The sequence below is a fragment of the Mercenaria mercenaria genome, chromosome 18 (assembly GCF_021730395.1).
Source record: "Mercenaria mercenaria strain notata chromosome 18, MADL_Memer_1, whole genome shotgun sequence".
Classification (NCBI taxonomy): Eukaryota; Metazoa; Mollusca; class Bivalvia; order Venerida; family Veneridae; genus Mercenaria; species Mercenaria mercenaria.
The window spans coordinates 48,149,299-48,210,303 of NC_069378.1; the positions used below are offsets into that span (position 1 = coordinate 48,149,299).

A 61,005-nucleotide genomic window follows, 5' to 3' on the forward strand; every position below is an offset into this window, starting at 1 on the left:
TTATAATAAAATACTCAACTAGCGAATTATAAACAAAAACTGATATCTTAAAGATTTAAAAGCTTAGAAAATTCAGCACTAGTCAACTTATCAATGAATCTGATCCAATTTCTATTGCTACCTGTGTGCACGTTTTTTGGTTATTTGCTGAAAGCAAAGACCGTCCTTTCGTTATTTTCTTCTTGTGTAATAATTTAATGCCGATATGACAGCTTACCTGATTTGACATTCTTAAAATTTGCACACAGTTTGAATGTCATAGAGTGAACGTTTGCAAAAATTGAATACATGCACATACACATTTTTATTTTTTTTTCAGGTATAAAACACCGCAGAGTTTCACAGGTAAGGATCACAAGATGCGGTATCAACTCATTCCGTTCCTGTGCTGCCAAGCTCTGGCACTCATTTCCAGCATTTAAGAGATGAGTCGAAGATGCTAGATAAACACTTGGAACGGACAAAGTTGGCACTGTGTTTTGTTGCGTAAACAATTCTTAACTATATCTTTTATGTATCTGATCTGTATATAAGATGTTGTACATGTATTAGATCGATGGTTCAACGCAATAAGGGCGTATCTACATATAATAATCATATTAGATACACCCTTATTGCGCTGAACTCTCGAGATGTTTCTTGTTGTTGTTTCTTTTGTTTAGCGTCAGTACGCTCTTTTGCCAATGGATATTTCTGAGTATGTCATGGTAGAGGCCTATTATTTGTACTCCGCAAATAACTAATTCATTTGCAATTGCACAGACTGCATGTTCGTGCTTATTATAGTATTACATTAAGTATGCATTTTATAGAAATTCTGTTATTATAGATGAGAAATGGCCATTTATTAGGTCTTTTTGAATCTGATCCAATGTGATATATAATTTTGAAGAATTCTTTATCTGCTGCACTTCTGTGTTTATATTTACTTTTGGAACTTTGCTAAATATATCTGAATATAACATTTTAGACTTTTGTCAAGATTAGTTTCGTCCTCTCACTCTGTTTGTTCCTTTTTTATTCTTAAGTCTTGTAAATTCTTATGTATAAAGTGATTTGTTTGCTTGATAACATATATGCTTAGGAGTATGTAAGGTACATTAAACAAGGTACATTAAACAAATTTAAATATGTAAGGTGAGTGAAACAGACACGAGTATAAAGTGTACATTAAACAGATACGAGTACGTAAGGTTGATTAAACGGTATTTTTTGGGGGAATCCGAGGTAGGTTATTAGATGAAAGAAACTATGTCAATATTTACTTGTCACGAACATTCACTATACACTGTCAAATTAGGTTCACATTATTTAATAATAAATTTAACGTGATTCTTCCATTTCAAATTTTGGTGAAGGGAGTAGCCGCGTTTGTTTCCCTTCATTATACAGTGCCCGCAATACAGTATGAAAGCGCGATACCCGCAAAAAGTAGTAACCTTGACCCTTGTTAATGTGTAAAAGGGGCGACAGAAATAGGTCGAGTATACATTGAGATATTTACATTTTATATTAGTATTGACATGTAAATGTTTGCATGGGCCAAGTTTCATTATTGATAAGGGCTTTAGTTAAAGTGGGCCTGTCGCAAAATAAGAAGATATGTTTAGAAGATTACCAAATTGATATGATAAGACTTTTTTTCTTTCTTAAATGGGTATCCGGCGGGTTTCGAACTGCAAACAAAATATATAACAGCTGACATAGAAAGATGAAATATGAAGGAAACGACCCTAGTAACTGTATTTAAACCACTACAGTGATTTTTTTTTAAATAGATTACATTAAGCAATGCTGTTAGAGGCGTACATTAGAGAGGGGCGAACTTTTTCCCAATAACAGACTTTATTCAAACTTTGGATATTGAAGGACAATCATCTTAGGAACAAAGATATGCAATAAAAGTCATAGGCCACAAGTATTGAAAAAAGAGTTATCTGCCTTAAAAGTGGGGAAAGGGCCGTTTTCAATGGCAGATATCTTTTTGACCTATACCTTTTAATGCATAGCTTTGTTTCTCAGATGATTGTCCTTCAATGTCCAAAGTTTGAAGAAATTATGATTTTCTCATGGACTCCCATTATGAAACTTGTCTGGGTTTCAAATTATTGAAATCAGTCAATCTCAAAGTCAATCACACGACCCTATCATTTTTATCTGTTTTTTTTTAAGTATAAGTTTTGAAAAACTAGGGTTTAATCAAATTCTACACTGAAGAAAATATTTCATTTTGAATGTGCAGTACTAACTTGAATATTAGAAAATACAACTGGTGTTATACGTTATTGTATTGAACTCAGATGGCGGTAATAGAATTTGCTTTAAGTTTTCAGAATATCTTCATTTGTTTCGCGTTTATAGTCAAAATGTTTTATAATTAATATGAATATTAAAAGTAATAATAATTATATTAGAATATTTTATTCTTTTCGCAATTAAACACATATTAAAACAAGTGTTTACATAAATCAACGTTTTCTCTAAAAATAGACTTAATTCATAGCCTACTGTACTCAATATGTTGTAGGAAATGGCGGCAGAAGTAAAACCGCAAGAAATATATATGGAGAATGTTAAACTGAAGGAGGATAATGAAAGACTAAAACGCTTTAAGGAAAAAGTTGAACGACAGTTTGGTATCGCTATCGCCAATGATGATCCAGATGCCGAGGAGAAGGACAATTTTCTACCGTCTTTCTTATCCGATAAAGACACCAGAGGTGTTGTAGATAGAGGTTCTACGTGCAATAAAGTATGCACAACATTTGTGAGTATGCTTTGGATTCTAATAGCAGTCTTTCAGGGCCCAGTTGTTCGAAACTTCAACAGACCATTAAACTAATCGTCTGTTAAATTTTGATTCAAAATACTAGTCTTGGTGGAAAACACTAGAATGATGTTTTAATTTTACTGTAAAGATTTTTCAGTGTTCAGAATCCTTAAGCCATACATTTGATTTTCCCTGTTTTCTAAAGTGTCGAAATATTACTCTAAAAGTTAATCGACTATTAGCTTAATCAACTGTTAAAGTTTCGAACAACTGGCTCCAGATAAACAAGTTTAGCAATCAAGGGGATATTTAAGAATTTGAAATTTGGAATTGGTGCCTTGAATGCGACAGGTAAGAGAGAAGGACACCCGAATGTCCAATTTCCTCTTGTGTATTTCCCCTTAAACTACTTAAAATTGTGAAAATTCAATGTAACCACTAAATAAATGTTAACCAAACTTAGTCAGAGGTAGAAAACCTGCCGAATAGCCTCTGTCGCTATGGACTTATGATTCTTGAATTTGTCGAAATTGAGAAAATGACAACTGATCTGCTCAATAACTATTGTATTACAAAAGAAGGATGTTTAGGCTGATCTTGGTCTGCACTGGACGGGAAGGCAGTCATGATCACTTGCTGCCAGCAGGCTAAACGTGAACGAATTATCAGTAGTTCCATGGGACCGTCATAGTAAAATATATATTTATTTTAGGTTAGGAAGACTCTGTTAAAACTGCTGGTGATAGTCATGATTGCTGGATTCTTTGTAACTGCGTATGTGTTCACCGAAAGAAGACGTGAAAGGTTGTAATAGCGATATTATTTCTTTGTATATTCTTAAATTGTAAACTGATCTCTACAGATAGACTTTAATGGAAAATAGTCATTGTCATATACTTTTAATATTTGCATGTCAAGCTATGAATACATGATCGTTATTGATGGACAGGAAGTCTCGCCTGAAAAATTAGCTATAGATGTTGTCATATCAACGTGTATTTACGTTTAGATAATGAAATACGGAAGGACATGAACTTGCAGCTGTTTATAGTATGCAATTGAATGAAATAACATTTTATTTCTTGTATATTTGTGAGCGTGTATCCGAATTTACGAGTTATACTTTTGACAGGTATCGAGCACTTATGAAATTATTTATTTCATTAATATTTGCCTCATTTAAAGAAAGTGTCCGACTTGGGATCCATTGATCATGACAACACATGCGTGTCAAATATTCATATATATTCTGAGTTTGTCTGCATATATTGATGAGTCTCTGTGAACTTCTCATTTATCATTTGGATAGTTTCGAAAGAATGCAGCAGTCTTGAGTTTTTACCGATATTTTTCACTAGTTCAAAATAATATTTTCAGTACACTGCAGTCTTTGGTTTCCGTCGTAAAATCTGAGAAAGAATCATCTGTAGTGTCCGGAGGTTTTGCCCCGTTCGTAGCTAAGAACATTGGAAACACAGTTAAAGACTCCCTACAAAAGTATTACTTAAACATAGGTAAGTCTATTGTAATCAAATCATTACTAGCATATACTTGCATCGTGTGTATCACAATAACAACAGCTTGTTTTATGTGTGAAAGTATTACGTCCTAAATTTCTATGTTTTCTAATGTTCATTTTTTTGAAACAAAAAATGGCAGAAGCTGGTCGACTTGGTCATTTCATTTTTTTTTTTGCATTTTGCAAACAATGTATGATTTCGCAATTTTATTTTTTTGAAGAATCTATAAGAACAACTTTGTCTGCTTCGTGATCCTTGTTTTGAAAAGCAGCAATTAATATAACCATTATGCCACCGTGCATTTCCTTTTTATACTATATTTGCTATATGTGCATTTGCAGAAAGATCCAGCTTCGTAACTTCATCGTTCATGAACAACATTATCATCTGTTTCAGGTATGCGTCAAGACTATCAGCTTCAAGAATGTCAAGGGTCAGAATTAAAACTGTCTTTTCCCGACGTAGACTATTCTCTACTAGGTTATAACGTTTTAAAAGGCTTCCCGCTCGCCACCGGTCACGATCCTGGCTTCACATATCCGATATTTCGGCATGATTACTCTTCTGGTGGCATGACCGCCGACTGCCGGTATAGTGTACCACGTGGTCTTGTAATTATCCCGGATGTGTCATGTGTAACTTCGTTTTCATCAACAACAATACAAACAAAATACGAGTTTTCAAAGGCATTGTCAGTCTCCGCTAGTGTAAGTGGAGGCGGGTGGGGAGTGAGTTTTTCTGCAAGTGCAGGGTACAAGCAATCTTCGTCAGAAATGTCCACTGGAGAATCAGTCTATATTATATCATCTGCTCAATGTAACTACTACTTTAGTAAACTGATAACAGAAGATGCCCCACAGTTTGACGATACCTTTGCCAAATGGATTCACAAACTGAATGAAACGGATTGGGATCCTGAACTGTACTTCGAGTTCTTCGAGACATACGGAACACACTTTCCAACGGAAGTAACTTTTGGAGCAAGATTTATCTACGAGCATAAAATGTCTTCATCTAAGTATGAAAGTGAAAAGAAAAAAAGGTGTCAATGTCGCTGTTCAAGCCAGCTACTCAGGATTGTTTAGTGTAGGCGGTGGTTTCAACTTAGATTCCGAGCAAAGACAATCAGCGTCCAGTTTTTCAAAATCAGTTGAAACCAAGACAATCACTGTTGGCGCACCACCACCTGCAAACGGCGATGCTATGACATGGGCGTCAGAGGTAAAAACCAGCCCAGTACCGACAGCCTATAAATTAGCATCAATTGAGCGTTTGTTTACTGAAAGATACATGGGGAAAATGAATGTGGACTACGAACGTATTCGTAATAATATAAACACTAGGAAGCATGAGTATTGCTTATACCTACGGAAAGAAGGGAAAGTTGAATCGTGTGAGAGTTTGGTTGCAGGAGTTGAGCTAAAAAACACCAGATTATACGATCATTATAAAGAAACACAGGTTGCACTGAGTTCGGAATGTATCGAGAAATGTTTGGAAGAAGTAGAGTGTGTTGCAGTGACACTTTGCATCACTTGCAAGAGTTCCAGTTATGCGTATAATACATGCTATATGTTCACAGAAAGAGGATACTCGACTACCGCAGACAAAACAGAAACGGGTAGCGTTTTATGGCGAAGCAATATATTTCCAGAGAAAATGAAGTCTCAGATTGAATTTGGCAACACAGTAATTACCGGCGTCCCGCGGGGATTTGAAAATGATGAAGACAAAAATGCAAGCCTGGCAAAATGCCACGAGCTTTGCATCAAGGACGCCCACTGCGTCGCATACACCCACTGCGAGTGTTTGGAAAAAATAGTGAAATGCAATATGTATAGCAAGGAGAGAATATCGGGCTTGGAAAAAGAACCTGGCACGACAGCATTCTTTATTTCCAGTCGTCAGCATGTCGTGACAACTACACGAGCATCAACAACGGTTGAAAGAACAACCAAAAATGCAAAGCAGGACAGCAACAAATGAATCTTTTATCTCTTTCACATATATGAATAATTGATTATCATTGAACAATAATTAGTTTAGTCCATTTTATGATACCACGGTGAATTAATCACAGATTTACTGATCCATGTCTTGTCTAACACAGATTGGTCTTTGGCAATATCTCATAAACAAAAATAAACAATATTCAGTTCCTTTTCAGCAATTGCTTTATATTAATTTTAATTGCCGATAAGGTTGTTGGTACTTTGATCGGCAAATAACTAAATGCAATGCCATGGTAATCTTAAAATTTCTGATTATTGATTTATTTAACAGGAATGAGTGAATGAGTTGGGCTTTACGGCGAATCGGCACAAAATGGTCATATATCGCCGAGTAAAAAGGAATGGCAACTTAATTCCATCATATGCTGATAAAGGGTTGATATTTAAACGGACAATGCGTCAGTCCAGTACCATGTCTATAAATGATTATCATATTTAAAAGCAATACTATGTCCACAATTGCTGACATTTATTGTGAAATAACTGATTTTTAAGCATATCTATGAATAATCGTTTATGGAAAATTCATTAATTACATGCCGTGTCCACGGATCATTTATCTTTAACGGCCATAAATCACACAGGTTCCATGTTATGTTCATGTATTGTCTGGAATTGTATAACCATATTTTAAAATTCTAATTGTGGCACCGCATGTTTAAATGTTTACATGGACTTCACTGTTGTCTCCCTCTGTTAACAGTGGCAACCACAAGATGTTCCACGCGTTTGCTCATTGGTAAGGTACATTTAAATAAATCAATGCCGTTTCTATGAATGATTTATCTTAAACGGGAAATAATATAATGTAAGTCCATGTAATGCCCATGATAAATTGATTTTTAAACGGACAGTTAGTCTCTCCCACGCAATGTCCAATGTTCAATTACCTATCGAGTTATTGATCTTTAACGGACCATAAATGAGTTCCACGCAGTGTTAATTAATGTATGATACTTGACTGCATGCCTAAGGGGAACCAACACACTCGTTTTGTGATGAAATGTATATCCGACTTTGTTTTTAAAATATTATACAGTATCATTGTAGTTTTTTTACCCAAGCCCTATATAGATCACTGATTTCAGCACCTGAACTGAGCAAACGCTTTACCGTTACTCTTTGTTTTTAATAGACTTTAATTTTGGAATAATTTGCATCACAATGGCTGATCTTTGAGATACAAATATTTGTGCATTGTTAAAGCCGGATGTGTTTCAAGATATGAAAGTGGTAGTTTGAACAAGCAGCCTGAAATTGAATTTTGGTATGTTAGAAACAGAACTGGCTATTGAGTCAAGTATCGGTAATAACTGTTATTCTTTTGTTTTTCTTATTTCAATGTAAAGGGAGTTAATTTATCGATTTCTTTGAAAATACACTAAGATATTATGTGTCAGGCAAGGGGGCGGGACGGGATGAATATTTCACGAAGTAAATAAATGAGTACTATGTCATAGAACATTGTATATTTACCTGGAAAGCGACCACAGACTTCGAGAATGATAGATTTCTAACGGTTTCTCCCATAGGTCGAGGTTCGTCCGAGAAACTTCGGTTGCATGTTACAGAAAAACATTATTCAGAAAGTGGTCAGATTTGGGTACAATTTGAAAGTGTGAAAGAAAAGTATCTTTGCAAAGCTTGAATTCTTCGACTCAATTATTCCTAAAGAAATTTAGAAGATTTTCTAGTTTTATGGTTGAGTTTAGTGTGATATATCAAAAAGTAAGAAATCTGAGAGGTAAGGATCTTCACCTTTCCTCTGTATTCACACATTATATCACACATTATACAAGGTTTTTTTCATAGAATGTGGTATGATTAAATGTAAAGTCAATATATGTAGAATCGACACGTCTAAACTATTTTCTAATGTATCGGGAGCCATTAAAGACGGAATCTGTCCTCCATCCATCTAGATAAAGCTTAAATCAGCAATAAAACATAACGGTTAAAGTATACTTTTCTCGAAGTATCAGACTGTCAAATCATGCATACGTTATAAGCTAGTTACTTGATGACGAGAAAGTTGGTTACTTATTCCTTATTTCTTTTTCGAATAAGGAATAAGTAACTAGGTACTTTTTGTTACTTATTCCTTATTCAAATGCGAATAAGGTAACAGACACATTAACACCAGATAAAGTCTAATCTCCTACAAAAACGTGTTCTGAACACATCTCATATCTATTTCGCCAAGCAATGATAAAAGTCGAATAAGGAATAAGTAACTGGATTCATTTTGTTACTTATTCCTTATTCAAACGCGAATAAGTAACAGACAAATTTACGACAAAATAAAGTGTCATCGCTTTCACTATTTCCCTAGCATGATTTAATTCTTCACTTTAAGACCTACTAAACGTGTTCGGAACTCATGTCATATTGTTTTCTCCGAGAAATGAAAAAACTCGAATAAGGAATAAGTAACTGGCGTTATTTTGTTACTTATTCCTTATTCAAATGCGAATAAGTAACAGGCAAATTAATACCATATAAAGTCTCACCTCGTTCACCATTTCTTCAATATGATTTAATTACTCACTATTAGTCCTACAAAACGTGTTGTGAACACATGTCATATTGTTTTCGCCGAGAAATGATAAAACTCGAATAAGGAATAAGTAACTAGATTCATTTTTTTACTTAGTCCTTATTCAAACGCGAATAAGTAACAGACAAATTAACAACAAAAAAAGTCTCATCGCGTTCACTATTTTTTCAACATGACTTAATTACTCACTATAAGACCTACAAAATGTGTTCTGAACACATGCCATGTCTTTTTTCGCCCAGAAATATTAAGTCGAATAAGGAATAAGTAGCAAGTACATATCTCTGTAACTACTAAAGATACTTTCAGTACCGCAATATTTACATACTGATGAGAGTATGTGCCAATATCCACCAGTTTTATGACATAAATATTATTTAATGCAGCTTTCAAAGAAAATTCTGGAAAAGCAATTATAGTATTATATCGAAGATTTTAACTTCCTGTCCAATCAAATTATATTGCTATTAAACGCATGCAAGAACTTATGGTCTAATGCTGTAATTTGTCTATAAATGTTTCTTCTCCACTTCCTTACAACATGCTTTTTGGTTGATCACTACTACAAAATAATAGGGAACCGATCCTACCGATCCTACCAATCCTTCTACAGTAGCATGCGATGTACAGAGTGAGATATAGTATCGAATTAGAAAATGTGTACTTCCGTAACGCGCACAGAGAGTCTGATTTTGGATTTTTTTGGAAGTATACGTTTTTTTTCATGTGCCTAATAAGTATCCACATTACTTGTCTGAACCGCAACGTATTGCATATTAGTACAAATATTGGCAGTGTTGTTTTTATTCGAAAAAATCTACCTTTAAGTTGACAAGGAACCAATCCTGGGTGAAACGGTGAAAATCAGGATTGATCTCTCTACGGTAACATGCAATATACCGAATGAGATATTTACTATTGACTTGAAAAATGTGTCCTACGGTCCTTGCCATCATTAGACAGTTCTTTTCAAATGGTATCGGATGAGTTGAAGTCGGATCGATTCCCGATTTAGGCAGTGCTCTTTTTCATATTATCTTAACATGATTGTTTTCTTTTTTAAAGGTCCAGTAACACTTAGAATGAACTTACAGAACATTATTTGTTGTTAATAGTTTAAAGATAAAACTATGTTTTATTTTACTCTGAAACATGTTACCATATTTTTTGTGGCATTTTACTTGTTTCTACATTGAAAACGGAAGACATTTCACTATTCTTTTTTTTTGTAATATCATTGAAAAGATACTGTCCTATATTTCTGTTGTATAATTTCAACTTAAAAAGTAACACTGTGATTATTTTCTGAGGAGACTTGTTAATTTTTTTGTTACTTATTCGCTTTTGAATAAGGAATAAGTAACAAAATGAAACCAGTTACTTATTCCTTATTCGAGTTTTTTCATTTCTCGGAGAAAACAATATGACATGAGTGCAGAACACGTTCAGTAGGTCTCAAACTGGATAATTAAATCATGCTGAAGAAATAGTGAAAGCGATGACACTTTATTTTGCTGTAAATTTGTCTGTTACTTATTCGCGTTTGAATAAGGAATAAGTAACAAAATGAATCCAGTTACTTATTCCTTATTCGAAGTATATCAGCTCTCGGCGAAAACGATATGACATGTATTCAGAACACGTTTTGTAGGTGTTATAGGGAGTAATAAAATCAAGTTGAAGAAAAGATGAACGAGATGAGGTGTTATCTTAAGTTCATTCATCTTTTACTTTTTCCAGTTCTAATTATTCGACTTCTGCAATTTTCTGATGAAAGAAAAATGTCATGTGTTCGGAACACGTTTTGTAGGTTGAAAAGTGTGTTACTAAATCATATTGAAAAAAATGGTGAACGTGATGAGACTTAATCTGGTGTTATTTCTCTGTTACTTATTCGCGTTTGAATAAGGAATAAGGAATAAGTAACAAAATGAAACTAGTTACTTTTTCCTTATTCTACTTATAATATTTCTAGGCGGAAAAAGACATGGCATGTGTTCAGAACACGTTTTGTAGGTCTTATAGTGAGTAATTAAATGATGTTGAAGAAATAGTGAACGCGATGACTTTTTTTGTTGTTAATTTGTCTGTTACTTATAAGCGTTTGAATAAGGAATAAGTAACAAAATGAATCCAGTTACTTATTCCTTATTCGACGTATATCAGTTCTCGGCGAAAACGATATGACATGTGTTCAGAACACGTTTCGTAGGTGTTATAGTGAGTAATAAAATCAAGTTGAAGAAATGATGAACGAGATGAGGTGTTATCTTAAGTTCATTCATCTTTTACTTTTTCCAGTTCTAATTATTCGACTTCTGCAATTTTCTGATGAAAGAAAAATGTAATGTGTTCGGAACACGTTTTGTAGGTTGAAAAGTGTGTTACTAAATCATAATTAAAAAATGGTGAACATGATATGACTTAATCTGGTTTTTATTTCTCTGTTACTTATTCGCGTTTGAATAAGGAATAAGGAATAAGTAACATGATGAGACTTTTTTTGCTGTTAATTTGTCTGTTACTTATTCGCGTTTGAATAAGGAATAAGTAACAAAATGAATCCAGTTACTTATTCCTTATTCGACGTATATCAGTTCTCGGCGAAAACGATATGACATGTGTTCAGAACACGTTTTGTAGGTCTTATAGTGAATAATTAAATCAAGTTGAAGAAATGATGAACGGGATGAGTGTTATCTTAAGTTCATTCATCTTTTACTTTTTCCAGTTCTAATTATTCGAATACTGCAATTTTCGGATGAAAGAAAAATGTCATGTGTTCGGAACACATTTTCGTAGGTTTAAAAGTGTGTTACTAAATCATACTGAAAAGAAAATGGTGAACGTGATGAGACTTAATCTGGTGTTTATTTCTCTGTTACTTATTCGCGTTTGAATAAGGAATAAGGAATAAGTAACAAAATGAAACCAGTTACTTATTCCTTATTCGACTTGTAATATTTCTAGGCGAGAAAAGACATGGCATGTGTTCAGAACACGTTTTGTAGGTCTTATAGTGAGTAATAAAATAATGTTGAAGAAATAGTGAACGCGATGAGACTTTTTTTGCTGTTAATTTGTCTGTTACTTATTCGCGTTTGAATAAGGAATAAGTAACAAAATGAATCCAGTTACTTATTCCTTATTCGACGTATATCAGTTCTCGGCGGAAACGATATGACATGTGTTCAGAACACGTTTTGTAGGTGTTATAGTGAGTAATAAAATCAAGTTGAAGAAATGATGAACGAGATGAGTGTTATCTAAAGTTCATTCATCTTTTACTTTTTCCAGTTCTAATTATTCGAATTCTGCAATTTTCTGATGAAAGAAAAATGTCATGTGTTCGGAACACGTTTTGTAGGTTGAAAAGTGTGTTACTAAATCATAATTAAAAAATGGTGAACGTGATATGACTTAATCTGGTGTTTATTTCTCTGTTACTTATTCGCGTTTGAATAAGGAATAAGGAATAAGGAATAAGTAACAAAATGAAACTAGTTACTTATTCCTTATTCAACTTATAATATTTCTAGGCGAAAAAAGACATGGCATGTGTTCAGAACACATTTTGTAGGTCTTATAGTGAGTAATTAAGTCACGTTGAAAAAATACTGAACGCGATGAGACTTTTTTTGGTTGTTAATTTGTCTGTTACTTATTCGCGTTCGAATAAGGAATAAGTAACAAAATGAATCCAGTTACTTATTCCTTATTCGAGTTTTATCATTTCTCGGCGAAAACAATATGACATGTGTTCACAACACGTTTTGTAGGTCTAATAGTGAGTAATTAAATCATGTTGAAGAAATGGTGAACGAGGTGAGACTTTATATGGTATTCATTTGCTTGTTACTTATTCGCCTTTGAATAAGGAATAAGTAACAAAATAACGCCAGTTACTTATTCCTTATTCGAGTTTTTTTCATTTCTCGGAGAAAACAATATGACATGTATTCAGAACACGTTTAGTAGGTCTTAAAGTGAAAAATTAAATCATGCTGAAGAAAACGTTAACGCGATGACACTTTATTTTGTTGTAAATTTGTGTGTTACTTATTCGCGTTTGAATAAGTAATAAGTAACAAAATGAATCCAGTTACTTATTCCTTATTCGACTTTTATCATTGCTTGGCGAAATAGGTATGAGATGTGTTCAGAACACGTTTTTGTAGGAGGTGAGACTTTATCTGGTGTTAATGTGTCTGTTACTTATTCGCATTTGAATAAGGAAAAAGGAACAAAAAGTACCTAGTTACTTATTTCTTATTCGAAAAAGGAATAAGGAATAAGGAATAAGTAACCAACTTTCTCGTCATAGTTATTTGCACGTATACTGAGACAGGTCTTATAAGTTACGAAATAGGACCAGTTTCGCATTAAAGTGGCGGCATTTGCATCTTATTGTATAAAGTGTGTTTTAGCGCATGTTTTATAAAATGAATTTTCGGTTGCTTTGCATTTAAATGTGTTAGATTAACGATGATGCTGTATTTGAATATGATGCTTAAGAAATAAAACCGGATTAATAAAATGATAATTCTTTACTCCAATCTTCTAGGCAGTGATCTCCCTTTACTATAGGTGGAGATTTCTGAAGCTGAAGGGAAGCAACTCCTGTGTTCAGTTTGACTTTTCTTAAAATTTCTTCCCAAGTTAAAATAAGAAAAGTCATATTGACATTATTTCGTACTGGTAACAGGACGAGTGTGAAATATTAGGGTAAAAGCTATAATTTCCTCTACCCTTATCACACACACACATCTATTTTAGCTGGATTTTTACTTGAAAAGTGCACATAATTCCACTTTAAAATTGAATATCCTGAAACAGATATTTTACTCGTCTTTTAGTGTACAATGTACAAAAAAGGAAAGTAAGGAAATGAAAAAAAAAAAAAAAAAAAGAAATGCAAGAAAGAAAAGAAAATGAACAAAAAAAAAAAAAAAACCAACAACAATTTAAATACCATACTATGAAGTGCTAGGTATATGTTATTGCCTATTTTCCAAACCGTTTTATTTCATGATTTTCTCACAATGGTATCAAAGCATTTTAGGGGACTTTTCACATTTACCACGCCGTTCCCCCCATAACTTTCAATCTTCAATTTCCTACATGTTTCATAAACGTTGTCTCCTCCTTACATTCTAACATTCTGGCCTGTCTGTAGCCGATCTCTATGATTAGCTCTTTATGCCTCCCCCTTTGAAGAAGGAGGTGTATATTGTTTTACAGATATCGGTCGGTAGGTCTGTCGTTCTGTCAATTGGTCGGTTGGTCCATAGCCGGTTGGTTTCCGGATCATAACACAAGAAAGCTTAGGCCTAGGATCATGCAAGTTGATAGGGACGTTGGTCATGACTAGCAGATGATTCTTGTTAAATTTTAGGTCATAAGATCAAAGGTCAAGGGCACAGTGACCTGGAACAGTTAAACGATTTCCAGATGATAACCAAGAACACTTCGGCCGAGGATCATGAACGTTGATAGGGAGGTTGGTCATGACCAGCAGATGATTCCTTTTGATTTTGGAGTCAGTAGATCAAAGGCCAAGATCACATTGACCCTGAACAGTTAAACTGTTTCTTGTAGATAACTTGAAAACGCCTGTGCTTAGATCGCGAAACTCAATAGGAGGTCGATCATGATCAGTAGATGACCCTATTTATTTGGAGGTCAGTAGGTCAAAGGTCAAGTCTGCTTCTTGTGCAGTAACTGAATGCATCAAGGGGGGTATTTCGTGTTCTACGACGAGCTCTTGTTTTAATTTGTTTTCAATAAGTCGAAATTCCATCAAGTACAAGAAATTTACAGTCATAATTGCGAGAGCTTACTTATAAGGCTGTCCTTGGCTTTTCTTTCTGCTTAGTGCAAAATCAAAGGCATCCACGTCTAGCAGATTCTATGCGCTTTCCATCGACAACTATTTCAGTCGCTAGTATATTTTATTGGCATTTATATTCAACTAGCAATTCAGTATGTATATAGAATTAGGGGTTTCGAAGACTGAGTAATTATTGTGTAAAACGTATGAATGTTTAATCCATTTCCCTAGCTGCCTAGAGTCGAACATTTTTCCTGATGTATCAGGACCAAGTCAAGACGAACTCGGCCCTCACTCCACATAGATAAGTTCAAAATTGCGGGACATCGTACTTAATGGTTGCATGATATTTTTTCTGAAAACTATAACGTCGCATTCTGAGACTCTCAATCTAGGCATACGTAAATGGTTAGTCCCCTGCACTTAATACGAGACAGGTCTTGCAAGGCGTGCACTCTGAGCCACTTTCGCTTTAAAATGTAGTGACCTGAACCCGATACTTTACTCGTCTCGTACCGTAAAATCTACTGAATATGCCATGCCTTTAAGTGCTAAATGTGTTATTAGTTTCCAATTTTCCGGATTGTTTAATTTTATGACTTTATCCTTTTCTTAAGTAGAATGGAATCTATTAAATGTTATTTCAATTCTGATATGAGCCGTGCCATGAGAAAACCAACATAGTGGGTTTGCGACCAGCATGGATCCAGACCAGCCTGCGCATCCGCGCAGTCTGGTCAGGATCCATGCTGTTCGCTAACAGTTTTTCCAATTCCAATAGGCTTTAAAAGCGAACAGTATGGATCCTGACCAGACTGCGCGGATGCGCAGGCTGGTCTGGATCCATGCTGGTCGCAAAACCACTACGTTGGTTTTCTCCTGGCGCGGCTTATATGTCTTTATGTAACCAAGTAAATGATATTGGCACTAGGCAATATTTCATTGCGCATGTATCGCGCCAAATATAGTAGGTCAACGTAACGTCAACGCGTAACTTAGTTTTAACAATGTAAAAATATGAAAAGTAACACGACCCGCAATGTAACTAAGGAGTGCATAGACGTCTAATAATTTAGTTTTTGCGCCCTATATGCTAACCACCACTACATCCAGCTGTTCTTTATTTCATATAAAATCCACTTACTTCATAACAGGTTTTCCACATGTTCTAGCATATCAGATTATCAGAGACTTATATTCCCATAAAGAACTAGATCGCTACTTTACAAAAACAAAAAGAAAACGGGGTGTTAACTTTTATATAAAAAAACTACAGTTCGGTAAATACAACCCGCTGAATTTGCTACTTTTCGCTTCTATCAATTTCTCTTTTCGAGACATTAAATTCTTACGCCGCCATTTTTACCCAGCATGCGATAGGAACATGCCGAATTCAACAGAATGCAAAGTGATACATACTGAAACGTGGTAGAGTAAAAGTAAGCACGTTGCTGTCGAGAAAATGCACTGGGAAACGAAAAAAGATTAGTACTATTTATATTTGGACTACTTGTGATAGACCTGCGGAGGCTTACATTCTATTTGGTAGTGATCAGCCTATACAGTGTGTGTGAATTAAGTGTAACAGCTTACCGATATACTATTTTAATTCCGAAATGTCTTTTATAGAAAAAATAGCGTCAAATGATGCGTCAACGAGACGTCAGATTTTCGTTTTTCTTTTCCATGTTTAAACGGAAGTGTGAAGGGATTTTTATATAAGATTCGAACAAAATTGAAAAAAGTATGTTGTACATGTACTGCTCGGAAAAGTCAACGTTTTCTGATGACGTTGACGTATTTTCCTTTCAAGCATTTTTTACGAATTTATTCATTCAAGGGACCTCTAGTATTTGTGTCAGCCTTTCTAACCACGCTAGTTGATGAAGCTTGGGAAATAATATTAAAAAATTTAAAAAATGGTAGAATGTAGATACATGTCATCATGACATAGGAAGTATAAAATATGAATGTTTTGTGCACCCGGAAGTATGTTATTGAAATTACTCGTTGACATCGTTTGCAAATATTTTCAGGCAAATTAAGGACTAGTCTAGACAACTAAACACTAGACAAGTGTATGAACATTGAACGTATAATTAAAGTAACTGGCAATGAAGCAAAATAAATACTATCTAAAACATGAATATGATTCGAAAAATGATTTAGGAATAAAAGCTATATCGATAAAATTACACCACCATGAATTGAAAATGTATTAATCCAGTTCGAACCCATGGTAACGTTCCTGCAGGTGGAAGGGCATACCACTACGCCATCCACAATTGATGAACTATTAAAGCTATTTAAGTTAGAAGTCGATGGTATCAGGATAAAGATAAAGCGTACAATTACGAAAAAGTCCGAGAATATTGTATTGTCACATCTTAAGTAATCTTGTAACTAATTCTTGTTATTTAAAAAAGTAAAGGCAACAGAAAAACAAACCAGCAACTATTAACGATAACAAAGTTTATTTTGAAAAGTAAAAATTAAAATATATTGAAAATGTTAAATAGCCATAAAGTTCAATTTTAATATGCAAGAACGGTTCATTTCCTGTCCAGGTCATATTTATGTTAAGTCTCGATGAATTCAAATTTCACGCATAATCCAAACTGAATTTGGAATATCCAAAGAATTTGAAGTCTCTTCTCAAAGACATATTTTTAAAGCCACAGATTTAATGTTAATCAACCAAATAAAAATGTCATAGCTGGTAAAACATAAATATTTTGTTATTAAGAAATATGGGAAGGCTTTCAAAAGATCTTGCTTAGGTTCCATTTCGTCCTCAAATGGCTTCAGGATCATAAAAGATTACGGCCCTTTCATGTATCAACAAGAATACAAAAGAAGATTCTGGAAAACCCTGAAAACCCCACACTTAAAAATAACGATAACACCCTATTTATCAGCATTTATGATGATACTTCCTGGAAAACCATATTGGCATACGTGATGTCTCAAAACTAGAACAGGTAATAAAGTGAACAATGAGTCATCAATATTAAGAATACTAAAGTAAATCATATTGGGATAACAATATGTGGTGCTAGCTCATTTATGATAGTGTAGACATTTTGAATATACTCTCGAGTATATTCTAACACTCATGGTCTGTGTTTTTGGCTCTTTTTTATTTGACAAATTTAAGACTTCGTAAAATACAATCCACACTCGAATTGGTGGACTTGAAATCAATATTTTCTTTTGTTTCTACAAGTATTTTACGCGGATTTTAATTTACATAAAAATGACTTCAGTTTTACTGTCAATTGATACCAGCTATATTTAATACCTAGATTTTTAAAAGCTTTTTTTGCAGTGTCCTACTGAATTACAGGATGTTATTATTACGATTTATTACACATGTAAGACCTTGAAACATTATTTAAGGACACGTCATGGCTGAAATATTATAGCGTTATTGTAATACACAGTTGGCATTAAAATTTTGTGTCCTAGATAGATCCTTTATACCCATGTGAAAAATAAACGAATGTGTTTTGTCTAATTACAACCTTGTAAATGACCCTAGTTAGTGACAAATGATTGAAACAATAGAAATTCTTATGTGATTGGGATAGACGAAACGACAGTTAGTTAACAGAATATTCTTTTGTTGTTTTAATATGAGTTGTTTGCTACAGTAAAGAAAAACTGTAGGGAGAAATAAGTACAAGCTTTTAATTAGGCCATGAGCGATCATACACCTTTTTCATACACAAATTTTGTCATTAGTTTTCACGATCTGTCAAAAGTATTTTATACCTCAATTCGGCAGATGAATTGTTTTAGTAAGTATTTTGATAGGAGATTGTAGTGTGTAACTTACTACACATTCCACATCAATATTTGTGCCTGAAATTGTTTTGTTGAGCTCACTTAAGTCACATAAGAATTTCTATTGTTTTTATTCATTGTTAGTAATAAGGGTACTTAAACTCGATCTTGAGATATGAAAATTGTTCCTTTCTAATAGATAAAGAAAAACATTAGATTGCATTATAACGTAATGATATTTACGAGGGGAAGTAAAAAAAGTTCGTAGAACTCGGGGTTTATAATAGAGGTAGGCTGATGGATTCAATATTATTTTTCAATATAATCCCCCTTTTCTTCAACCCACTTGCCCCACTTTTCTTTTAAGCAGTCTATGCCTTTAAAATAAGTCTTCTGTTTGGTCCTCAAACCAAGCGTCTGTGGCAGCCTTGAGTTCACTATTATCTTGAAATCTCGTTCCACGCAAGTGCGATTTTAAATTTCGAAACAGATAATAATCACTTGGGGCTAGGTCTGGACTGTAAGGAGGGTGATTCAATTATTCGAACTTGTTCTCACGAACAACCGCTTGTGCAAGTCTTGACTTGTGCACAGGGGCATTGTCATGCAGAAGCAGTACACCACCGGCTAGCTTCCCCCATCTTTTATCTTTAATAGCAGCCCTTAACTGTTTGATAAGATCTGCATAGCAGACCCCAGTGATTGCACTACCAGCAGGTTTATAATCTTTTAATATCACCCCTTTTGAGTCCCAAAATACAATGGCCATTACTTTGTCGGCTGATGGTTGAGTACGAAATTTCTTAGGAGGGGTTGAACAAAGGCGCTTCCATTGCATTGATTCTTTTTCAGTGTCTAGATCCCAATGGTGAATCCATGTTCATATCCTGTTACGAGACGAGTGTGAAAGTCTTCTGGATTGGCATTGTAAATTTCCAGAAGCTCTCAACTTGATTCCAGCATTTGCTGACGATCTTGCATGTTCAGGCTTCGGGGGACCCATCTTGCAGAAATCGTTGACATCCCCAGATGTTCATGAATTATAGTGCAAACATTGCCATGGGAAATGCCACACTATCTAGCAAGTTCATCAACTTTGATTCGACGATCATTCATCACAAGATCCTCAACACGATCAACCATCTCCTTACTGATGGCAACAGCAGGCCGACCTGACCGTGGGTCATCCTCCAAAGAGCTTCGTCCACATTTAAATTCTGCTGAACACTTTGCCACTGTGGAATACTGCGGGCTACTATCACCATACACATCAGCCATGCGGCGATAGATTTCTCTGGTATTTGATCCCTCTTCAGTGAGGAACTTAATTACAGCTCTAAACTCCAAATTCTGCTTTTCCATTTTTGCCTATGCAGTGTGCTGAATCACGTGATCGCGCTACGTCATTTTGTTCGCGCTATAAGCTCGAAAGTGAGAGTGGAAAGGTAAACAAAAATATAAATCATGGCGTAAGTATTTTATTTAATATATTGTGTAAATATCATGCACATGATTCGAAAACTATTTGAAAGAGCTACCGCCTGTAATACGATTTCCCCATCAAAACCTTCTCGTTTAACGCTATTCCTGTTCAACCACTTTCGACATGTGCACAGACATATTAAACCTTATTTCTCATGAGAAGGGATATTCGGGTACATTACTTCTGTCTGTTGTGACCATCAGTGCAGGTTGCTTGAGGGTCATAGGTTTGAAATTTTATTACATGTTGGCACTATGCCTACATAGTAATTAATGAAACTCTTTTATGATGAATTATTTTAAAAAGTTATACATGTACGTCGGATGCATGTACGTGCTTAATGGCTATTGGCTAGTCCCAATCCGTGACTCTAATTACCCCCCCCCCCCTGATGGTCCGTCCACAGACTGAAATGAATTGAAAGTGATAATATTTCGTCACTAGTTGGACTAAGTATGGGTTTTCCTTAATAACTGGGTGCATTGTGTTCAATTGTGCATCGATTTCTATAGACCTTCTATTGCTGTTACATTTTTTTTTTGTACTACTAATTGTTAATTCATTGGTAAAACTCACACAACATGAGTTACACGCCCTTGGACAATACATTTTGCACACTCCTCGTAATATTTAATCTATTAAAAGATGGACAAACGGTTTTTGATACTTAGGCTAATTAAAATCAATTTATCAATTTTATTTTTGTTTAAATATTAATAGATTGAATAAAATCATGTAAACTCGTGAAAAAAAATGTTAAAAGTTTTACATATATGCTTATTGAACATGAATTTCAATATCTATAGCAGATGATTTTCATTTGTAATCTAAGTGAAGGCAGTATGGTGCGGCGAAGACATACACATGAGCAGAAAGCGGAAAAGCTTTCGCCACGTCAACAGAGAGGAAACAACATCAACAATAGCTCGTCATCACTCTATAGAGTCTTACCGCTACAATTTTGCTTCAATTTTCCCCAAACTTCATCTAGATGATATCTTTTTCAAGTTGGAATATCGGTCATGTGGGCTTAACAACTGGATCACGAGGTGAAAAAATATATTGAAAAATACTTAGTCATCAGCTTAGATTTTTGTTTAAATTTTCCTTTAAATTAACCTGAAGCTACGTCCAGATGATATCTGAGTGCAGTGAAAAAATTGGCCATGGACGGTCAAAAAGTAGGTCACAGTCAAATATTAAATTAACATTACTTGTCGGTCAAATATTTGCTTCGATCTTTACCAAGCTAGTCAGAACTCGCATCACGATGATATCTAGGTCATCATATTTAGTCAAACTAAATTAATATATTACGAAATGCCTTGTGATTAGTCTGGAGGCAACATTTTCTGCTTCAATTATCACCAAACTTGATCTGATGTTGCATGTTATCCTCATAAGCATTTACATCACGATCAAGCTAAAAATTAGGTCATGTCAGGTCAAAAATAGCTCACAGGGTCAAGTCTCATTAAATAGCGTACTTTCTCAGGTGAGCGATCCGGGATCATCTGCGATGATCAACTGTTTATTTGTATTACACATGTGACTCATGTTTTATTTGAAAATAAAACTTGTAAGAAAGAAATGATATACTTCATGCTTCTACACTAAATCAAGATTTCACACAAGAAGTAATATACATCTAGATAAGCATATCCTCGTTCACTTTAGTATCATTGTATATGTCAAGACCAATCTTCAAAGTAGGTAGAATCTTTGATTCTTTTCTGCGTGCACTAACGTCATATCTAACTCCCATGGCATCCTTCTTAAATGACTTTCGTTCACGTTTCATTGAGGTCACTTTCATCTTCTGAGTCCTGCGTGCCCTCTCTGCAAGATCGAATTACTTATGATACCTGTATTACATAAATATACAAATGATTAAGCAAATAGAAAAAAAATAACTAGAAAAAATAAATGGCATACACATCCATTCTTTTATATATATAATTTGTATTCTGATATATTAAGTTCTTATATTTAACATAGATTGCATATTATTAAAAAAACACACACCCTTTAAGCTACATTAATCTACATTCTTTAAGACCTATATAACACCAAAATAAAAAGCCCTGCAAATTATAGAAGTCGAAAAGACTTTTTGAGGTCACATCATATTTGTTTTACAGATTTTATCCATGTACCTGCATTGTAGTACAAACTTGCTTTCCGTGAGAACATTGTCTGCGATGAACTCGTTGTGAGAACATTCCATAAAATGGCATTTTCTGTCCAATATGCGACTACGAGTAAACATCCGAGTTAACAATTGTCTTAAAGTAATCAATGGTTTATAGTGAATACCTATGCTATGAATTTTATACACAAGACAGTGCCTTTTTGCTAATTTTCGCAAATGACTTGCAGTGAGAACACCTCAGAGTGCACAAGTCGAAAGTGGTTGAACAGGAATAGCGTCAAAACGAGAAGGTTTTGATGAGGAAATCGTTTTACCGGGGGTAGCTCTTTCATTCTGTTCGAATCATGTGCATGATATTTACACAATATATTGAATAAAAAACTTCCGTCCTGATTTATATTTTCTGTTTAGTTTTCCACTTTCACTTTCGAGCTTGTAGCGGTAACAAAATGACGTAGCGCGATCACGTGATTGGGCACAATGCTATGGGACAGGATATTCAACTGCCAAGCGAGAGTGAAAATTGTCGGTGTTGACTGAAAGATTGTTATCACTCAAATAACAATTGTGTATACTGCGCTAAGATGAAAAAAAAAAAAAAGAATTTTGATTTGTATCAATATATACTTAGTTCTACGAACTTATTGACCTTCCTTCGAAGAAAGCTCTTCAAATATTCATTGATTTTTTGTTATTTAATTGAAATTCAAAACGTGATACCACAGTAAAACTGCACGAAGTTGAATAAAATCTGTTCGAAAGCATAGCATACAACCAACAAAAATAATAGCTCGGCCTGACCTTTTCTGTTCTTGAGAAAAAATGTAACGTGCAACATCTCGCTCACCCATTTACATACAACAGCTCAAGCTTAATACTAATACACTTATGATATACTAAATGAGCTCCATAGAGTTCACTAATGACTAAGGTATAGCAAGAATAAATCAAAATATAGGAAGACATTTACATCCCCAAAAAGGCATTCAAATACTGTTGTTGTGATAGTTTATAAAGTCTGTAAGAAGATTCTTTGGAAGCATAGAACCAAGTTTAAACTATAGTGTTTCTCTTTGGCACATTATGCATCCCCCCACCCACCATCGCTAAAAATAAATAAAATGAAGTCATTCAAAAATAGAACTTTAAAACTTTAGAAAAGTGGGAAATTGCCGTTTTCAGTTTTACAATTGGAAGATTCTGACCGCGACATTTTTCTGTCCGCCATCTTGTTTCTGTGAGGATGCATAACAAACGCAGAAAATGTACTTGTGCACAGGCCTACTAGGAATTATGAAAAACCAGTAAAATTACATTTTACATTAGAAATATGAATTACAAGTGTCAAATGTCCAAATTGAATAGATTAACCACGCATCCTTTCAAATCGGCTGTTTTCCCTTTGAATTAGACACTATGCAGCGGATTTTATAACATCTTCAAGGTGTAGTTTTGAAGTCATATCGGTCATGATTTATTCAGCTTTGAACAAAGGATTTATAATTATTTAGAACAAGGTGAGTTAATTTCCTCTAATATTTTAGAGTAGAACAACTTCGTGAATGGGTATACATGTTTGATTTTAAAATGTACGCCAGATATGAGCAGCAATGCTTGGAAGCAGACAGCAAAGCTGCGAGTGTCGGGTTGGTGAGAGAGGGGATTTCCATCTCCAACTGTCGGATTACTGGGCATCCCATTGAAAACTAAGTCGACAAGAGATGCGTTCTCTTGCTATATTTCAGCGTTAATGTTGTGTGTATGTAAGCTTATAAATAGTAGACAAATTGGTGCCTTCTCCAAAGGCAAATGGCTGTTATTAACTTCAAGTGGGACTTTAATGCAAGATACAGGTACCTCTCAAATCGCAGAAGTTTCCCTGGTTCTTAAGCGTTTCTTGTGTATAAAGCATCCATACACTGGACACTGTTGATAATTTCAGTTTGGAGGAGCATGGGCTTGAATTCGCGACTTCTTGTTTCATAACTAGACAGTGATACCACTGGAGTACTTTGATCTCTCTGCAAGCGTTTATATGTTTGGATATTTTTATAGTACATGTTACAAAATTATCCATTTAAGAATGTTGCTTAAAATACCGTTAATGATTACCCAAAAAATCATGAAAGAAAAAGAAAAGGAAAAAAAGTTGGTCAAACAAAGGTCAACACCAATAACTCGAGATTCAGCTAGAGCTATCACTTACGGTGGTGACTGACACAGTGCATTGCAATTTGACGCATACAAGATTGCATAATTATGTGGAATGTATATATAGTATTGTAAATAAAATACATCCAAATAGAAAATATTTAATATATGAGCCGTGCCATGAGAAAACCAACATAGTGGCTTTGCGACCAGCATGGATCCAGACCAGCCTGCGCATCCGCGCAGTCTGATCAGGTTCCATGCTGTTCGCTAACAGTTTCTCTAATTCCAATAGGCTTTGAAAGCGAACAGCATGGATCCTGACCAGACTGCGCGGATGCGCAGGCTGGTCTGGATCCATGCTGGTCGCAAAGAGACTATGTTGGTTTTCCCATGGCGCGGCTCAATTATCATGTCCCTTTGATGTTTCTGCTCTGCATGTTCAAGAAGAGTTACATTTCCTTGATCAAAAACTTTTCTTTTATATGAAAATATTAAATGTTAAACTATTGCCAATATATCTATTTTTGAGAAATATATGGACAATTGCCTTCATGCAAAGCTTTTTAACTTCATACCTATGATTTGAAACAAATACGACTGTTACTATCTCTATAAAAAGATATAATTATTAGAAACATTATAAGCTGAGTGTGATTTTGCTAAGAGTTTAAATGTTATACTAATTGGTGACTCTTATCCATAGCCACAATGCACTTTTCTCTTCTAAAAAGTACATGTACTATTTTTGTAGACTCCTTAAAATGATTTGAATATTTTAAAGTGTTTTCCCAAACACTTATTAACATCAGAAGTTGTCACTTTTCACATTTAAATGTAAATGACCTCATTCCATTATAAATGATATGACGGTTTTTTTTTTTTTAGAAAATACACGATTTTCCGATACACTTGTCAAAGTTACAACTCTAGCCATATTAAGACAGATTCGTATGGTAACATAGTGTTCCGATAATTCATTTATTACATAATTACAACAATATGTTTTCTCACTTATCGGACAGAAAAATCTCTATTTTTAGAAGTGCTGGAAAATCTTTTATTTTATGCTTATTGGTGAAATACTGGAAAATAGCAGTGAGATATAAATCGATATCACTTACAGTGCCGAACTTCTTTTTTTTCCAGATAAATTATCTCCCTTGAAATATATTCTTTAATTACCTCCCTTTGCTGCCTTTAAAATTACTGGATTATACTAATACTCAAGCCATACACGAGTCATGAACTGCTAGACAATCCTGTATAGAACAGGCTAGCTATATAATTAAATTGTTACCTTTCTCAGCTTGGTTGCTAGGCCTTGTCATGTAGCTACAGATATGTGTGTTTCCTCTACTTTTTTCCATTGGTTCACTATCGTGTGGTAGATTTTACTGGCGACAGCACATTTAGTTGGTTGTTGTCTTAGTTAATTATCACAAGACATCAACTCAACCTTACGTAATATGCCAGCATTTTCGTCGAAGTACTTTCCCACTTCAACTCCAAGCCCAGCCAGTTGTGTTCCAACTTCCATCCATTTTGTTATGCTATGCAGCTCCTAGATCAATATTTCCTAGCTATTTCTATTGAATCCATGATGATATTTAATTCTGCAGCTTGATTTTCCAAGGACTTACGCATATTCCACAGTTTTTTAGATTTTAAGTGTTGTTTTTTAAATCTGACCTTCAGCGTGTTTGGTAAACAAAGCAAGCTTCCGGTTATTCAACGAAGTGACGGATTAACCCGAAAAGTTTTAAATATGTTTCTACTTAACTACCGGTATTTGTCAATGTCTCTGTTAGCCGCGGACTGTGTATTTTTTACACAAAATATTTAAATGCATTTAAAAAAAAAAAAAAAAAAAAAAAAAAATGGCGTCGTGTTGATTTAATGAACCTAATCACCAATATTCGATATTAATGTGCCTAAGTGTCCATGGTAATTTAGCGGATGTATCATATGTAACACGCTAGCTTAAATAAATCCGAATTTCGTCATGAAATATTGGATTTATATGAACATTTATGCACGTAATAAACAGAAAATTCGTTGTTCTTCATAAACTAGCATAAAATAAAAAGAAAATTTGTTTGTTTGCAGTGAGATATCGAAATATATCATCACCGATAAGGGAGACAATTCTGATATTTTCACTCAGGCTCCGCCTTCGTGAAAATATTTAATTGTCTCCCTTATCGGTGATGATATATTTCGATATCTCACTGCAAACAAACAAATATCCTCTATATCTCACATGGGTTATCCCACACTCCTGTGACGGACTCCTTCATGCGCTGAATATACATAGTATTTATGTAAAATAATTAAAAATCAGGTACCTTTATCTTTTCTCTCCGTTCCTTATAGTGTATTTCTCGATTCAAAATTCATTACTTTATGATAAGAACGTACCGTTACGTTACAAACGATAAAACTAAAGCGGAACTTTGTTATTGTGCGTCACTGAAATATCACGACGTCACTTCTGCTTACGGACGCCATTTTCCCGTGTTTTAAGTAGTTTCATATTTTTATGCTTGTTTTTATTGTTTCTGTTGTGGTACGTGAGAAATAGAATCCATCATTGGTGTTCGGTGAAGATCGGAAATCCCAACCCTCGGGCGCACCGCTCAAGTCTTAAACTCGGGTCAGCCTCGTTTAAGACTTGAGCGGTGCGCCCTCGGGTTGGGATTTTCTGATCTTAACCGAAGACCAATGATGGATTCTCTATCTCTTACATAATATAGTTTTACAAGTACATGTACAACCTATAAACAAATATGTTTTAAAAATTATTCAAGGTCGAATTAACGTTACCATAGCTAAACTGCACTATTTTCTTTATTTTTTGTCTATTTTCTTGAAAGTGTCTGACTATATAAAGTGTCTGTTAGATATAAATTTGTATTTTCACCAAAAAAAGACCCCCGCTCCCACTCCGCCCTCTCCCCCCAAAAAAGTATATCATCATGCATAAAATAAACATTATCATTTTATAACATAACTTTACCATGAGAACTTAGTAGTTTCCAGATATGCCTGCCTGCATTACAGCTCTGCCATTTTAAGGCAACTTGTGTGATAACATAATGATTTGTTGATGGAATTACATATAAAATATATTAACTTACACAGTATGGTTTGACTAAGCAGAATATTTATACAAAGTATATGCTGTCTACATAGGCAAACAGATTTAAAGTAAAATTTATGCTACCATGACAACACACAATATTTGTAAAACATAGTTGTTAGTTTTGCTAAGTTCATGTAAAAGAAAAGAAATATTTTTACCACTATAAACATGAATTTACACAATTAATTCTTTAAATAAAATAAATACCATTTAGGAGTATATAAATATTTTCTGTAATGTTGGAAGTTTTCTGTCATGATCATTTCTGGAAAACTCCTGCCTACATTTGCAAAGCAGTTTTTGATTGTAAAAATGAGCCGTGCCATGAGAAAACCAACATAGTGGCTTTGCGACCAGCATGGATCCAGACCAGCCTGCGCATCCGCGCAGTCTGGTCAGGATCCATGCTGTTCGCCTTCAAAGTCTATAGCAATTATAGAAACTGTTAGCGAACAGCATGGATCCTGACCAGACTGCGCGGATGCGCAGGCTGGTCTGGATCCATGCTGGTCGCAAAGCCACTATGTTTGTTTTCTCATGGCACGGCTCAAATACTGAAACATTATTGCAATTCATGTATCTGTCTGCTCACCTCTAAATATACTTAACATATTTGTTGAATGAGTGTGTATTTCATGCTTTCTTTGAAAATGGTAGAGCTATATATAGGTCAGTTACGTGTATGTAATTTTAAGATGTATTTAACTGATTTGTATTTATTTTAAGATGTATTCATTTTTTTATTTATCTTAATATGTATTTAACTTTCTTATAATGGCAAAATTGATTGTTAAAATGAAAATTACAAACCAAAAAACTCTTCCACATCGTGCTATATAGAAACCATTGTTTAAGATTTAAAAAAAAAGTAACATATTTTGTCAATTTTCTTGTCATTTTCTGATTAATCCAAGTACCTGTTAGATATAAATTTGTATTTTCACCAACAAAACGTCTGTCATCGTGCATAAAATAAACAAATATCATTTCATGTAATATAGTTTGACATTGCGAACTTGGCAGTTACCTGATATGCCTGCCTGCGTCAGCTCTTTCATTTTAAGCACTTTGTGCGGTAACATAATGTTTTGTTGATGCGATGATAACAAATAAGTTATATTTACTTGCACAGTAAAGTTTGACTAAACAGAATATCTTAACAAAGAACATGCTGTCTACCTAAGCAATCAAATTCAAAATAAAATTTATGTTACAATTGCAACATACAATATCTTTAACAAATAGTTGTTATTTTTGCTATGCATTTATTTTTTATTTATATAATAATGCATTTATCTTTCTTATATTACCAAAATTGTAAAAATGAAAAAAATTAAAAACTCAAAAGCTCATCCAGCTTGTGGTATGTAGGTATGCCTGTAGAATTCCTTTGCTGCTAAAGGTCATTGCAACATGCCAGAAGTTCCTCAGTAGTGTATCTGTAAAATAAAATATACTTTCGAGAAAAAAAAGAGCTGAAGTGTAAGATAAAGATGGCGTAACTAGTTAGTTTAGAACATAGAACACAAATATTTCTATCTATGTTTGAATAAAAGGCAAGACTTTCTAAGCAAAATGTCTTTAAAGATTGAAGTAGCTTCATTTCATGTGTGGAAGTTGTCAGTAACTTGCAAAGAACAGTAAGTTATGCTGAGGAATCCAACATTCATGGTCAAGTGAACTGAATGCAAATTTTACATGAAAAACTATTGAGAATTGGTTTCATACAAAGTAAAAACAAACATCAATATGCTTCTTACTTTATAATGTTGGTTTGATTAATATGAAATAAGTGATTTAAGATGACAACAGAGTATAATGTAATACAACTGTCAGTCACTATATAAATATCGCCAAGATTTTAAATGAATTGACTAAACACTGTGACTTACTGTATTTGTCTAGCACCAGAGTTACAAAGTCTTCTTGCATACTGGTTTTCGTACTGAATATAACTACCAATAAGAGTCAAAACTGTTGTTGAAATAAGTGAACGCTTTCCTACATATATCAAAACTATATGACAAACAATAACGTCAGCTATCAAAAACATTTAAAAATACTTCTTAACTTCTTTCCGAAACCTAGTGTGATTACCTATGGACTGAATTGACTCAGGCAGTGAATTCGTGCGTTAAAATGTTATTATAGCAAAAGGTCGAGACCACTACAGTTTCAACCGAAGGAACCCCGCCCCCCCCAACCCCACCAAAAAAAAAATGAACTTTTGTTCCATTGTACAGTAATTGTGGACATCTGCATTTCTGACAAAGTTATCTTTCATGTATGATGGACATGTGTCATGATAAAGCTAACGAACATGATTGAGACTCAACTGTTTATCTAAATCCTCAATTTTTATCAATCAAAGTTCATGAAAAGCTGAACAAGTATGAGATGTCGGTAATTGTTCAATAAACTTCTAGCTGGTTAGATAGTAAAACAGGTAGATTCCTTAAAGTCCAATTTCTAAGGATACAATTAGAATAAATCTGATGAACACTGTTGCGATTATACTGCTTAACCTTATCCTCAAATTTTAACAACCCAAGTTTGTGAAAATCTTAACAAGTAAGAGATGTCCGTATTTGTGTAATAAACTTCTAGCTGATCAGATAGTACAACATTAAACAACAATAAATTCCTTAAAATGCAATATCTGTGGTAAATTTTATGCGCATGCGATAGTCGTAAAAAGCAGTTAGATAATATTACTTTTCAAGGTAGCTCTGCACGTTTCATAAACCGGAAGTGATGGCGTATCGTCATTTATTCGTAAAATGTAGAATAAAGTCTGGATTCGGCGTACGGAAATGAAAATCATTTTATGAATTTATTGCAACTGTTAGGATACGAGTTATATGACCCAGGGAAGTGCCTATGCCTTTAGTATCTTGAAAAATGAAATTGGTCCAATCGCTAAGATGACTATGTCTTAACCTGAACCTCGTATATAAGCTGTAACTCTCCTAATGTCTCAGTAGTTTCTGCCTCAGCTTTCCGATGCTCAGCCTATATTTGCTGTCGTTTAAAACATTCAACTACCGTTAAGGTAAAACTCCTATGTGTTGGCCTTATTGCTCGAAACCTTGTTGAAATTCTGCAACTCTTCTTTAGTCTATGAACTTCCAACGTCTTCTTTTTAATAATGTATCCACCCTGATAGTGTAGTTTCAATAACTTCCTCCTCAAGGTTCTGGGATAAATTATTAGTTGAATCTTCTGGAATTGCTGGTTACAGAATGAATTCTCTATCATCCATATACCTATTTATACCTTAGCAGAAGGGAGCTTCAACTGTCTCAAAAGTTAGCACAAATCTATTTTACCATATTATAGGCCATATGTTTATCTACGAATGTGAGAAGTTTCATTAAAGTATACATTGTAGGAAAAATTCTACTTGTGAAAATGCAATGAAAGTTGTGATTTTTCCATTATGAAAAACAAAATGCGTGAGGTCCAAATTTTTCAAACAAGTCTAGTAAAAATCAAGCTCATGACCCTATCTCTTTATTTGCTAAGTGTCCAAGTATATTCGGAAGTTTTGAAAAATCAGTGTTTAATCAAATTCTACATTGTAGAAAAACTTTCGATACGAACGTGCAGAACTACCTACAGGTAATCATTTATCTGACACCTTGACGACTTGGTATCATGTTAATATGCCTTCTTATTTTACAGGCCAGACATACTTCAGAGATCTCAAAGAATAAGCCGTGTTTACGAGAAATACGATGATATTACTGCGAATTAAATTCGTGAAGAAATTAACGTACGTTTCACTAGTGGTGTGTTTATCGTTAATCGTCTCTTTCATGTGGTTTAAAAAATCATCTGAAAATGTATCCTATGATGGACCAATTAAGTTCATAGAAAAAAATATAAATTTTCAAAGATATCAACCAGAATACTACATGACAGATCGTCAGCAGAATCCTGTATTGGGAACTTTTAACTGTGGTAAACTCTTTGATGGAGATAACTCAGAACTTAACCGTGTCAATGAATATCTTAGGAATGTTCACTCTTTTCGATATTTTAAACACCGTGATTATGATAGCTTTAGGATGTTAGCGTTAAACTGTGATAAGTATAAAAGATCCCGTGGATATTTTGCTGCCCCTTCTTCTAAACTTGAAAACGAATTCCCAATAGCATTTAATATTATTTTCCATAAAAATATTGAACAGTTTGAACGGCTGTTACGTGCAATATATAGACCTCAAAACCAGTATTGTATTCATGTGGACAAGAAAACACCAAAAGATGTTTTAGAAACGATGGAACGTTTGACTGGTTGTTTTGAAAATGTGTTCATTGCATCTAAACTTGAATATATCATATACGCAAGTTATTCCAGATTGAAAGCCGACATCAACTGTATGAAGGATCACATTAATAGACAGTTTGAATGGAAATACTTATTAAACATGGCAGCCAGTGAATTTCCGATTAAAAGTAACTTAGAGATTACTCAAATTTTGAAAGAATTTAATGGCTCTAACGATATACACGAAGTGTTCATTACCATAGACAGTCGAAGGTTTAAACAAAAACATTTTATATACATCGACAGTAAAACCAATAATTCAGGCTTTATCATTCGCATGAAGAAAACTAAGTAAGATCCACCGCACAACTTGACAATCACAAAGGGCAATGCCTACAATCTTTACAGCCGAGCATTTGTTGAGTTTGTGCTCGAGGACAATATTGCACGTGCTTTGTTAGCATGGTCAGCTGATACGCACTCTCCTGATGAGCATTACTGGGCCACGCTAAACAACTTGTTCAGCAATCCCTTTTTGAACACGCCCGGTGGATTTAAAGGTAAGAAATATTAATTTAACTCGCTTCTTTCATGAAAACCTTCTAACCCCGAAGCGAGCCACATATCAACCACTTTGTAATTTAGTTGGTAAGTCAATCTGTCCGTCGAAACTACTTCATGCCTAAGCAGTTCGTTGGACCCAATGAAACTTCATAAACATTTTAAGCATGTGTGAAAATGTCTCGTGATAGCGACAGGTCCATACGTCTAGAGCAATGGTCACGGGAAGGTACTCCTGGGTTATAGTTAGTATTAAAAGCCATATAACATTACCTGCAATACAGAAGCCATTCTCTAAAACGGACAAGACTCTACTGGTCCGAGAGCTCACTGACTTTTATTGCAACATTTGAGACCAAAAGAAGTTTATATATTTTTGGAAACAATTTTTCATACCATCCATGAAAACCTATTTCTTAAGTGTCAAGGCCGTGCCTATATTTATTTTGTTCACTTATGTTTGTAATAGGAGAGGTTAAACTCACTTGTAAAAGTGTTTGGAGGTGGGGTAAAGTTTACGATTTCCATTTTTTCACTTTTCAATAACAGTAACTATCTGATTGTCAGTATATATTTCAAACAATGTCAGCAATAAGAAATTCATCGGAAGGAATGAAGAGCAAACAAGATATTCAAGGTCAAATGTCAAATTTATGTGAAAATCACAAAAAAATGGCATATTTTAAATTTAGCTTTAAAATTATTCTTTAAGATTAGTTTGTTATCATAAGTCACTCAGCTTTAATATGTGTCTTCACATTATAAGTCACTGTCACAGTAGTTTATTCGTTTTAATGTTTTTATGTCAGGCAAGGTCAGCAGTGCAGACGTACACCAAGACTGCCAAGGTAAAGGCTTATATCAAAGGTCAAAGGTCAAAACTGTGTGAAAAATTGCATGAATAGCTTCCTTTTTGAAATGTAACAGATATTTAGAATCATTATTAGTAATGCTCGTGATTTATTTTAATGTGTATATGTCCGACAATGTCAGTAATAATTAAAAGATATCGTCTGTAAACAGACAAGCTAAAATGTAATATTAAGGGTCAAAAGTCATTTTCAAATTAAAAAATGAAAAATAGCTCTTTAACTTTCCTTTCGTTAATATTATCTTGTCGATATGAGTCAATGATATCAGTTCATTTTAATGTATAAATGTAAGGCAATGTCTGATATGCACATATAATTTCAAAACATTCAAGGCCAACCATAATATCAAAGGTCAAAGGTAAAAAATGTAAGTAAAATATTGCAATAATATCACCTATTTGTAATGAGTTATTTTGTTTAACAGTATTTGTTTTGTAATTTTAGTAAATGATCGTTGTTTATTTTATTGTAATATGTATAAATGTCAGACGATGTCAAGGAAGGGAAAAAAAGTCAAGGTCAGATTTGGTATTAAAGGTCAGAGGTCATTTTTATGTAAAAGATCAAAAGTTAGCATACTTGCTCATTACTTTGTTCAAAAATAGTTTGTTGTTTTAATTCACTGTTAGCAATTTATTTTAATGTATACATGTCAAGCAAGGCCAGCAAATTGAATGTTTTCCCAATAAGTCAAAGCCAAGTCTATTATCAAAGGTCAAGGGTCAAATTTATGTGTAAATTCGCAAAAAATGCATTTTTGTAATGATTTTTCTTTATTGTTTTAGGGTATTTTTGTCAAAACTAGTAACTGATCATTAGATTAAAGGTCAAAGGAGAGGGTCTTCAAGAAACTCGCCATTATGAAAAAACTGGCTGGAACAAGTTGGGGAGCAAATGCAAAGATCCTACAGCAGGTCTACACAGGCACCGTACGGCCCATAGCAGAGTTCGCATCCACCTCATGGGTAACTAATTCCAAACCAAGTAAAGATAAACTGGACAAGGTTAAAAATTCAAGCCTGAGAATAATTCTCGTAGCAATGAAAACAACTCCAATAAAAGAAATGTAAAAGACAGCCAACCTTGAGCCATTGGAGATAAGAGGGGAGTACAAATCCCTTGTGCAGACAGAGAAGGCAAAGAAAATACCATCACACCCACTCTACTCACAACTTGAGAGCAGAAGCAAGAGCAGTCTGAAACGACAGAGTCTCAATAACTTCGTCAAAGAACTGCAGAAAGGGAAAGCAGCAGCAACACTGGACACAGAGGCAGAGCCGCTTGTGCCCGATGAATGTGTTCCTAGACAATGTGCTAAAGATCAGATTGAAGGTGCCAGGAGTAGAAGAAAAGGGAAAACAAGCGTTCTCTTATGCTAGAAAAGATCAATATCCGCTATCCATCACACTCTTGGATCCAAGGATACAAAGATGGATCCGTTGAAAAGACAGTTCAGAATGCTGGGACTGGTGCCTACATCAAATTTCCAGACAGCTCGACTTTCAGTTTATTCCTACACATGTGGGCATAGCTGGAAATAAAGCTGCGGACAATCATGTAAAGGAAGAAACCAAGCCCTAACCTCCATCTGGATACAGAGAAGCTCAGACTCTGTGGAAGAACAGCTTTGCGTCAAACTGTAAGAAGACAATCATGACAGTCTACACAGGACAAAAAGGCACAGCCAAACAACTATCTTCCGTCTGCGCAATGGAAACTGTGGCCTGAGAAGACATATGAAGAAGCCGGGTGTTGCAGAGACAGCTAATTGTCAGTGCGGATCAGAGAAACCAAACACCGTTCCACATCCTGCAGAGCTGTTCCTATCTATGGTGTAGGCACCAGTCCCAGCATTCTGAACTGTCTTTTCAACGGATCCATCTTTGTATCCTTGGATCCAGGTGTCAATTATGTAGAGTTTACTCAAGCCTCAGAAGACGAAGTGAAATCAATTATCAAAAAGTCAGCGAACAAATCATGCGAACTAGATCCTATCCCAACATGGTTATTAAAAGAATGTCTTGACGAACTAACACCAGTGATAACAACAATTATGAATGCATCTCTAGATGCTGCGTATGTGCCCAAAGCGTTCAAACATTCACGAATAAGACCTCTTCTAAAAAAGCCAAGCCTAGATTCTAATGTCCTAAAAAACTATAGACCTGTGTCAAACTTGCCGTTTCTGTCTAAAATCTTAGAAAAAGTGGTAGATGTTCGAATTGAAAATCATCTGAGGAACAACGAACTTCATGAAGTTAATCAATCTGCTTATAAAAAATTCCACTCAACCGAAACCGCCCTATTAAAAGTTCAAAATGACATTCTTCAATCGTTGGATAAGAACAATGTGACTATTCTTGTGTTGCTTGATCTCTCTGCAGCATTTGACACTATTGACCACGGACGTTGATTCATCGCCTTGAACGTCACTTTGGTGTTACAGGCAAGCCACTCGCATGGATGATGTCATACCTTAGTGACCGCTACCAGACCGTATGCATAGATGGCGAGCTATCACAACCAGTGCTAATGAAGTACAGTGTACCCCAAGGGTCTGTCCTGGGGCCAAAGAACTACACAATGTACACAAAACCAGTCGGAGCTATCTGCAGAAAGCACGGACTGAACAATCATTTCTATGCGGACGATTCGCAGTTATATCAATCCTTCAAACCAATAAATAAAATGTCTATTGAAGAGACCATTCATCGCGTTGAAAGTTGTTTAAAGGATATAGTAAGTTGGATGAATACTAACATGTTGAAACTCAATGCTGAAAAAACAGAATTAATCATATTTTCATCTGAACACAAGACACAATCTGTTTCAAACATATCTGTGAAAGTGGACGGCTCTGAAATCAAACAATCAGGCAGTGTCAGGAACCTCGGTGTTTTCCTGGATTCGAACATGAGGATGGAGCAACATGTGAATAGTGTGTGTAGGAATTCCTATGCACAGTTGCGGCAAATTAGTCACATCAGACAATATATAACCGCAAACGCAACCAAATCTCTAATCAACTCTCTTGTTACATCACGTTTGGATTATTGCAACTCTCTTCTATATGGAATTCCAAAACGGTCAATGAACAAACTGCAATATGTCCAAAACACGGCAGCTAGAATCGTAACCAGAACATCCAGATACGACCATATAACGCCTGTTCTGCGTGAACTCCATTGGCTTCCTGTGCAATGTAGGGTAGAATACAAAATTATAACACATACATATAAGGCATTCAAAGATCAATCACCAGCTTATGTAGCGAACATGCTAGAAATATATACACCATCCAGAAATCTGAGATCGCAGAATAATGCATTAAAACTAGTGGTGCCCAAATGTCGAACAATACTATTTGGTGACAGGAGCTTTCAGACAGCTGCTGCGAGGTTATGGAATGCCCTCCCATCTGGCATAAGAGAGTGCAAGACCGTGCAAAGTTTCAAAAAAGCGCTAAAGACGCATTATTTCATACAATTCTTTGGCAACTAACATCTCACTGATTACCTGATTTATAATGTAGGTACTTTGCCGGCCAATTAATACTTTAATTAAGAACTCCAGTGTGACAGAATAATGTTGGCGGTGTTTTTTTCTGTGGGATGTATCATGGATGTTCTCCGGACCGTTTAGGTAGGGATTGACCCAATCATCCGGGACGGTTTGCATGCTGTGATGCATTTCGCAGACATCATACCGTTTAATTCTGTCTGTTCAAAATGTAAGATATCTTCTGTTCTATTCTGCTCTGACCTGTGTCTTTGATAGGTCAGTTAATGTTTTATGATATTGTATTTTTGTTTCATGTTTTGATCTGCCTACCTTCCAATTTAAAATGCTTGGTATCTTATTACCGTAATATAATTTTAATTTCTTCTATAATAGTTCAATTCCCATTTTTTTATTGAACATTATATAAATGTTTATATGTAAAGCACTTTTGAACGTATTTTTATATGAAAAGAGTGCTATATAAATGTGGTATATAATAATAATAATAATCTGGAAGAAGCATTGCAGAAAGTTTGGCCCACAGACATTCCATCTGAAATCAAACTGTGGGGAGATGCCAGTGTTCTGCAGAATACGGTGCCGCATCTAATCTTAAGATATAAAATGGCCATAAGAAGATGGAACGCAGTAAGTAAGTAAGTAAGTAAATAAAGGTAATATTAAAATGAATTAACATCAAGTTATAATGACAAGATATTTTTGAACAAAGAAATAAAATAACAGTGCTATCTTTTGAATTTTCACCCGAAAATATAAATTTTAACCTTTAACATCAGGACTGATCTAGACTCATGTCTGATGATATTTCATTGTTGACATTGATCCAGACATATATGAAACTTCAAGGAATAACTATAAGATATTAATAATGACAAAATACCTTTAAACAATGAAAAGTATTGCATAAAATGCTACTTTTGCGATCTTTCACACAAATTTGACCTTTTACATTTGATATAAGCTTTACTAATCACTGTTTTTAAAATTAGATTTGCATTTTTGACATTGCTTTACAAATATACATAAGAAAGAACCATTTTCAGTGAAAATAATGAAAGATAATTTTAACGAAGAAAAATTAGATATGCTGCACTTTGAATATTTTTACATGAACATTACCTTTGACATTTAGTGTCAGGTTTGACCTTGACTAATTTTTCATAATTATTAACAGTGACATAATCTTTTATATATACTTTAAAATGTATAATGATCATTTTTACTAGTAGTGACTAAAAAACCTAAAATAAGAAAAAATCATTGCAAAAATATTGTATTTTTGCGAATATTTTTACACAAATTTGACCTTTGACCTTTGATAATAGCTTTGCCTTTCACTTATTGGGATAAGACCTACAATGCGGACCTTGCCTGACATGTATACATTAAAGTAAATTGCTAAAAGTGAATTATAGCAACAAAATATCTTTGAACAAAGTAATGAGTAAGTTTACAAAAATAACCCATGACCTTTTATACCAGGTTTGACCTTGACTTATTTTCTCTTCCATGACGTTGTCTGACATATACACAGTAAAATGAACAGCTATCAGTTTCTTAAATGACAAAAGAAATACTTTTAAACAATAAAAATTATTACAAATAGATGATATTACTGCAACGTTTTACTCAACTTTTCAACCTTTGACCTTTGATATAATGGTTAACATTGAATATTTAAGACATTGCCTATTATTTATACATTAAAATGAACTAATATCATTGACTAATATCGACAAGATATTATTAACAAAAAGAAACCTTAAAGAGATATTTTTCATTTTTACTTGAAAATGACCTTTGACGCTTAATATTACATTTGAACATGTCTGACCATAGACGATACCTTTATTACTGACATTGTGGGACATATATACATTCAAATAAATCACGAGCGAGTGCGAATAATGATTAAAAATATATGTTATACTTCAAACAGGAAGCTACTCATGCGATTTTTCACACAGATCTGACCTTTGACATTTGATATTAGCTTTACTCTTGTCTGTTTTGGAGTTACATCTGCACTGCTGACTTTGCCTGACATACACACAATAAAACGAATTAACTTCAGTGACTAGTAATGTGAAGACATATTAAACAGATTAGAAAAAGTAAAGGTATCATTGTTTACATTTTTGCATGAAAATGAACTTTGACGTTCAATTATTAGGGTTGACTTTGACTTTTTGCAATAAGATTTGCATTTCTGACTCTGGCTGATATACACAAATTACATAAATAAATCTGAGTGTCTTATGATAACAATTTTTAATTTTTAAGATTAAAACTAACTTTCAAATAATATGCCAATTTTTGTGATTTTTACATAATTTAACGTTTGACCTTGAATATCAAGTTTGCCCTTCATTCCTGGTGGATGAATTTCTTATTGCCTACAGTTTTGACATATATATTTACCCTACCCCCAAATATTTTTCAAGTGAGATTTACTTCCCCTAGCACAAACATAAGTGAACAAAGTATAGATAGGCACGGATTTGACACTTAAGAAATGAGTTTTCACAAAGGATATGAAATATTGTTGACAAGAATGTATTAACTTCTTTTGGCCTCAATTGTTGCAATAAAATCTGTGAGCTTTCGGACCATACCAATAACGATGATGTGACATATACTAATCGGACCGTCTGTCTATCTGTCCATCGCGTCGGATAACTGAAGAATGCTTTAGCGCAGAAGCCTCATACTCAGGCAGATGACACCTATTTCGCTACGGTCATTTGTTCAAAGATCAAGGTCGCGGTCACCTTATTATATATAAGCTTAAAGTCGATTTTCGATAACTGAAAAAAATCGAAAACTGACGAATGCTTTGGCATACAGTTGTCGTATTTCATAGGCTGTTTGAGTTTGGTAAGTGGAACTGAAAAAGTGGAAACTCCACATGTCGCTCAACGCGGCAAAAATGAAAATGTTGCAGGCTCGGTTTAATTGCGCTTGTTCATGGACGGTAGTGGATATTCATGATTCCGTCCACACCCTCTAGCTCTGAGTTGAACAAAACTCAACATTTACACATGTTAAAGTACTAAAAAGCAGAAGAAGAAGAAGAAGAAGAAGAAAAAAAAACAATTCCTAGCCTACTTTGGCTAATTTTTCACGAGGGCGTAAGTTCAAGTCCCACTAGGACCAAACTTTTTGTTATATTCCTTTTTTCTATTAAGTTAAAGTGTTGTTTCAAGACTTATTTTCGATTTATTGTCCAAAAGCGGATTTTTTTTATTTGCTAAGCCATTTCTTGCCGTTTTAAGTATATCTTACCGCTGATATAAAAGGGTGCAGGATTAGACAGCCTTAAAAATACTGAGTTACATGCGGTAAAAGTTCTTTATTTTGCCTTTACTCTTTAGTTTACATAGCTTTGTGGAAGAAATGTAGGTAGGTTTTACCTTCAAGGTAGACAGTCTCACAGGACTCGGCCAAAATTGTTCAGTGTTGGAGATAATTTCTGTCCGATTAAATCCTTTTACTTGAGGCGCCCCAGACAAAATGTTATTTACAGTTTTGTTTTGTGTTTTATAATTGTTAACCAATACTTTGAGGATTATTTTATCAAAATTATTGATATAATGAATTCTCTGCGATTGTTTTGTACAGTGGTAATCACTTTGAAATGTATCTCTGTTTGAGCTTGAGGAAATATATATTATACAAAATTCCAAACAAAAAGACGCGGGAAAAGTTGTTTGAAAATGCAACATTGTGCGAAACAATGTTAACTCTAAGACTGTATCAAGTTAAAGCATTTTTTTACATTACTGTTACGGGTCCACTACCTTAAAGAACACTTTAGCAAACAGTAGTCAAATTTCAATGGGTGATATCCTTTGGTCAGTAGATAATCCCAACTGTTTTAGGAGTCAGTTAGTATAAGGTAAAGGCAACAATGACTGTTGAAGTTCTTCAAGCAATAACTAAAGAAAATCTTTAGAAGATACTTGGCAGTGGTCATTGACCGACCTATATTATATCTAGGATCATTAGGTCAAAAGTCAAGGTCAACAGTCCTTGATACTGGCAATGATTCCTCTTAGCAACTACAAAACGTCTTTGTCGATAATCAACATCCATTACATGATTGCCTTTAAACGGTCAATGGCCCAATGCTTTCGAGGTCAGTAGATTAAAAGTCAAGGTCATAATGACCTCAAGACTGAAAATAGTTTCTGCTTCGTAACACAAGAAGAATAAAGTCAAAGTGATTGAAAATGGGAAAGACCGTCATGGGGGCGTACATGATTTTCATGCAGTTCTTGCTAAAACTGGAACTTTGACAACTAGAGGAAAACAGGAAATTTAACAAGTGTCTGATACTACCCATTTTATTATTAATTGTTACTTAAAACATTTTTAGTATTATGTACTTACAGCAAGATTATTGAAATAGACCATTTAAACTTGAGTACAAATGTTATTGTTTCAGCAAATATTGTCCGCTATCTTTTTCTGTTTCGATGCTACGTCTTTTTGTAATAATTCTAACGTCAATTTCCACATTTGATTTGATATAATTTTTGGAAGACACTTTCCCATTGATAGATAACGTTTTGTACATAGGTCTACCTTATTTTATATGCAATTTAGAAACATATAGTGTTCAGCATGAAACCATTTACTGTAATAATTTGTTTCTGGTTTGTTGTGGGGGAAAATATATAACAATACCCAAAGTCGCGAAAGTCATTCGCTGTCAACCTCTATTTCACTCTCATTTCCAGTACAGAAAACAAGATTTCGCTTATTCTTTTTTGAAATAACAAACCGAGGTGAATAATTGTCAAATTATCAATTGATTATAAATATTAAGTAACTGACTGTTTATTATGTTATAGGTCATCCGGACAAGAAACCGTTCTTCGGACGCTACATTGGCTGGAACAAAACCCGTCACGTGACCCGCTGTAAAGGAAGACATTACGTGCATAATATTTGCGTGTTCAGTATCCTTGACCTTCCAGCGTTAAAAGACAGATATGAAATTATAGCCAATAAGTTTGATATAGAATATGATCCTATAGCTTACATGTGTATGGAAGAATGGCTTCATAACAAAACATTAAATCAAGAAAGCATTAAAGATGTGAGAGGGTATAGAAAAATTGCCCTTCAGAGCTAATCTATTTTTTGTATTTTTATTTTACTTTATAACAATATAATTGTTACACTGAATTTTTGGTTTGAATAAGATTGACATATAAAATCTCAACATACTGCTCATGTTTATTGTTTACATTATATATTTATTTTCGTTTTAGGTAATTTATTAACATAAGTGAGAATCCGTTGATAACATAAATAAATGCACACGCATAATATATATTATGGGAAAGCCGTAATATTTCTAATATATGCATACACTTCTGAACAACAGTGTTTAATGAATCAGACTTTTGTCTCTATGATTATGAAACAATTTAAAAAAAATGTTTTGTTTCTTGATCGGATTCAGGAATGTCCGGGTCAAATTCCTATCTAGAAGTTCTTGGCCACAATGCACTAAGTTTAGAAACATGAACAGACTCTGCGGATCACAGTTTATTGTATCCTTTTTCATTCACATTCAGAAGTCGTCACCAGAACTACAAACTTATATTCTGGTATTGTCAGCCGTTCATCGCAGTTGTTAATACACACTATATTGACCATCACTATATGAACAGATACAGCATATTCAAATGGATCTAGAAGAACATCTCTTTCACCATCATATCTATGTGGCTTTTTCGCAAACTAAATCTTCTTTCTCAGAATAATTTTTTCGGGGCTTTAGTAACAATACCATTGTTGCAAAAGTCTCTTCAAGCTAAACAATATCTGACCGAAATATCTTATTGTCCCAGTATTTGCGATTTCGTTGCAATACGTTTAAGTTCATATAAATGAAAGATCTGTTTCTGTGTTGTCCAACTTTGTAGTCTAAAATTCATACGTAAAAGCACTTAGATATTCGTTACGTTCAATCTCTACATTACGTTCAAACTCTACGTTACGTTCAATCTCTACGTTATGTTCAATCTCTACGTTACGTTCAATCTCTACGTTACGTTCAATCTCTACGTTATGTTCAATCTCTACGTTACGTTCAATCTCTACGTTACGTTCAATCTTTACGTTATGTTCAATCTCTACGTTACGTCCAATCTCTACGTTACGTTCAATCTCTACGTTATGTTCAATCTCTACATCAATGAGATCGTTAACGTATGAGAACCGCTATCGCAATGTATTGACAAGTTGCGCATCATTTGATTCAGCATATTCACTACTTTAGAGTAAAATGATTTTAGTGGGATAAGATATGTTACAGATGGTATTTACTTCCTTATAGGCATGTTTATTAAGTTTTAATGTGCCCTTCAACGATCAAATTTAGACTTAAAATGAAATTTTAAAGGATCATTAAGAGGAAACTTTAACAAATAATTTAATATAAATACAAGATCATTGTTTGACTATGAGGATGCAAAATAAATCTTCATGTAGTAAGAATCGAAATGTCACCAGCATGTAAAAGTACTCGGATAGCGACACAGAGAGCTCTAACGGTCTGAATTACAAACAGTTCTTAAATTTTGAGCAAGAGAATAAGAACGGAACGGACAATTATTGATCCCTGGGCAGAATGAAAGTTATGTAAAGCATAAAAATGCTCATATAAATTTGTATGATAAAGCAGACATTACGAACCCAAAACCAACGCATATTATGCGTTTTCAGAAGAGAGAGTAACAATAGATACACCTTTAACTCTTTGCATGCTAAGCACAATTGCGTTGCCGTTGCGACCAGTGTAGATCATGAAGAGTTCTCAGTTAGGACTGGGTTTACCCTAGAAATAGTAAACTTTCCAAAGTCACCCTACCATCACTGCAGTAATGTTAATAGTGATCCTCTTCATGAGACTGCACGCGCTATTTGATGTAATTTATAAAAAGACATGAACAAATAAAAAGAATAATGTCGTTAAAAATTAAACATTACTTTCAAAGTGGGACACCAAAGCTTCAAAAAGATTATTAAATTAAGAGAAAAATTTAACAGGTTATATTATTTCAGATAATGTGAAGTACATATTAACCTAGGATGGTTGTTTTAGCAAATCTGTTGTAAAGGTTAATAGCCTGATGTTTATTTTGATTTTTATAATACTTATGAAATGAAAATGAAATACCTTTGTAGCTAACAACTGTGACAACTGTGACAACATGACCAATATTATTAGTACACCGACAAGAATTACGCAAAATACGCAAACATTATTAGATCCAATAGCAGTAACTAACAATATAAATGTTTTTGACTAGAGTACTTTTGAAACAAAAAGTGAAGTTAGTGGCCATTTCGGAACCTATGTTTACCTAAAAGTTGATTTTGATTCTAACAAACCTTTTAAAAGGAGAGTCTGGAATTATAAAAAAGCTGACTTTGTTAAACTTAATACTTCAATTAGAAATACAGATTGGACATTTATACATGATTATAGTGTAGACGATTCTTGTTCTTATTTTACAAATAAATTTATGGATCTTGCAAAACAGTGTATTCCAACATATTATGGGTTAGTAAGTAAATTGTTAGAATGTTAGTAAAGGAGAACTCTTGCCAAAATAAAAGGATACCGCCATTAAAAAACAACAACGATACTTACTCACTGTCTGATGTAGAGAAAGCGAACACTCTGAATAATTTCTTTGTATCAATTCCTCAGGTAGATGACACTAATACGAATCTTCCAAATTTTACTTTTAAAACACATGCGAGGCTCTTTGACTTTATTATACAAGAACGGGAGGTTACAGATATCTTAGAAAACTTAGTTACAAACAAAGCATCTGGACCAGATGAAATAAGCCATAAAATGTTAAAAGAAACAGCAACAACGTTTTGTGTTCCACTCAGTTTACTTTTTAATCGCTTCTTGTCTGAAGATATTTATCCTAATAATTGGAAACTAGCACATGTTAGGCCCCTGTTCAAGAAGGGAAATAAACATGAACAATCAAACTTTAGACCAATCTCTCTCATTAGCTGCGTTGGCAAAGTAATCGAACGTATTATATATTCAAACATATATATAATCACTTACATGACAATTCTTTAATATTTCAAAATCAGTCTGGATTTCTACCAGGTCATTCCACGGTATTCCAACTTATTGACATATATAATCAAATTTGTAAAGCTTTAGACAACAGATATTCTACTTGCATCGTTTTCTGTGATATATTCAAAGCATTTAGCAGGGTTTGGCATAAAGGTCGTGTTTTCAAACTTCAACAGTATGGAATTCTTGGAAATTTGATCAAATGGTTAAGTAATTATTTAAAAGTCAGATCTCAAAAAGTTTTTGTGGCCTCAACTTTTTCAAATTCAAGTTATCTAGATGGGGGTGTTCCTCAAGGCTCAGTGTTAGGTCCTTTATTATTCCTCATTTACGTTAATGATATAGCAGAGTCACTTACAAGTATTACTAGACTTTTCGCAGATGACAGTTCTCTGTCTGTATCCACAAGTAACATTGCGTTAATGGAAGAAACGCTAAATAATGATCTTATGTTAAGTACGTCATGGTCTAAACAGTGGTTAGTAAATTTCAACCCTTCTAAAAGGAAAGTTATGTTTTTCTCGTTTTGTAATAGAAATCGACCATCATTACTTTTTGACAATGTACAACTTAACTTTGTCGAACATCATATGTATCTAGGTGTCACATTCAGTCAGGACGGGTCTTGGCATCAACATATCTCAAATATTGTTTCTAAAGCATCGCAAATCCTTGGTTCTATGAAAATGCTAAAATTAAAGTTCATAGAAAAACACTGAATCACATTTATATCTCTTATTTACGTCCTCAGCTAGAATATGCTTCTTTAGTTTTGGGATAATTGCACACAATATGAAAAAGATACCTTAAAAAATTTACAATATGAGGCGGCGCGGGTAGTTACTGGCCTAGCAAAATGTTTCAATACAAAAATTACTATATGAGATAGGTTGACAGAAGAAAAATTCAAAAATTAATTTTAATGTATAATGCCAAAAACCAATTATTACGACAATACTTGACACAGTTATTCCCCCCCTACAGTTGACTTATCTTTTGTCAATCACTACTGGTTAAGAAATAATACCGACTACGCTTCAGTAACAGGAAGAACTGAAATTTATTCTAAGTCTGTCTTACCATCAGCATTAAAACTTTGGAATGATCTTCCGTTAAATATTCGAGATTCAGAATCACTATCTTCTGAAAGAATTATATCAACCGCAAGTAGTTCCATCTTTTTTCACTAAAGGCGAAAGATTTTCAGCCGTTCATCATGCACGTATAAGAAACAACTGCACTTATCTAAATTCTTATAAAAGTCATCTCTTTCCGAGCCCGTCCTGTGAATGTGCTGTTGTGAATGAAAATGCTGAGCATTATTTTTTTTTCAATTGCAAACAATATACACTTCAGAGACGAACATTATTTATTAATACTAGAGCCTTTCATCCTCTTAGCGCAAAGAAACTTTTATTTGGCATTGATACTTTAACAGAATCCCAGAATGAAATACTGTTCAAAGAAGTACAAACTTATATTAAGGAGAGCAAAAGATTCAAATAACAAAACGCTAACACGAGTTCACAAAACATATAACTGCTGCAAATACTTAGCGAAAACTGGGGGCGGTGGTGTCAGTACTAGCGGCAACTTAACAATGGTATATGTTCCTGTATGTTTATTTCTTTATTATTTTTTACAATTTTATAACATTTTGTTTGATTTCTAGCAAAATAATTATCAAATTTCTTTTCAATACTTCTTTTCGGTGCATATTTTCTAAAATTCTTTGTTTAAATCTTGAAATTGTACAACCAATCACACAACCTGAACACATTACTTTTGAGCTACTTGTAAACTGACTGTTCTGAGGAGGGCCCTAGATAATGTTGGAATAACTTTTGGCCCAACCCATTTGTATGTATTTTATTTAATGCTTGTATTGAATTTGATTTGTACATGTGTACATATGATTAAACTAAACAATAACTGTGAAAAATGTAAACTTTATAATAAAGCTTAATGTTTTAGCACTACTTGAGTCTCTTGCTCCTTTAATTTTCTCTTTCCAAAACTACCAAGATGAAAACTACAAAATAGTTTAGTCTCTCTTACTGATTGTATTTTAATGTATGTTTACATATAATGTATGGTTTTTTAAAAAGATCAAACCCTTACCCTTACCCTGCTGGTGGCAAGAGATTTTTCCTTTGCGACCAGTGCAGACTAAGATCAGCCTGCAAGTCCGTGCAGGCTGATCATAATCTGCACTGTTCGCTATTAAGTCAGTAAATTTGCAGTGGACATCCCTTTAAATGATACGTGGTGCTGCCCAAATTGAATGACGGACCAGTCCATTTAGTAATATAGCAAGGTAAGGGTTAATGATATGCTTGTCTTAACTATGCTCCTAAATGTGTAATTATGCTATGCCGTTTCGTTAATGTATGTATATACGTGTTCTTTATCTTCGTGGTATTTGTTGAAGTCTAAAAATAACTTGTAGATTGTATTGCTACAGAAATTCTTTATTAGGATAGAGCAACTGAGTTGGATATATGATACCACGAAAACTTCATGCAACCACGCCACTACTTTTTAATTTAAGAAATCAATTTAATTCTAAATGTCAGCTGCACAAGTTATGAACAAAAATGGGACTTTACAGTTGGAAATATATACATTCTTACTGATATTATTACCTTTAACCTTTACTGTTAGGTTTTCGTGTTTAAAACTATTCGTTGAAACACCTGTTTCAGATTACACCAAAAACTACAAAAGTATAAACTTGAAAAAAAAATCAACGAAACTTAATGACAATGTTTGTTGTCAATTAAGGTATCTCGTCACATTTAATTAGTTTACGTTGTTTACTTCGGGCATCCTCGGTGTCATAAATTAGCTTATTGTTCGCTTGCTATATCCACTTAAAGGTTGTAGCATCTTAGAAATTGCCTTTAGCCAATAGGCAATTACTATGTCCATCAACAAGACTTGTTTACAATGGTGGAAGATGATACTAACTCTTGCCAAAACATATTTTGACCTAAAATAATATGATATAACGCAAAATATATTGTACTATTATGAATATTTTAAGGTCAAAACACTGGACGAAAAATAGCTGCAATTATTCGGACTTGACTAACGTTTTTAAAGTACCTGCCAGTTGTTAATCATAAACACAAGTAACAATGAGTCCGTCTCACGAAAACATGAAAGTTCTGTTCAATTTTATTTTACAATTTATTTGACCTGTCAAAACTTGTTTCCGGCTTTCACGCCTATATAAGATTATCATGAAAGCCAGAAACATGTTTTGCCAGGTCAGCTAAATAGTACATTACTCTTAGTTATAACTTAAGGTAAGTTCTGCACTTCTACTAAACCCAAAGAAATTACGTAATGTAATTTGTTCGGGAAACTTAGGATAGAATCCCGTTTCGGCACGAAACGAAAATAATTTAATTGATATATGACAAGTCGTCAGTATATTTATTAAAACGGCAACCCTTGTATCTTTCTAAAAGTTAAATATTTTCTAACATTTTGACACATTGATGATTCTATGTAATTCCTTAGAAAAGGCTTAAAAGATGTGGATCTTTTAAATCATGGACAAATAGATCAAAATCAAGCACTTGAAAATCCGTTTTGTTTCAAGATAATATAGACGACACGTATATTAATGATTGTGACAAGTTTCGTTAGAATCTGCATTGTAAAGAATTCAATTAACGAAATTGTACCTAAAATTGTGTTATTCTCATAGGCTTCATTAACCAGGTTTTCAACGAAAACCTGAGTTATTAGATTGGGGTATGTCGTTGGTCGGGCGGATGGGCGGGCGGCGGCGTCAAACTGGTGTTTCCGGTCAATAACTTTTGTTTCGGTAAGATATTTGAATAAAATGTATGTATGTAGCTTATATCAAGACAAAGGCTGGGATTGATTTTAGGGTTTCTGGGGTCAAGGTCAATGTCACTGTTACTTAAAATAGAAAAAGTGTTTCCGGTCAATAACTTAACTTAGGAATGGGCTATCATGATGAAACTTGGTGTATAGAAAACTTATATAAAGTTGTAGCTTGGGATTGATTTTGGGGTTTCTGGGATCAAGGTCAAGGTCATTGTTACTAAAAATAGGGTTAGGGTTAGGGTTAGGGTTAGGGTTGTGCTTTAAAGTGGTGCACTGTGATTAAGTATACTTTTTTATTCTTATGAAAAGTGTTGAAAACCTGGTTTCGTGAGATTGCCGCGTTTCTTGTTTTTCAAATATGTCTAACAAAAAATCAAGCACGCGGCCCTATCTTTTTTATTTTGCTACATTTTCAGTACATTTTGAAGTTTATTGTTGTTTTTGTTTTTGTATTTTTTTCTTGTAGATGAAGGTTTGATCAAAACATGCTGCAATACCTTTAAACCTAACACACCGGCGTAATTCTACATTCGACGATTCATCTGTTCTTTCTTTTTGATTCTCCGACAATTTAGAAATAGTTGATCACCAGAAATCAGTGCGCGCAAGAGGAAAAACCCTGCTTAAGGAGGTAGATGCTAGTTATTGAACTTGGCTATACATACTATATCATCATCAACTCGCTGATTTCTTAATCCGTATCATATTAAACTGATTGCGTGATTAGTATCACCCAAGAAGTTCGGTTTCATGAACTACTTTTTGACCTTCAACAATTTTAGTCCAACTAATCAAATAGGGTGACACACCGAGTTAGTAAGGATACACAACGTGTATCAAATTGTTTGAAAAGTGTATATTTTGCCTGAAAAAATTGCAGATAGGTAATCAATAGGTAGTCATTTTTAAATTTGTGAAACCAGCTGTGATTTGATATTTCATTATAACTCTTGAGTATTCATGAAGATCACGACCAGCATTTAGAATGTAAAAATCTTCCGGGGCAGCATGACCGACCCCCTTCCCCACCAAACACCCTAGAACAGTGGCTTACACTTCCATTTTGGCCCTGCATTGACACTGGTGTACTTTCTATAAGGTGCAGAAGTTCCCCCAGGCCAACACTTTATGTAAAGTTTAAAGGTCCAGATATACACCAAAAACGCACCAATGTGCATCTATAATGTGCAATTTTTCCCTAGCCCCTTGGACAGTGGCTTACACTTCCATTTTGGCCTAGCTACATCCCGGAATTATGAATTATGCTAAAAAAACACCATTTTGCATCTAAATTGTGCATTTTTACGGTGGAGCTTGCCCCTGAACCCCCAGAACAGTGGCATACACTTCCATTTTAGCCTAGCAACGCCCCTGAATTATGAATTTCGCCAAAACGCATCATGTTGTTTTATCTAGAATGTATTTTTCCGAGGAAAACATCCCCCAATCCACCTTTAAGTTAGAACAGTGACTTATACTTCCATTTTGGTTAAGCTACGACTTTGACACTGGTGTACTTACTAAATTGTACAAAAGCTCCAACGGGTCTACACTTCATTTTGAAAAGTGAAAAACATAAAAAGTCCAGATGAATCTATAACGTGGAAATGTTCTGTGGAAGCATGCCATACCCTCCTCGGACAGTGGCTTACAATTCCATTTTGGCCTAACTACGCTTCTGAATTATAAATTTCAAGCTTTAGGTCTTGTTATTCAAATTTGCATTCATATTATAGTATTATAAAACATTGCCATTTACAACGTAAATTATATTTCATCACAAGTTACAATATAAAACGATTACATTGTTTATTCTTAATTTCATTATGTAAAACAGTTTCAATTAAAGATTTTATCTGATTCTTAAAAAATGGGACATCATACTGACAAGACAACAAGCCTGATGGTTACAAATCAAAATACCTCTTGTCCTAGAACTAAACAAGTAACAAGTTAATATTTACAGAGAAAATGTTACTATAGATTGCATACGAAAGATATATTTCACTGATTTATTTCTACTTTTACAAAACGCTTCGTGATACGACTCAACGCAGGTAGGAACCTCACGCGATATTACAAGGCTACTGTGACATTTTATGTATTAGGCCATCTCTATCATCGAAGTTATGTCTTTGAAATTAAGATGTTGATCTACAATTTGAATGGCTTCACTTCCGATTCATCTGATTGCTTTGGACAGGGCGACGATATCAATTAGGAGTAAACTTTAATATTGACAGAGCAAATGTTACTATACATTGCATAATATTATAATAAAAAATATATGATACTGCGTGATTTCTTTCAACTTTCATAAACTCATCCGTATAGAATTAAACGCAAATGAGGGCCTCATACGGTATTACAAGCCTTCGAATACGGGCTACTATGACCAAAGTGTTTTTCCTCATCTTGTATATAAAACATGTATATATGTTAAACTTTTGATCTACCATTTGAATGGCTAACTGCTGATTCGATTCAGTGTCTAGGAGAAAATGTCGATATCAATATGGAAAAACCAAATTACTAGTAATATTTTCAGAGTAACGTTTAATATAGGTTGCACATGAAATACATATTTCACTAGTTATTTTTTTAGCTTTCACAAAACGTATCCGTGTACGACTCAACACGGGTAGGAATCGCATGCGATGTTACAAGCAATATGAGGAGATTCACTCCAATTTCATTTCATTGGTAAGGGCAGGGTGACGATAACTATTTGGAGTAAAATTTAAAATTTACAGAGCAGACGTAACAATACGTTGCATATGAAAAATATATGGTCCTTTGTGAATTCTTTCAGCTTTAACAATAATCATCTGTTTAGGAGTCAGCTCAAAGAAGGACCTCACAAGATATTACAAACCTCAAGCATACAGGCTATGATGACCTAAGTGTTTGGCTTTATCTGGCATTTGATCTACCGTTTGAGATACTTAACTGTCGAATTGGATCAGTGTTCAGGGTCGGATGACAGTAACAATTTTGAGTAACAAATTATTATTTACAGAGCAAATGTTTAAATAGGTTCTATATGAAAGACATATTGCACTAGTTAATTTCTCTCAGCTTTCAAAAAAAAAAAAACGCACCCGTATACGGCTCAACACAGGTAGGACCCGCACACGATATTGCAAAACATTTGTATTATTGGGTTATTGTGACTTATGTGTCTGTCCAAAAAAAGTATATCTGTAATATTAAGATTGCGATCCACAATTTGAGGGGCTTCATTTCCAATTCAGGTCATTGGTAAATGCAGGGTGACGGTATCAAATTTAATTTCTGTAAAGCAAAATAGATGTTACTATACGCAGCATATGAAAAAATGTATGCTACTGTGTGATTTATTTCAGCTTTCACAAAACCGAATAGACTCAACGCAACTGAGCACGTCAAACGATATTGCAGGCCTGAGTCATTCCGTCTATTAACACCTATGTATTTGTCCTTATCTGGTAGACTGGAAACTTAGCTCATTGAAATTTGAGCGTTTGTAGTTCCATACTCTTCGTTGAATTGAACGTAGTAACTACAGCTGTTGTAGATGGAGAAAAATAAAAATGAAAGAAAATGTTCCAAAATGATCGCTTATATTTTTGTCAGTTTCAAAAATCCCCGAATGTGAGCTATGAATATTGTTAAATAAAACAATCTTTTCTAGCAATGTTCGAGAGTAAAGACTAGTACATGTTATTCGTTTATAACATTTGTCGTATTATTCAACATCAAAATATCTCTGAATTTGTGTTTATTTGAATTAAGCTGGTCTTTATTGATATCTCCTACAAAAACTATTTTACTATAAAGTTCGAGAGCCTTATCCATGCATAAATTAATTCTTTGCCATATCTCTACCACCACTGGATTCATTTCAACATTTTAGACAATATTAATAAAAACCTTATACCTGTGTTACATATCGGTAACATGATAGTAAATGTGAAATATATATTAAAAATACTACGTTGTAGCATCGCTATACTTCTGCCTAAAAACCGTAACAAGTGTAGTGTAATTTTGAACAAAATTAGAATTAAACATAACATACGTCTGAAATGGCTGTCTGTAAAGCCGATAGGTATGCAAATAAGTCATTCACCTAAACGGAAACAGTACAACTGTTTTAAGTAATGTAAGACCGACTGTGAAACGAATAATGCTCGGCTCGGATAAGGCAAAGTGCAGACGAACCATCAACAACAAAGGGCTACTTTCCAACAAATTTTGAGAGTAAAATATATATAATTATTGAAGCATATAGAAGAAACATACTAAGAAGAAACAAAAATAAAATTAGTTCCTCGACGGAAGCAATTTCAGTTATTACAAAAAATTACCGACTCAATGCGAGACTTACATAAATGTACTTGAACACAATAATTCAACCTAATACTGCCAACTTGTCACACATATATTTTACACTCTCAAATACAATTTTATTGGATTTCTACAGCGTACACATGCATTAATTAGGTTATAACATATTAGTGCTGTTCAGACATATTCTCTTGTAAATGTTTTATACATATTACATAATTTAGTCTAATATATACATGATGCTAGAAGAGTGTTAAGAATTGAATTTTATCAAAGGAAGACGAATATCCAGCCAGAGGTGAATACACAGCTAGCTCTGAGTTGGATATTCACTGCCTAGAGCTCAATTTTGTAAGATTGTTTTGGATTTAACGCCGTTTTTCTTTTCAACAGTGTTTCAGTCATGTTACAACGGGCAGTTAACCTAACCAGTGTTCCTGGATTCTGTACCAGTACAAACCTGTCCTCCACAAGTAACGGCCAACATCCCCACATGAATTGTTAGAGGTAGAGGACGAATGATTTCAGACACAATGTCATTTATCAAATCGTCACGGAGAACATGTGCCCCGCCCGGGAATCGAACTCGCGACCTCGCGATCCGTAGACCAACGCTCTCACTACTGAGCTAAGCGAACGGGGTCGATTTCGTATGATACTTGGTTGTCAGGCGTTTACCATGAACTGCTAAAATTCTTTATCTAACGAGAAAAGTAAAGCATTTCACTACACATAGTGTTGTTAACATTATTGTAAATCAAAATCAATTTTGTAACTTTTTAAACAAATCAGATATTTGAAGAGAAATAATCCATGTTTCTAGGGCAGGCGGTTGAAGATTAGTTATTTCCCGTGTGGCTATTTCCCGCGCATTTTAATACATGGGATTACTATTGATGAGACAGTATATAATATAAAAGTAACATTGATGTGGTTGATCAAAACAGTGAAAATTATTACAAAATGGGCATAATATATGAAATAAGGAAACTTGAAATCCAGTAGAGTTTGACAGATCAAACACAGTAAATAACATTACATTTTTTTGTGCCCCCCATGAGTGGTCGGGGGCATATAGATTTGGTCTTGTCCGTGCGTCCGCGTCCGTGCGTGCGTGCGTCCGAAGTTCGTGACGCGCCTAGCTTAAAAAGTATTTGATATAAATTGATGAAATCTTGAATGAGTCTTAATCATGATATGAACTTGCGCACCTCCTATTTTTCATTTTGGTCTGTCCCGTATTTTTAGAGTTATGGTCCCTGAAATAGGCGAACATGCCAATTTTCACCTTGTGACGCGCCTAGCTCAAAAAGTATTACATATGAATTGATTAAATCTTGTACGAGCCTTTATCGTGATATGAACTTGTGCACCTCCTATTTTTTATCTGGGGCGGAGTATTTTCAGAGTTATTGCCCCTGAAATAGTCAAAATAAACATTTTCACCTTGTGACACGCCTAGCTCAAAAAGTATTTGATATAGATTCATGAAACCTTGCATGAGTCTTAATCATGATATGAACTTGCGCACCTCCTATCTTCATTTTGGTCTGCCCCCTATTTTTAGAGTTATGGCCCTTGAAATAAGCAAAAATGCCCATTTTCACCTTGTGATGCGCCTAGCTCAAAAAGTATTTCATATAAATTGATGAAATCTTGTACGAGTCTTTATCGTGATATGAACTTGTGCACCTTCTACTTTTTGTCTGGCTCCGCCCCCTACTTTCAGAGTTATGGCCCCTGAAATAGTCAAAAATGCACATTTTCACCTTGTGACGTACCTAGCTCAAAAAGTATTTTATATAGATGGATTAAACCTTGTATGAGTCTGTGTCATGATATGAACCTGCGCACCTCCTATTTTTTTGTCTGGCTCCACCCCCTGTTTTTAGGGTTATGGCCCCTGAAATAGTCAAAAATGCACATTTTCACATTTTGACGCACCTAACTCAAAAAGTATTTAATATAAATGGTTGAAAACTTGCATAAGCCTTTATCATGATATAAACTTGCACACCTTCTATTTTTTGGCCGGCTCCACCCCCTATTTTTAAAGTTATGGCCCCTGAAATAGTAAAAATATGCACATTTTCACCTAATTATGTGCCTAGCTCAAAAAGTATTTAATGTAAATTCATGAAACTTTGCTAGAGTCTTTATCATGATGTGACCTTTCACACTTGGCATTCTTCTTGAAAATCTTTGTGCTTATTACAGAGTTATGGCCCTTGAAATAGCCAAAATAGTTGATTTTTTGTTTGTGATGCTCTTAGCTCAAAAATTTATGGCCTAGAATAATGAATCCTTTTCATAAAATGTTTGCTTAAGCTAAACCCCATTAACACTGCAAACATTTGAATTATTGCCCCTTATTTGTGACAAATGTACCAATGGGGGGCACACCCTGTGTCCTACAGACACATTCTAGTTTGTACTTGAAACAAATCAATCGTCTGCAGGTAAGTGATAATCAATACACAAAAGAACCAGTGGCCACTTTATGCAAGTTGTCTGTTAACAAACATATTTGCTCAAGACGGTTTGACTGTATACTGTAAAATAATTTAATTTCGTGGGTACGAAATTTCGTGGTTTTGGTCAAAACGGCAATTTCGTGGGGATATGAATTAGTGGATTTCAACTTTTAAACATAAAATGAATGGGAATTTTGCTTGTTCGTTGGGATTAAATTTCGTGGATTGACTCAACCACGAATTCCACGAAAATTAGTCCACCACGAATATTAATGATTTTACAGTAACTAAAACAAATCATTATACACGTTTATATGGTAATATCACGTCGACCTATTTATTTGAGACCAAGATATTGTGATTTATTATAGTTTATCTACTATTTGACATATAGGACATTTTTTTTCAATAAAAATTAGGAACAGGCGGCATCTCTGTATGAATCGCACCAGTATAGTTTAAAGAATTAAAAATCGGAATGAATTTATTTGCCACTATTGTATATATTATATTACGAAATGACACACAGAAGAAAAGTCTTTTAACATATCATATTATAGCAGATTTTTGAGATATTGCATCTGGAATTCTGAAGTCTAATACGTATTGTGGCTGTTACTGTGGACCATACTGTGGACCAAATGATGTATTGGTCTACAACTGTTACGTGTATACTATAGCATAAATATTTGCGTTGAATATCATAAAAAAAGATATTTCAAGATTTGTAGCAAGTAATGATAGGCTGCGTCCGGTATTTTATCATCTTTGTGAAAAAGCATTGGGATGTCAAAATTCAGTAAATATGTGTCGAAATTCAAAACCAAATTCATACATACATATTTATAATACAGACTCGTCGGCATTGAAGTGGAAAGTGTTTAACACCAAATATATGTGTCTTGAAGTCAGAAACGAGAGGAAACATACAAAAGTGATTAATAAAGCAAAAGTTTATAAACAATGTTACTACATATGGGTGGGGTACTTAATTACATCAACATTTGTTCGAAATTTATAAACAGTCACAGCAATTATTTATAAAATGCTATGCTACATGAACAACCTTATTATGTAATGCATGCATGTGAAAAAGTAATGACATGTATGCTATGCTATTGTTTAATTGATATTATCTTAGATAAGTCTGCAATACATTGTCCATTTAAACTCTGAAGGAAGCTGCAGTTCTTAAATAAAATCCTTACTAGCATGCCTAAAAATGATTAAAACCAAGACTTATATATATAACCAACCCTCGTTAATTTTTAAATGGCCTTCATAATTTAAAGTTTCATGTACTATCTCAGACTTTATAATATATTAACAATGTTTACCTTGGATATTAAGTGTCATTTTAATTCAAAATAAGATTAAACTTTTTTAAGGAACAAAAGCCTGTTCATATACCTGACTTTTGCGTTGCTTTAACTCTAAGGTCGGATAAAGGTTCTTCCTTATGCAAGTACCTCTCACGGGGTCTATTCAATAGATGTGTACCAAAGTTGCACTTAGGCCGGTGCTACGGCGCGTGATTGGTATTGTTCATTCCATTACGCGTCATGAACAGACTCAGTTAAACCGACTTTGCTATTATTCTGCTTGGTTGCTTTCTATGTTTGTTCCAAAAGATCATTTTACATGTTTTATTACTCATTTTTCTTGCTAAGTTCACAGGTAACATTTTTTTATTTCCTTGCATTTTACATACCAACATTATTATTCTTGGCGTTTTAAAAAAGACACATGTGTAATAGCTTTTAGATAGAAATATTCTGTTTTGTCATTTTGTGGTCTGATTGTAATTTGTGTTTATTTTAGAATTGAAATTTATACCTTCAATATTATTCCTACATGCATTATTATATTAATTCTTCGGAACAGCGACATCAGCAATAACAACAACAAGAAAACGGAAGGAACGAGGCATTGTTTCGGTATGGAGTTTCACTTGACTATGAAGTGTACGTGTGAGCGTATGATTCGTTTCTTAAAACTTACTTTTATGATATTTCAGTGTAAGTATGAAATATTTGATCAAACATTCAAAACGTAACTCAAACAGAAGATAACACTTGATTCAACTGAAAGAGACCTCAAATCCGCCAAGGGTTTCTTCAAACACGGTCTCCGTAAACAAAGAGATTTAACTGTTCTTTTTATATTCAACAGCTAAATTTAGATATCAAAGCTGACTGTGTTAAATCCAAATATTTCTTTCTTTGAAGTTGCATAACAATGTAACGCGCTATTGATCACAATGTCTCACTTAATCCAGCCATTGCAGTTGATAATCAAAACGTAATTATATGGTCTCTCTTCGTCTTGTAACGGTTTCTTCAAAATGTTATTCATATCTTCTTCCTCCGAAATGATTTTTCCTTAATTCTTCGTGATATTGAAATTAATTTTCGAATCTAATCATATTGCTTCGCTCTGGGTTTTTTTAAACAGTTCATCTTAGGATACAGGTACGGTGGCACAGAGGTGGCATAGATGTTTTTTTTATTTTAATACGTGCGCACGTAATAACTAATACGTGCGCACGTACTAATACAAAAAACATCATCGCACATGCTATAAAAACATCTGCGTACGTATAAAGTAATACGTGCGCACGTAAAAGGTTTTACGTTCGCACGTATTAGTTTATGCGTAGGTAGATGTTTTTTATAAACTAGTACGTGCGCACGTAAAACCTTTTACGTGCGCACGTATTACTTCATACATACGAAGATGTTTTTTTTATTGTATGTGCGATGATGTTTTTGTACTAATACGTGCGCACGTATTACTTTATACGTACGAAGATGTTTTTTTATAGATTCTCAAGTGGACGAGGTAACGTCTTATACAAAAAAATGCTGAGTATTTAGTTAATAGTGTCCTGGAATAACTTTTCAAATTTTTCAACAAAATCCACTTACTTGCTTGGACACAACTGATATTATTTCAAAAAGTAATTTGTTCATATAAACTTGGGTTGCTAGTGGAACTGCTGAAAGAGCTTAAAAATAATAACATCATTATGTTTTTGCAATGGACTCAAATAATCAGACTTTTTGCATTATTAGCATACATTCAGTTATATCAGAAGTTGAACGCAATGATTTTTAAAAATTTATCTTTACTGTTATCGTTTTGTGTGATCATCTGACATTAGGTGTTATCAATGATTTTCTTCTTTTTTCTTAAAAAACACTTTATTTTCAAAGAAAAGTTTTGACAGTTTCCATAACATGGTGCATATGGTCCGAGAGCTCACGGACTTTTATTGCAACAATTGAGGCCAAAAGAAGTTTATACATTTTTGGAAACAATATTTCATATCCTCCATGAAAACCCATTTCTTAAGTGTCAAAGCCGTGCCTATCTATATTTTGTTCACTTATGTTTGTGATAGGGGAGGTAAAACTCACTTGTTAAAATTTAGGGGGTAGGGTAAAGTTTACGACTACCAGTTTTTTCATTGTTTTATTACAATAACCATCTTATTGTCAGTAAATGTATATACATGTATACGTCAACCAATGTCAGCAAAAAGAAATTGATCAAAAATGAATGAAGGGCAAACTTGATATTTAAGGTCAAAGGTCAATTTTGTACAAATCACAAAAATTGGCATATTTGAAATTTATTTTTATTCTTAAAAATTAGTTTGTTATCATAAGTCACTCAGTTTTACTTATGTAATGTCTATATATCAGTCAAAGTCAGAAATGCAAATCTTATTGCAAAACGTCAAAGTCAACCCTGATAATTGGAGGTCAAAATTCATGCAAAAATGTGATAAAATGTTACCTTTACTTTTTTAAACTGTTTAATATGTATTCACATTATTAGTCACTGAAGATAATTTGTTTTAATGTCTGTATGCCAGGCAAAGTCATCAGTGCAGATGTAACCCCAAAACTGCCAAGGGTAAAGCTTATATCAAAGGTCAAAGGTAAATTTTTTTGTGAAAAAATGCATAAATAGCTTCCTGTTTGAAATATAAATGTTATTTCTAATTATTATTAGTAATTGCTCGTTATTTATTTTAATGTATATATGTCCTACAATGTCAGTAATAAAGAAATCGTCTGAAATCAGACAAGATCAAATGTGATATTAAAGGTCAAAGGTCATTTTCAAGTAAAAGAATGAAAAAATGGCTCTTTAACTTTTCTTCTTGTTGATAATATTTCGCCGATATTAGTCAACGATATCAGTTCATTTTAATGTATAAATGGTAGGCGATGTCTTTTATGCACATATAATTTCAAAACATTCAAGGTCAATCATAATATCAAAGGTCAAAGGTAAAAAAGTGAGTAAAATGTTGCTATAATATTACGTGTTTATAATAATTTTTATTGTTTTAAAGTATTTGTTTTGTCATTTTAGTAACTGATCGTTGTTCATTTTACTGTATATATGTCAGACGATCTCATCGAAGAGAAAGTAAGTCAAGGTCAAACCTGGTATTGGAGGTCAGGGGTCACTTTTGTATAAAAAATCACAAAATTTACCATACTTACTCATTACTTTGATCAAAAATAGCTTGTTGTTATAATTCACTGTTAGCAATTTACTTTAACGTATACATGTCAAGCAAGGTCAGCAATGTAGGTCTTATTCTTATAAGTCAAAGGCAAACCTATTATCAAAGGTCAAAGGTCAAATTTGTGTAAGAATTCGCAAAATAACTAGAATTTTGGAATGATTTTTTTATTGTGTAGGTTATTTTTGTCACTACTAGTAAACTTATCAGTATTCATTTTAAAGTATATACAACTGACAATATTACTGTTGAAATAATAATGAAAAATAAGTCAAGGTCAAACCTGACATTAACGTTCATAGGTCATTTTCATGTAAAAATTCAAAATACAGCATTTTTAATTTCTTCTTTGTTACAAATTATCTTGTCATTTTGTTCATTGAAAATAATTTTGTCTTATGTTTATTTGTAAATCAATGTCAGCAATGCAGATCTAATTTCAAAAACAGTGATTGGTAAAGCTTATATCAAAGATTAAAGGTGAAATTTGCGCGAAGGATCGCAAAAAAGCATTTTTGCAATAATTTCATTGTTTAAATGTATTTTGTCATTATTAATATCTTATGGTTATTGAAATATTCCTTGAAGTTTCATACATGAATATATATGAGTCATTGTCAACAATGAAGATATCATAAGGCCATACCAAATTGATTTGTCTTTCGTCGGAACTACCGCATGAATGATTTCATTCCCGAGAAAAAGGAAAAAAAAAAAAACATCACCCGCCCGCACGTACATAAAAATCCCCGAAAAAAAAAGATTTTTTTTTTCTGCTTACGCGGTCCGGAATGTAACGGCAAAACAGGTTTTATCGCTGTTTTAATGCGTCAAAGTGATATTGATCGGAATTCATGCGTTCGTAATCAGGCTTGTTGCTGTACTAGGGGTAGAGTACTGAAGTACCAGTACCAGTACTTGCACATTTATGCAGTACCAGTACCAGTACCAGTACTAAATTTTGTCTGAGTACTGCAGTACCAGTACTTTTATTTTACGAGTAATGCAGTACCAGTACCAGTACTTTCTTGAG

General features: G+C 34.0%; 1 protein-coding gene and 1 pseudogene across 1 annotated transcript; both read left to right on the forward strand.

Annotated features, from left to right (window-relative positions):
* Window positions 1-317: 317 nt before the first annotated feature.
* Window positions 318-6,456, forward strand: LOC123538599 (uncharacterized). Its single transcript, XM_045322815.2, has 5 exons — window positions 318-345; window positions 2,528-2,767; window positions 3,483-3,574; window positions 4,148-4,284; window positions 4,687-6,456. Exons 2-5 carry the CDS (start codon window positions 2,531-2,533, stop codon window positions 5,373-5,375), a joined length of 1,155 nt encoding a protein of 384 aa, XP_045178750.2. The 5' UTR covers window positions 318-345; window positions 2,528-2,530; the 3' UTR covers window positions 5,376-6,456.
* A 24,640-nt stretch (window positions 6,457-31,096) lies between these two features.
* On the forward strand, window positions 31,097-43,596 carry LOC123539136 (beta-1,3-galactosyl-O-glycosyl-glycoprotein beta-1,6-N-acetylglucosaminyltransferase-like; annotated as a pseudogene).
* Window positions 43,597-61,005: the final 17,409 nt, after the last annotated feature.

Excerpts from the sequence above, each read along its gene's own strand:
- LOC123538599 (XM_045322815.2), top strand. The coding sequence starts at position 2,531 with ATGGCGGCAGAAGTAAAACCGCAAGAAATATATATGGAGAATGTTAAA. Across the intron at positions 2,768-3,482 it reads ATAAAGTATGCACAACATTT|GTTAGGAAGACTCTGTTAAA; the intron begins GTGAGTATGCTT and ends TATTTATTTTAG. Across the intron at positions 4,285-4,686 it reads AAAGTATTACTTAAACATAG|GTATGCGTCAAGACTATCAG; the intron begins GTAAGTCTATTG and ends CATCTGTTTCAG.